Source organism: Sturnus vulgaris, chromosome 2 (genome assembly GCF_052056855.1).
Source record: "Sturnus vulgaris isolate bStuVul1 chromosome 2, bStuVul1.hap1, whole genome shotgun sequence".
Lineage (NCBI taxonomy): Eukaryota > Metazoa > Chordata > Aves > Passeriformes > Sturnidae > Sturnus > Sturnus vulgaris.
The window spans coordinates 46,641,107-46,697,556 of NC_142244.1; the positions used below are offsets into that span (position 1 = coordinate 46,641,107).

The 56,450-nt window shown below is 40.9% G+C and overlaps 2 protein-coding genes across 4 annotated transcripts; both read right to left on the reverse strand.

Annotated features, from left to right (window-relative positions):
* Window positions 1-554: 554 nt before the first annotated feature.
* Window positions 555-15,452, reverse strand: POGLUT3 (protein O-glucosyltransferase 3). Of its 2 annotated transcripts, XM_088159442.1 has the most exons (9): window positions 14,104-14,421; window positions 10,839-10,933; window positions 10,270-10,467; window positions 9,577-9,863; window positions 8,574-8,790; window positions 7,014-7,210; window positions 5,835-6,029; window positions 4,741-4,845; window positions 555-3,878 (listed from the first exon to the last, which is right to left on the reverse strand). In XM_088159442.1, exons 3-9 carry the CDS (start codon window positions 10,364-10,366, stop codon window positions 3,753-3,755), a joined length of 1,224 nt encoding a protein of 407 aa, XP_088015568.1. In that variant the 5' UTR covers window positions 10,367-10,467; window positions 10,839-10,933; window positions 14,104-14,421; the 3' UTR covers window positions 555-3,752. The 2 variants fall into 2 exon arrangements, with proteins under 2 accessions (XP_088015568.1, XP_088015567.1); XM_088159441.1 differs by lacking the exons at window positions 10,839-10,933; window positions 14,104-14,421 and adding an exon at window positions 15,192-15,452.
* A 3,536-nt stretch (window positions 15,453-18,988) lies between these two features.
* EXPH5 (exophilin 5) lies at window positions 18,989-56,159 on the reverse strand. Of its 2 annotated transcripts, XM_014877601.2 has the most exons (6): window positions 56,034-56,159; window positions 38,573-38,730; window positions 34,241-34,385; window positions 29,598-29,646; window positions 27,875-28,001; window positions 18,989-26,300 (listed from the first exon to the last, which is right to left on the reverse strand). In XM_014877601.2, exons 1-6 carry the CDS (start codon window positions 56,150-56,152, stop codon window positions 21,001-21,003), a joined length of 5,898 nt encoding a protein of 1,965 aa, XP_014733087.2. In that variant the 5' UTR covers window positions 56,153-56,159; the 3' UTR covers window positions 18,989-21,000. The 2 variants fall into 2 exon arrangements, with proteins under 2 accessions (XP_014733087.2, XP_014733090.2); XM_014877604.2 differs by lacking the exons at window positions 34,241-34,385; window positions 38,573-38,730; window positions 56,034-56,159 and adding an exon at window positions 32,266-32,545.
* Window positions 56,160-56,450: the final 291 nt, after the last annotated feature.

Sequence of the window (56,450 nt, forward strand, 5' to 3'; positions counted from 1 at the left end):
GTGCCATAACTGTCTGCAGTATAGATTTTCCTATTAACAACTCAACACAGAAGCACTGTAGCCAAAACTCAAGCATTATTACTCATATAGCCTCATCAAAATGCTCTAAAACCTCTCACAGACAAGACTCTAGCCGTTAAATCCTGTGAACTTAAATCTTGCACTTCATCACCGCCCTTACAGACAAAATCTTTGCAAAACTGCAGTACTGAAGGAGCTGATAATATCGTAAGTTTATATAATGCTTCTTTTCCTTATTATAGTTTCTTTGCAGGCTTCTCAGACGTGCTCCAACAGGTGATGTATGTTTTCCCTGTCAGCTCTCCTCCCTAACTAAATAATTTACTTTGTAATGTAATAAATGTCGGGCGTATGCTTCCCGGCGTGGATGCTTGAATCTAACATTCCATCAGACGAGCCCTGATTATAGGGTTTTTTTAAATTATGAATCTACAAGGCGGGCCTGGCACAATTCTGTCACGAAACCAGTATATTGGTGATCTTGAGGCAAATGCAAAAAAATACAGCCTAAAAATATATGAAACTCTGTCTCATTAATGTTCAACAGACCAGTGTTTACTAGTTCTCATGTCAAGATGAAATCGAGGATGGGTATTTCCAAATGTGGGTACCTAAATATATTAGGACATACATACAATATAATATAAAAGCAGTGTTCATTATATGAAGCTTCTGTTAAGGTTGAAGAAATCTGAAAATAAAGAATGTCAGGTAAAGACTGCCTTCCCAACACTTCTGGAAGTCAAACCCCTTCTCCGAAGATTCCTGTGTTTGAAAACATTGGCTCTGGGCTTTAGGATATATTATTTCAAACAAATAAACCTGTCTCTGTTATCATTGGCAAATCCCAGATGAAAATAGGACAGGTTTTACTATCTATTTAAAAACTCAAATGACTACAGCTAAATTTAGTACTGTGGTATGGCAACAGTTTGCAAAAATTACCACCAACAAGAGATTTTTACACCTTTGAACAGTCGCAGTTCAAGAACTACCACAGAATAATACAAAGTCCAGTCTATGTATGCCACTTACAAATTCTGTTTAATGTATGTATTACACTTTACTTGCAAAACCAGATTTTACTCAGTATTTAGCATTTCCTGTAACACAGCAGGCCAATGGGTATCATCCTCATCAAACTCAAACAGATCTGACACCTTTTCTGGCCTGGTGGGCAATTGTTAGGATTGTTCTTCACTCCAATTTAAATTGCATATAGTAGCACCAATGGAAAGAAGAGACACTATGCCTTATCTTCTTTTACCTTTGGAAGAATAATAGTTATAAACTGAACAAGATTTTCTCAAATTACTACGGACTTGTAGTAAAAGTTCCACCATCTCACTACTCTTTTTTAATTACAGCAAGAAGATGAATGCAGTAGCATTTTTCAGGGTATTTCTCGCCTGTAAGCTATAAAAGCATCTGTAAGGCACTGTTGACAAACTAGTCTTTGCTTTGAAGTGATGCTTATTACAAAAGCAAGGACTTTTTTTGTCAGAAAATAATTAAGAATAGTTTCCTTCCCTTTTTATGAGGGAAAAAAGGAGGGATAAAACATTCCCATTTATTTATATTCATAATTTAAATTTTATCTGATTCTTCTTTCAGTTTGAAAGACTTCTGTTTCAAGCTAGGCAAGTTTTCTGACATAGTCATTTCCAACGAACCATGAAGTATGTGCCATGACTCCCCCTACTCTCTCCCATCTAAAAAAATATATATTAATCACTTCTGGACTCTTGATTTGAAGTATGTGAAAAACTTTGTTGTTCAAATGCTTACTTGCCTTTGCTGAGTGCACCACCTCCATAAACACTGGTGAGTATAAAAAGCACATGGCATAATGGGTAACTTCCCAAAATAAGACCATGTAATACAGTAAAAATGACTGTACAGATAGAACAAAAGGGGAGCACAGACTCGATCATAAGTATCAGCTTCAGCAATGGAACCCTGAACTTTGATGTAGAAAATTTTATGACAGATGAGTTGAACATGTATTTATAGCCTGAAGTTCTAGGACTGATTTTCATGCTAAATAAAAATACAACTACTGTAAATACCAGTGTTAGAACCAAAACAAAGAGGATTACGGGTAGAGCAACATGATACAGGTTTTTTGCTTAACTGGCATAATGTAATAATAGACTGATGGACAGTTGCATTAACCTCTTTAGAAAGCTGAAGTTCTTTCCATATTTAGCATACTGCCTTTCTTCCTGTTCTAATGCAGAAATTTTATGTAATTTGCAGTGTAGGACCAAGAATGAAGCCTGCATGATGTGTAGAGGACTAAATTTTGTGCACCAGATCAATCAGACAAGTCCACTGTCTTGAAGACATCCATTCTTTTTAGTGTGGAGAATTCGATATCCATGAAAGCTAATATCTGACTATAGTGAGTCAGGAGCTCTCAGGCAGGCAGCATTAGCCAAGATGAAAACACAGAAATGGGTGCTTGTAGGCACTGGTCTTGGTATTGGTATCTCCTTCCAGGACTATTTATGCATTTTGAAATAGACAAACTTGGGCAAAAATCAATAGAGGTATTTGGAACTGCATCCAGGACTAGGATTCTTCTTCTGCCCCATCCAAAGGCAGACTTTATCCCAAAGGCATGACCTTTGTGTCCTTGTGATCCTTCTGTGCTTGTGAATTTCATATTGCAAGCTTCACAGCTGCACATGACCTTCAGTAGAAGACCTAAAAACCTCTTGTCCAGTCTGGAGCTAAGGCACCCTCTGGAAAAAATGGCTTTGAATTAAACCAAGGAGGATAACTTGTTTCCCAACTGCTTTATACTGACTCTAACCCCTAGACTACTACACAGAACTTAAACCTAGGTGGTCTAAAACTCTGCTAACAAATTTCAGATTTCACATAGTCTAGAATACTGTAGACTGTATTCTTGAACTAAGATACTAATGTTTCCCATAGCCTGAAATTCCCAAGTCCTTTTGTGGATCTGTGCCTACATTCACAGACAGTCACTGGCAGGGAACAAGTCTTCAGAGTGGTGACTTGGCACACAAAGCACTGTGCTTCTGATAGCTACTGAGTCTGTTTTAAGGTAGCATTTAATTCTGGTGATTCACAGCTATGATGCTTATAAACATATTTTTCTAATCTCTCCTCCTCCTCTTCATTTTCCTCTAAAATTGATGAGTGTTATATCATGTTGTCTGTTACCCATCATAGACTGACCACAAAATAATCTGAAAGCATGATCAGATCTGATATCTGTAAACTCAGATATTCATTTTCTTTGTCTAGTTCAAAACTTGTTTTGTATACAAGAAACAATCTAACACTGAGGTAAACTTTATGAAGAAATCATAATACTGTTTCAATGTATCACAAATGCTCCTTTAGAAAAACTTGCACTGACTCATGGCAAAATCTTTTGTGGTGCCTAGTTCCTCATAAAACTTCGGTAAATAGGTTCCATCTGGAACACGAGCAGCTCTGTGCTCTTCTTCCTGATGATGCAGTACATCAAACAAATCTCCCAGACACTCCCCACTGCAGGCTCAGTGTCTGTCTGGTGGTGGTCATGGAGCCAAAAACTGTGAGAACCAACACTGTACATCAGAATGAGCGTGAAAAACGGTATGAAAATACAAGAATATATAACTAAGCATGTCTGCTACTTCATAAGTCTTGGATTTCACAGCTTAATTCCTGTTCTTGCATTTTAAGTGGGTAATTTTCTCCATCCAGTACAGTTATAGATCTTCCCTTAAAGGCTTTTTCCTGTGGCAACTGCACACTGAATCCCTGTCATCAGGCTGAGGTACAAGTTCCATTCCATCCCGTATTTCAGGTTTGCTGGCTTGGCGCTCGGCATATTTCTGAAATATGTAAACAACATTTAAGAATGCTATAAGCACCAACATATAATTCACGAAGCAGAATTTTCCTCCTCCCTTCCACTCGGAAGCCTACCTTTATCCAGGCTCCTAGTGTCATTGTTTACAACCTCTGCACAAGGTGTCTTTGTAACACACCTACTAATAGGCTGCATTGCCTCTGAAAACCTCCTTTCATGTTTCCGCCTATTATTATGGTAACTTGAATATTGTCATCATTTGTGCCTAACCACTTTATGCAGATAATGCATAAAAATGCCATTTTTGTACACTGAACAGTTCCAAACTTTGTGTTAACCTCTGGCTCATGAAGATGATATCTACCTGCACAGCAGTACAGGAAAAAGAAATCCACACTTTCAGAGAGGATAAACTTCTTTATCACTAGAGATTTGCATTTTCTAAGGAAGAAATGACTACTGGGCCTACTTCATCACCCAAACTCTACTAGTCACACTTCCAGAACTTCTTTTCCATATATTCATTGTTTTGTAGTGGAGTAGCTCATGATGAAAGTGTGAGAAGCACAAAAGGAAAAAGGAAAAAAACTGGATATACAGATTATCTCCTACAGAGATCTATTGGAAACCAAATACCAAGTGACAACGAAAACAGGATTGACTGGGGATGGGGGCAAAAACAAAATCCTGGTTCTGTAAAATAACTATTGTATCAGGTAGCTTCTTTAATGAGGAAGCAGAGTTTAGCAAAGCTCTTCACAAAGATCTCCTATGAATAATATGTACCATGTCTGCTATTGATCTCAGTAAGGACTGAATATGAAATCTGCAGCATCTGTAGCAGTAGACGGGGGGAGAGTAATAACATGATCTATTGTACTCACCTGGAGCACTTTATAATAGTAGCAGTAAAACCTGTGAGGCTGAAGTAATTCTCTTGCCATTAGCTGTCCTTCTTTAGCAATTTTTCTTGCTTCCTCATCATTTTCCTGGAAAATTCAGATGAAAGAAATGAATAACAGAGCAATCAGTGAGTTACTCAAAGCCTGACTAGCATTAGTTTATTAAATGGGCTATTCAAATCTGCAAATTTAACACAATTACTGGTAGATTGCAAAGGCATAATTAAAATTGCGGATTTGTTTAAAAATACTGGATTGCTTTTATTGTCACTACTGCTACCTTAGGGCTATCAATAACAACTTTCATGACTAACTGTACAATTTTGAAAACTCAGTTGATTACTGCCCTACCGTTTTGTCCAAGCCACAAGCCTCTTCAAAATTAGTTCTGATATCCCCCAGACCTACTTAGTTTTACAGAGGACAAAACCACAGCTGTTTTCCTGTCCAATGTAATGGAATTCAATGTCTTCTTTTTAAAAATAACTGCATGAATTCATGTACTTATTCTCAAGCTTTTTAGGTCTATTTTCAAAGCTTTTAGTATTCTCTTCTTATTCTTTAGGCAGAATTACAGAACTATCGGAAGAGAAACTCCTCCTGTGTTTTTTTAACCTTACAAATGGTGTTCTCTATCACATTATTGTATCTGTTTGCTTACAGGATCCCAGCCTCTCACTCTGAGCATGTTACAGAGAGCAGCAATTTTCTGTACATTCAAACAGAACATTCAGTAACTTCTGCTCTAGTCAGGGCCTAAAACAGACATAGCATTAATTAAATAGTATCTAGGAATCTGGTTGTTTCTTTCACAATTACCTTAGTCAGTATACTAAGGCTCTGACTCATGAATTCTTCTGCCCATACCTAAAATGAACAATATATAGTATCGCCCTAAATAGAGACGGTTACATCAAATAAGGTCTCCCCATTTTATCCTAACAACAAAATGTACTTCCAAGATCTCAATAGCATTCATGCAAAATATATGTGTAAATACAAAAGAAGAGACTATTAAGAGAAATTGTTTACATGTTTGTTTATCACTTTGAACTTGAATCAATAATGGAACTTACCTTAGCCCATTTTATTTTCTCTAGCAAGTCCTCTAAGTTTCTCTTAACTGGAACATAATGCTTCCAAGGTTTTAATCCAATATAAAAGTGTTCATAGTACTGGGAATCTTGCTTCAATACAAGGCTGTCACCCAGCAAGAGGTATGGAAACCTGTAAGCTGCTACGGTGCCATCTACATTCACTTGGTATTTGTACTACAGCATGAAGACAGAGGAAAAAAAGGTGAAATGTTTTATATCAGAATGGGAACACTGTATAAAGTATTATTTTAACAGGCAAGAAGTAATCATGTTTATTAATTTTCATCTTCAAACTCGTTTTAGCATTAAGCACGTGTAGTTTCATGGTCTTCTGGATAACATAATGGAAAAAGGATTTGTTTTCAACACGAGGCTGACAGTCAAGAACCTTTGTGTCACATGAACTGCCTGATGGGTATCCTACTGAAGTGCCCTGGGATAGAGCAAGGGCCACAGCAGGGAAGGAAATAAAACTAATCTCCAATTCAAACAGAGTAAATTTATTCTGACTTAATATTATTATGTAGAATAATCTGAAACGTATTATTATACAAAATAAGCTGAAACATACTAAAAGTAACTACTGAAAGTAACTACTAAAAGAAACATGAATGTATTACTTTGGCAGATGTTCTTGGCTGTTAACAGCATTTCTGAAATATCGATCTTCGGAACAGAATTTCAATTGCTATATATTATAATGGCTTTATACAGGACTCTGTCCCCTTTCTTTTTATATCTCTCTTGCAAAAGAATTTTTATGTTGAAGTACAACAAAACCACTCATCTATATTTCCAATTTGTCACTACAAAAACTCTGACATCCATAGTGTACATGCAATGGATATAAGTTGTCAATTGTTTTCATATTCACCCCAAATAAAAGAAACCCTGATGGTGAGAAATCCAATTTCTCAGTCCATTAAAAACTAAAAACAAGCCAAGATGTCTCTCTAAACGTCTTTCTTGGCTTTCTTTACAAGTGTGTCACACTAGGACATTGATTACAGGTAGTTTATCTACCGTGCATCGACCTGTGTTCCCACAGCAGCACGATTGTTTTGTTTACTGAAAAGAATTAATGAAAGTAAGCCTTGTCTTTTCAGTTGCTAAGAACTTAACAGCAAAATTAATCCAAAACTGTAATTTGGTTGCTACCTTAAAGAAGTCAAAGAAGCCCATCAGCTGAGCCTTCCCCAGCTCTTTTTCTTTTTCTCTGAAGAAGAAATATCCTGTTATCCCAGCATCTAGTAGTTCTGGATTTTCCTTGGATAACCTGACAAGATGGAGACGTTCTTCTCGGCTGTCTCGACCTCTGAATAAAGCCCGCTCAGTTTTGTTTTCCCAGAAGGGGCCTGTGAGCAGTGAGTGATAAGGCAAAAGCAGAGAAAAAACAAAAACAGCAAAACAGCAGAGAAATGTTCAGGATCTGTTCAATGCAAGTAAGGAACTTGGTTTGACAGTGGCATTGCACTTGGAGACATGGTAGGACACTTATTAATCACAGGGTTAAACTCCCAATTCTGGTTTGAATTTTGGAACAAGAAACTCATAAAAGAAAAATCAGAGAATTGCTTTTCCACTCAACATTTGAAATTGAAATTTTCTATTTCAATAACTTCAACTATATTGAAAGCTACATAAGGAATTATAATAAAATATGTAAAGAAAATACTAGTAATTAAAGCAATTCTCCATCCATAAAGCCTGCTACAATAACCAAATTTCTTCAGTAAAATCCACTTCTGTTACCCAGCAATTTAGTTAGAGAACCACTTAATGATGCCTTAAAAAAGAAAATAAATGGCTATGTTGTGTCCTCTAAGCACTCAGCAAGAGTCTGAAAGATTTAATCTCTGCTTACTGTCTGCTTTTAAAAACATTAACTATGCCCTTCCTTACCTTTCTGCTGAAAATTTCCCTAAAGGACCTACTAAATTGAGTAGTCTCTTACTGCCTCCTAATTGGAAAAGCAGCTGTACTAAATAAGTAAACACACAATGCCTCAAACTAATCATTTAATTGAAATACTTAATTTAAAAACTAATAAAGAAAAGAGGAACTGAGAACTAATTAAATGAAAAGAAATAACTTTCCACTCCAGATTTACTCCTTAGGTATTGCTTATGCCATTTGTTTGCTCCCTAAGTATTCTTTGATTTCCTGAGGGGGAAGAAGACACCTGTCAGTAAAGCTGACTCTTCTTTCAAATCCAGAAAACCAATTCAGAAGATCTCACTCTGAGGTATTTTTTTATATAGACAATGTTTTCTCATTTGAAAGAGGCTTCAGCACAGTATCAGCTTACTTCTTTCAGGATTCAAATTAATTTTTTGTAAACACACACTGGGCCACAACACAGTCAGGAAAAAGGTTACTATTTGATTAGAAGAAACACATTTGAGTCCTTTACTGAGAAGGAAGGCCTTTTAATTACATTTAATTTTCCACTGCCAGGTCACAGTAGGTATCTTCTGGATACCTTTAATGTAAAATTCACGTTTATTGCAAACTGGACTTCTTAAATTTTGGTTCTAAATGATATAACTGCTTAGTGGCAGTGTTGAAAAGTGTTTGCAATCTGTAAAGACTAAGCTGATTGTATTCAGAGATGTCCTAGGGCACTTTGAATTGAAGACTTTAATACATTATTTGAATACAACTTGCTTCTTTGATGGAAATCACAAATTCTTTTTAAATCCACAGTCTCTAATTCACCTGTATTTCCCTGAATGGAAAGGAGATCATTGGTGACTCCACGAAGGGTTTCCAGAGTGGAGTGGGTTACATCATACGTCGGCAGGATGATATCTCTGGAATCCACGGAGCCACACCAGGAGATGACAGGTAAGGGACCAGGTGTATCATTAGCTTTCCGATGCTCCACTGGCCAGTCTCCAACATTGAGATAAAACTCCACGTCAGGAAGGCGAACCTAAACATGTACCCAAGAAAGGATAATAACACAGAGAAGCTGTTTGTCACTCTTACATCCATTCCTCAGCTCTCCCATGTCACGCAGACTCAGTGCACCTACTGGATAGTTCATAGATTTAGCTTAATGTATGAATTCCAAGCTTCTGCCCTGCAAGTGTGAAAGGAACACTCAGAAGCCACAAAACAGCTCTCAGCTGGGCCTTAGCCCTTCGAGCTTTCCAAGCATTTTCATTACTGCCAGGGCCAGCCCCCACACTGCACTCCTAACACACAGTGTTGTCTCGATGGAAAAACGAATGTCAAAACTTACTTCAGGAATTAAACATCTGAAGATACAACAAAAATTGCAGTACTGCCATATTTAAATATGTTTAGCCTGGACAAAAGACAACTGAGTGGGGATCTTATCAATGCTTACAAATATCTTAAGGGCAGGTGTCAAGAGGATGGGGCCAGACTCTTTCCAATGGTGCTCAGCGACAGGACAAGGGGAAACGGGCACATGTTTAAACACAGGAAGTGCCATCTGAACATGAGGAAATTGGGTATATTGAGAATATTAGTATTCCTTACTGTAAGGATGACAGAGCCATGGAATAGACTGCCCAGACAGGCTGTGGATATTCAAAACCCACCCTGGAGGCGATCCTGTTCAACCAGTTCTGGGTGAACCTGCTTTGGCAGGGGAGTTGGACTAGATGTTCTCTAGAGGTCCCTTCCCACCCCAACCACTCTGTGATTCTGTGATACTGCCTTAACAGTCTGACATGATCCAAACCGATACCTTCCTGGCCAGTGACAGGAGCATTTCATCGGAGAACATTTTGAAGTCTGTGTACTTCCCCAGAGAGCGCCGGTAGATGTGATTATTCAGAATAGTGTAGTGAACAATAGCACCTCTTGTTTGGCTGAACTTGGCTGGGATTTCCTTAAGCATTCGCTGCAGGTCAATGGTGGGAAATGAAATGAAGTCTTCTGTAATCTGAGGTTCTTGGGATGGACACGACATCACGTCCTGCCAGACCTCAGGGTCTTCTTCAGGACAGTCACAATATTCATGATAAACTGGTTCTGTGGAAAACAAAGCACACAGAGTCTCTATTTGTGATTCTACAGCACACATAATTTATACATTACAGTGGCTTGGCATTTTTTATACCATGTTTTCTACAGTTTTCCTAGGAAATGATCCTTCCTACAATTTCTGGAATTTTGCAGTGTAACTGGAAAAACAGCAACATTTTCCTCTTTTCATATATACAAGACTTTGTGTTATCACAGTAAAATTAGTCTGCTATATGAAGCTCCACTTCTGTGGAGCAGAGAGCCTCCCCCACTCCCCAAAGCACTTGGGGGGGATTCAGAATTCAGAACTGTGTGAGCTGTTCCACAGCAACCACAGCCCATGTATTGCAGTTTCATATATGTCCTAATTCAGAACTTTGACATATTACATTATATCAAAAAATACCCTTACCTTTCAAAATATAAGGTGATTGAGCCACATGCTGATCACCATAAAGTATCTCAATTTTTAAGCCTTTTGTGACACTTCCGTACATCCGATACCGCATAAGGAATGTACCATCATTTCTATCCAAAGGCCGAGGGGTGTAAATTCTGGTGACTTCCTTTGCAGAAAGTGCTTTAATTACCACTTTAAACTGCGTTCTCCCTGGCAAGAGGAAAATAAAACCAGACAAAATCACTTTAAGCTATTAGAATCCCATCTAGTAAATAAACCATGGAATTTATTTTTCGCTACGATTTTTTAATTATACCAAGTTGGTAAAACTAGTTTCCACTGATGAAATATCATCCTACCAAATATTCTTAGTCATTGCACACCTCTAAATGGAAAACCTGCAGGTGTAGATAAAAAGTTAAATATTTGACTACATGACAGAAGGAAAGGCTAATAGTATTTTGAAACTAAGATTAGGTTTTATTCTAAGTTTGCAAGTTAGTGCTCTGAGGAACAATAATTTCCTCTGGAGTACGAATGAAGGAAATCAAGTTAAAGTAACAGGAGAAAAGAATACTTGCCAGCTTGTGGAAAGGCAGTTGCAGCATGCAGGAGTCACATAGAAATTGTTCAGCTTTGGGCTGCTGCTGACTGTCTTGCACATTTAAAGTCCCAGCTACTGAAAAGCAGGGATAAGAGAATGATAGTAGAGATGTTCCCTGGACATCTGTCTGACCTGTGCTTAAAGATCACCAGCATTTCATCATTAATGCACTAAGATATGAAATAATTTATGGACAATATGAGTATTCATAAACATAAATCTGTTATATTCTTTAATTCTATCACAAGTGGTCATTGTCAACTTTATTAATAAAAAAAAGAGGGGGACAAATTATTCATGAAGTGTGACAGTCTAAGCATTGTGAACCAAATACAATGAGTGCTACCACCAAATAGTATACAGAAATAAATATAACTGAAAAAACCCAGATAAAATCAAGGTGTTACTAAAATCTGAACAGATTGTACTAAAATCTGAATATGTCCCAACAACACTAAATGATTGAGATGTCACAGTTAACTCTATACTTTGTATCCACAGATAAAGGCACTTGGTGGCAAGTACCAGTCTTTTAATGATCAGTCATGTCTTCCTTAGATCACTGGATCTTGAAATTGGATTCAAGTCAAATACTGTGCAAGAATATTCAGATTAAATGACTCTCCCGAAGGAATGAACTTCTTGGCCTCTAAAGGTCACTGCAAGTCCCAACTACCATTTTTAACTTGCTTTAAAGTAGCTGACTTTACCCAAGTACCCTCTCCCCATGATTATCACCTAGTATTATTTGGATGAAGAAGTATTCAAATCCAGTGCATGTCATGAGGTTCACAAAAAAACCAGTTTCCTGTTGGTATCATGTCTTTGTCTCCTTGTACCCATTTTATTAAACAGCATTTTTACTGGGTATAGTGATTTCCCACTGAAGAAAAGAAAGCTTTCAGTTGTGATAAAAAGGAGTGAATATTGAGAAATCACAAGTCAAATATTACTGAATTTTATACCCTTGTCCTCACCTACAGGAAATAACTGTGTGGGTCTTTTCCCCTGCTGATAATGTATGTTCTGCTCTAGACATGAGGAGCCCTTGATCTACCCAAAGGATATGTTAGTTTTAGTTGGTGGCATTTTAGACATAGGAATCATCTGATAAGGGAAGTGATTGATAACAAAGCTCTATGGGAGAAAGCTAACTCCACTGAAAGTGAAGGGAAAGAAAAATGAGATTGAGTATTTCATGAAAGTACAAATAGTTCATTGGAGGCAACAGACTTCTTGTTTGTAATTTATAACATTCACTGTGTAACAGGGCCAAGGCCTCTACAGCATACTTAATCATAATAGCTTTTTGCTGATTTTTATTTTTTATTTGGAGGAAGTTACCATGGTACTTTCACTCATGTTTTTTTGTTTCTCTCAAACCAAAGGAATTATAAAAGAAAAATGTGTCCTTGTTGAATCAGCACTGCTAGTACTTCTCTGTTACCCTGAAAACATGTCTGGGACAGCATTTTGAGTACAAAATAATTTCCCAGTACTGAAGACAGACTGAAAATACAGACACAGTCAAAATGGGATACTTTAAGAAATCCAGATAATGACACGTGCTTTATGAATTATTTTCTTCTGTGCAGCTTGCAGAAGAGGTATGCCATGCATGGAGGAACAAGTGATTAAATAGAGGGAAAGAGGGAAAAGGTAACAAGACACTGATTTAGGCAAATTGCTAGGGAAGATCAGAAAAACCTAGTTACACTATTTCTGACATGTATGCTGAAGAGAAATTAAAAGATCTGAAAAGAAGATTTTTTGATTCAACTGTTTTACTGAAATTGTTGCTGGTTACTTTCACAGATGGAAATCACAAAATCAATGGAGTCACTAAAGAGACACACAAATTATTAGCCTATACTTTCAGAGAGTTGGATGCAAGAGCATATATCCAGTGACAAACAAATACAGGTCTTGTGTGTGACCATCACAAAAGCCCAGGGATCATGGTCAACCAAAGACCCGAAGGGAGGTCCTGCAGTGCCCAGGTATGAAGGTGAGTGAACTGAGATGTACAACTCTGTTTGGCAGCACTGGAACAAGAGCTGGAAGAAGCATGCCCTGGTCTTTGAAAGCATTTGGTGAAACCTGCAAGAATACCTGGGAAGCCTTGAAAAATATTTGTTAGTAAAGTATGTAGATCAGCTGAATAACAGTTAACAGCTGATTTTATCACGGTCAATAGTACATAAAGACATGGCTGGCAGTTGTTAGACCTAAGATAAAACCTAGCAGAAAAGAAGGATAAGGTGTACCCAAGTGTCCAAAGAAAAAGAAATTATGCAGTTTACACCGAAAGAACGTTCTTATTTTCAGCAGAGATTTTCCTAATCTTTGAAATAATTTTTCTAGGGAAAGAATGAATTCTGTGTCCTTTGACATCTTCCTACAAAGGCAGGTCAAACAGTTACAGCCTCTGGGTTGAAATTCCAGTGTAACGTGCAATGGTGCATATCCATTTTGGTGAACAGACTTGACATTCAGAAAACAAATCTGGATTTAAAATCTACTAATTATGCTACACAAGTTTTATAATGGATCCCAGTAAGTCCTGACCCACTTGACTGAAATTCTAATGCAAACAAAAAACAACTTAATAGATTTGGATAAATTTCACAAATGTGATGCCTTAACTGTAGCTGTGCTGCTCTGATCACAGTGTTCCTGTTTCGCAATGGAGGTGATAATGTGGATTTTTTGCTATCTCAACAGGTCTATCTTGAGATGTATTTAGTTTATACTGGACAGTGGTGCCTGAATAAATAGTGTTAATTGTAATTCTTAATGACATTTTACAGTTTTGACCATTTTAAATCATTTGAGAACAGAAGTTTATAGCCAGGGTCTCTATGAATACTTTAAACAGTTTTCATGCACTGGAATGTGATCAACTCTACCACTATTTTTTAAGGATCCTTGGCATCCTCCTAAACAATTCTTGGCATGGGACAGCAGTTAGCACAGGCTGAGGCAACAGCTCTTCCCTGCTGGCAGCACTCATGCCCTGTCTTTGGAGGCCACAGCAGGTCATGGGATGAATGGAGATCACTCCATGCCAGGTGGCATTGGGGCTTGGAAACTTTCCTGGGACACTGAATTTATTAACATAAATACGAACACACACGAACACACTGCAATCGAAAGTAGGTTTGCAGTACCCATGTCCTAACAGTTTATCTTGGAGGACTTACACTAGCATGAGCATCCAGCTGAACTTCACACCTTTTTACCTTTAGCAACCTGTTGTTTGAACCCAAGGCTCTCCCTGTGCAGCTGCTCTCAGCCTCCACTGTGCTGGCAGTGAGCGTGCAGTCGCATTCTGGAGTGCAACTACAAAACTGCGCTGACATCCAGCACCAAGATGCAACAGCAGATGGAGAAAGTCCAGACCTGAAAGACCTGAAGTATCCATGCCTCTGTCAGACTGAAGACATACCCGTATAATGTACGTATACTCTTTAATTCTGCAAGCAGCAGCTTTCTAACTAACAGGACATGAAGAGGCCGTGCATACTTGGTAGCTGCCCTCTCAGTACCATCTCTGTGAACAGTAAATAATACACAGCAAATTAAGTATATTCTACTCTTTGTAAATTAGCAACATAGGATTTCCTCTGGGGCTATCTCAGAGTTATCTTCATTATGGAATCTGTGACACAAAAGTAATTTTTATTCCAAATTTAAACTATTAATATAGAGCATGTGGAGTTAACTTGCAGCAGCAAACAGCGGACTGGCATCATACCACTGGCCTGCAAGAACAAACCCAATTCCCACCCTCAGGAGAAGTGTCATGGGATGATGGTTTGTGCTTGTGCTGAGTAAACAACAAATGAAAATTACTCCTTAACGGAGCAGCAGTAGGATAACAGAGCCCAGAGGGCTCTGCTGACTGAGACAGAAATTTTAAGCAACTGGTGTGTGTGCGGCATTAAAAACAATTACGTTACCACTACCCAGCTGTGCACTGGGATTTTACGTCCACTAACTCTAGGAGCATTGGTTCTTTCTGAGCTTACTGGTTCTTTGCTGTAAATTCCACACTGTCCAGAGCAGAGGAGGCACCAGAAGAAAGCAGGGTCTGGCCATGTGCTTCGCCTGCCATCCTGCGTGTCCCGGGCGGTGCGGGACCGGGAGGCAGCCCAGGAACAGCGATGGCACAGCCACCGTACGGAACGGGGAAAGGAAGGAAGGAAGGAAGGAAAGCAAGGAGGAGGGAAAGAGGTGGGCACCTCCAGCCAGGTTCTGCGGCGAAACCGCAGGCCGGGGCAGGGTCTCCATTGCGCGCCCCTGCCCGCCCGGAGCACACGATCGGTACCTGGCGGGGAGCGGGAGAAGTTGCGTCCGGCCGCGCTGACCGCCTGGATGTAGAAGTACCGCACGGGCACGGTGAGCCCCGCCTGCAGCCCGGGGCCCCACGCCAGGCTCCGCTCGGCGCTGACGGGCTCCGCGGGCTCCGCGGGCTCCGCCGAGTCCGCCGCCCGCAGCAGCGGCCCCGCAGCGCCCAGCAGCACCAGCAGCACCATCAGCCCGCCACGGCTCCCCATCGCCCCGCCGGCCCCCATCGCCCTGCGGCTCCGAGCGGGGTCCGCGGCCTCCTCGGGCCCTGCGCGGCCCCCGCCCGCTCCCCGCCCCGCGGGGCGGCCCGACGGGGCCGGGCAGAGCCGGGGAGGGCCGGGCTGTCCCCGGGCGGCTGAACCCGGCGCCGCCTTTTCTCGCTCTCCTCCTCCTCCTGCGGGCCGTCCCGCCGTGTCCCCAGGGAGCTCGGGGGGTGAGAGGCTGCCCCAGCCCAGCCCAGCCCAGCCCAGCCCGTGTGCCCCGGGACCGTGCCATGCCCGCAGGGCTCAGACACGGGAGCGGGCTCGGAGCCGGGCACTTCTCCAGAGCTGCGGGAAATACAGCACAGCAATACAGCCGCTGGGAGAGCGGGCAGCGGGCTCGGACGTGCTGCTCTGCGGTTCCCTGTCCCGTGAGGATTTTCTTGCCTGACTGTGGGCGCTTTGCGGGACGCGCTGGAGAGCAGATGATCGGGGTGTGTCGACCCCCTCCCCTCAAAGAACACGTTACCTGTGGTTCAGAATATAATTCAGCCGGCAGCCGAACAGCTGGCCTGGAATTTAAAAGGGAAAAAAATCCTCTTTCTCTACAGCTTGCTGTTACAGCCTTGTTTCAGCTGATGTACAGAAATTGCTGTAAAAGGAAAAAAAAGCCAAAACCCTGACATAATTTAAAGCTCCTCACTGTTCTTAGGATTTCCCATAGCAATTGTATTTAAAGCGAAGGACAGAGCAGGGACCGTGTTAGGACGCACTGACACATGGTTCCCTGTCCCGGAGAGGAGGCTCAGACACGCACCCATGCCCCGGTGCTCCTGAGGTCTGTGGGTGACATGCACTGGTGGCCCTCATCGGTGCTGTGATGCTTGGCGAGGGGGAAAAAGGGATCATAGTACCATCCTCTAGAAAATGTAACAACAAAGTAGTTTCACGGACTTAAAATGTTGGGATAAAAGTAAAGAGGGTGAAACTCCAATGATTCGTCTCCTAAAGTGTTTTATCATTTTTACCATTTGCTCCTGCTAGGAAGTTTTTCAAGGTATGAGTAGATGGGAGGGCTTACAAGGCTGTAGGAGAATTAAATCAAGCTTCTGGACAAGCCTGGATTTTCACATGCAAAGCAATGAGAGCACAAATGAATTCTGCCTTGTTTTGAATAACATGAACTTCAAGTCTCTATGCATACAGACCATGAAAAACGGGTTCCTTGAAGGGGAAATTATCAAGCCTGGTTTCCTCCTTGCTTTTGTCTTTAGTGTCTTCAATTCCCTCACTTCAGATAGTCACAGATCTCCACTGACATACCATGTGTGATACTCCCAACAGGTGAGAGAAAACTTGTGTAGTGTTGCAGGGTACAGGGCAGGGCTGAGGTCAGGCAGGGACATCAATCTGCAGGTCGGGCTCAGTCCCTGTGAGAGGAATCGGGGTCCAACCCCGCTCTGGGATAGCTGCCTGTCCTGGGGCTGTCAGCCTGCAGTAGGCCAGACTCAGCAGAGAGGACTGGCCAGGGAGGGCAGAGGAGAGACCAGTGACCTATGCCATCAGTGGGGCAGGGACCCATGGCCCCAGGCTAGGCTGAAAAGGTGTCGTGAGCCATGGACAGGGAGAGCAGGGGGAGCCCTGAGGAGGGATCAGGACCTGATGGTGCTCTTGGGCCCCTGCCCCTGGGATGGAGCCACCCCTGTTCTGGTATGGGCTGGGATCAGCTGCTGGGACCAGCTCTGAGGGAACGGCCCTGGGGGTCCTGGTGGACATGGAGGGACATGGGCCACCATGAGCCCTGGCAGTAACAGTGGCCAACAGCAGCCTGGGCTGAATGAACAAGGGCAGAGTCCAGAGGTTGAGGGGAGTCATTATCCACCTCCACTCAGTACTTGTTAGACCACATCTAGATCCTGCATCCAGCTTTGTGCTCCCCAGTACAAGACATCAATAAACTGGATCAAATCCAGGGGAAGCCACTGAGATGGTAGAGCTGGAGCACCAGCCCTGTGAGGAGAAACTGGGGCAGCTGGACTTGTTAAGCCTGTTAAGAGATACCTTCAATGAGGGGATGAACCTCAGAGAAGTCCCCAGAAAGATAATGAGATGGTGCAGGGCAGAAGGATGAAAGACAACTGGCGTGAGTTGAAAGAAGAAATGGTCACTGTGTAACTTCTCCATGTTATAGGCTAAGGCACAGGTTGCCCAGAGAGGCTGTCCAGTCTCCATCTTCAGAGATTTTCAAGCCTCAACTGGATGAAGCTTTAAGAAGGCAGCCCTGACCTCGAAGCCAATCTGCTGTGAGCAGGAGGCTGGACCAGAGACCTTCTGAGGTCACACCCACCCTGACTTATCCTTTGATGAAACCATGAAATTTCTCTCCCTTCTTTCAAATGTTATCAAGATGGTAGAATGCTCAAAGGTCATCTGGGTACATGCATGGTCTACTGGGTAGACAGAGGTCTAGACAGAAAAACCACCTTAGTTCATAAACCATGTTTCCTTCTGAAGCCAGGCTGAAGGACTGCATCACTGAGCTCAGGTACCACAAACACTGGCTGTAGTGATTAAGGCTGAAGGACCGTGATGAGTCTCACACTATTACACGGCACGTGGCAGCCAGGTTTCACTCAGGCCTAATTGCAGCTGAAGGGATTTCCATGTGGAGCTCATCACCTTGTAAAACTACTCATCAAACACTACCCTTGGCCCCTACGTGGAGTATTGGCACCTCAAGGCAAGTTGTAGGCATGTGGCTCTCTAGGGGTTCAGTATGTCTACTGTAAAGATTCTACTACAGATGAAAGACTGATTGTGTGCTGGAGACTCATCAGCAGGCAGGATAAGAGAAGGCAGCAGTGCAGGAGGCTGGCCTGAGCCCAGCAGCTGATGTGACTGGCAAGATGGACCAAGGCTGCCTGTCCTGCTCAATCCATGGGTTTGTCAGCCATCAGCACCCTGATGATGTTGGCAACCATATTAAGATGCTGGATTTTTTTTTATAGTCTACTGCATTCACAGCATGTGAAAAACAAATACACTACCATAAAGTACAGTTTTTAATGGGAACATCCAGTAAATTATCAATATTTATAGAATATAAGAAAATCTTGGAAGAGTAGAAGTGTCAAAATTTGGCTCTGCTAAACTGAATGGAACGAGTTGCTATTCAAAAGGTATTTCTCCCTATGTTTTCATGCAGCTGTTAGAATACTGTTATTCAGTGTAAATTTTAGTTTACAGATCCTCAACAGGCTGCAGTTTTCCACAACTGATTTACAATCAAAACCAGTTTTTACCTGCTTACATTAAATCAAACCACCTGATTTCCTGTCATACACAGCATAGCAAACGAAAAACATTTACACCTGTAAGGTGAGCACTTAATCCAATTACAGTTGAATGGGTAGAAAATATTTACAATAAAATTGTATTCTAAACCATCCACGTCTAGTCAAGAAAAACCGTATGATCATTTACTTCCTTTGTACACATTTATTTTATTATTCTTTACCTTATGTAAATCCCACATTTTTTGATTAATTTATTTTGCAGAAATGTACAACAGCAGAAATTCCGCACAGATACTCAGCTGGTTTTATTGTCTTACTCTACAGAATCCTGTACACATAGAGAATAGAGTCATTCACAGAAAAACGTAATTTCTCCTTAGAATACCACATTTTACAAGACTGCAATTATACAATAGTCGTTTCCTTCTCACATTGCCTATGTCAGCATATTCTTATATCCTTGTGAAACAGGCACATCGTAGAGATCAATTCTGACTATAAATATACAGTTTTTGTTAGTTCTTCTATGTACAACAAAAGACAAATTACCCCAGCAAAAAGTAATAATACTTATATATCAGTACAGATTTGAACTACAGACCCACTTCTTTAACGAAGCTTACAGTATGAAAAAATAAGGATACCTCTTACCTACTGTAATATTTTCATCTTTTAGTTTCTTGTGGAGCAGTCAGTGATACAAGCATTGCTTGTTTTGTGTAAAATATATTATTTTAAAATACCAGTATACTGTCCTTCAAGTTAGAAAAATATAATTATGTCCTACAGAAATTTTACTGGATTAAAAAGCATATAAAAATATGGACCATCATTTCAGACCATGTATGAAATTAGAAATAAAGTAGAAGAAAATGTATCATTATTTTCAAATATATCTTCTGGCTTAGTGAGCCACTTCTGATTTTTCATAAAAAGAGAACAAAGCTTAGAAATTTAATGGCCAGGGACAAGTTTTGGCTACTGACTAATAATACCTCATTATTGTTGTGGCTGAAGAAGAGCCAATGGAACATGTTTATACCCATTCAGTTTAGAGGATGAAGAGTCCTGTGGTCACAGCAGGAACAGTTGAAAAACACCAAAAAGGATGGTACTTCAACAAAGGGCAAAGAGCCTTCCTTACTGGTTTTATTTACTTTGCATGTAAAAAGCTACCAGTCTATGGTGCAGTGGTGCCCCAGTCAAGTGCCCTCTCAGGCTTCCAGGTGCTGCTGTCCTGAAAGAGCCCAGTGGCTGCAGATGCCTCATCCTGAGACCAGCCAAGCAGAGGCAGCTGCAGAACTTTGGGACCTCACAAATTGTTTTGGTTATCTTCCCTCTACTAGGGCAACTAGGACAATTCAACCTATGAGGTTAATACAGGAAATCAACAGGCTAAATCTTTTTATATTTTGAATTGTTAAAAGTGTCTGACTTTTAATTCAAATTAACCTCTTTCTAAGTCAAAGGCAGAAATCTGGCCAGTTATGTCAGCTGTAACCAAAGCCGTGCTGGTTATGAATCTTCTATGTCTGGAAAGCAGATTTCCATGCTCAGCTGTCTTTCTTTTATTCAGTTTCTTGCTGCTGTGCCCTGTTTTGAGCTTTTTCTCCTACACTAGAAGTACATTTGCAACTCACATTGTTCACTGCTCTTGCAGTGCTGAAAAGTCCTGGTGTGGAATCTGCTTCAACAGCACAGCAGAACAAATGCCACCAGGGACATTGCTGCTATGCTTCCCAGGAATGCAGAAAAAGAACATTCATGCAGAATACACTGTAAAGATTTAAGAAGTTTCATTTTGTGAGGGTATTTGTTCAGTGGGAAGGATTAGCATTATCATGCTTGATAATAAGGAAGATTGAAGAAACAGCAAATTATCAGCAAAGTAACTTCTTGGTTTTCTCTTAAGTTCTGTAAGAAAAAGCAGCTCAAGCTAGAATTTATCCATTCCAGCACCGTGTAGCTGGCAGGAACCTAACTACTGCTTGCTGACTCAGAGGAAAGCCATCCCTGGACTTACACTGCCCAAAGCTCCACAGCTGTTTACCTTCTATTATTTGGGGAAGGGATTTTTTTAACATTGTTTTTCCCTGCTAAGAGAAACAGGAAAGGTGAACCACACATTTAATACAGAAGTCAAATGCTCAGCTAATATAACATATTAACTCCCTTGAAACTAAGGAAGCCGTACCAATTTATAGCAGCACAAGAACGGACTCAGCGCATTTGACATGTTTTTGCCTGCCCAGAAACTACCATGCTATTGTGCCCTCTTAGCACCACAGTCCCTTCATAGCTCTGATTCTTTATCTATCTCATCTAGGTAATATTCATCATCGGTGGTGGTATCACTGTCTGAGTCTGAGTAAGCGGCTGGGTCTTCCACGAAGGTATCAGTCAGCTCTCGGGGGGATGAAGCAGCTGATGACATTTTGCTCCCAGCAGAACTCGAGCTCAGAAGCTCAGCCCTGTTTATAGAAGAGCTCTCTGTATCTCTGAAAGCACTAGGGTTATTAAGAAGACACGGTCTCCATAATCGCCCCTCTGTGAGTGACCTCTTGATGTTTTCCAGGAAAGCCAGTTGTTGCTCTTTGCCAAATATACCGAATTCCACAGACGGATACATTAAATTTCTAGTGCTGTAACATTTTTCATCGTTCGACGCCCAGTTTTCATTCTCATCACAAGACAACAGCTCAGAGTAAGATTTAAATCTCTTCCCATGGATGCCATCTTTGGGTAGAATATTGCTTCCTGAGGCTGAGGTCTCAAGGGAATCTCGAGCACAAATGCCCTCAGAGAGGTGACGCTCACGCTGGCTTTTCGCATGGCTCTTGCGCCACTGATAGCTGTTGAGGTTAGCGTTTTCTAAGCCTGTAGGCTGAGAGGTATTTTGACGCTGACCAAGCACTGTCTGGGAAGTCAAGTTTTGCTCTGGACATGTGTCTGCCTGCAAGCAGCTATTTACATAGGTGTTGGAGTTTTTGTCAATTAAAAGTGTCGAGGGAGGAGTGCAGGCATGACTGCTAGTGCTTCCTTTCTCTTCATCCACTGGATATGAGGTAGTAGCACTGGGAGCGATGGGCTGGCTTTTGCTTTCTAACCTGAGATCAAGTGTTTGGGAATTCTTATTTCTTGTGGTTACTGCTTTATCTGGAAATAGGGTTGTGAGTCTTGGCCTATTTTCCACTTTCACTGCAGTTTTTTGAGGACTGATGGCTTCCTTATGGGTGTATGAACTTGTAAAAGGCCTCCTTTTGGTGTCAACAAGCAAAGAAGGATCATTCTGATTTTCAGTCTTATTATCAGCTGTTATTGGCCTTGAAGTATTCTTGTCAGAGTTCAGACTGTGATTCTGATTTTCATTGTCCAACTCCAGGAATGGCTGGTGGGAATCCATTGAAATCAACGAATCAAGGGACATGTTGACCTCTAAAGAAGGAGAACTTCCATCATTCTGTGAAAAAATGTTATTTATGTGTGGTTTGGGGGGTAAATTTTTACTTGAAAATTTACGACTTGTTTTGTAAACAGCTGCCAATCTATTTTTAATTGAAGGTCTGTTTTTCCTTTTTTCTATATCTTTGACTTTGTCTCTTGTGCAGTCAGAGAGAAGCTTGTTCTCCTCTTCTGCACTCTGTGTTACGTTCTGATCTTGTGTAAACCTGGGGACTTTAATGTTCAGGTTGCCCTCACTATGCCTCTGTGATTCCTGAAAACCACTGTAAACTTTACCCATATGAGAACTCTGTGAGTTTTGCTCTTTTTTAATTTTCAAATTTGTTATTTCATCTGTATCTGTGCTAGCCACTTTGTCTAGCTGAAGTAATGGATCAGCACTGGAAGCTGTGCTTACCTCAGATGCTTTGCTTGGAGACTCTGGAAGCACTTTGCTACAAAAGTTTAAGCCATTCTCTTTTTTTCTTGAACTGTCAGCCCTTAATTGCAGTCCACTAAATTTATTATTACACAGAGGGGTGGTTCGGGATAGGACATCTACTTTCTGTTTAATTTGGGTGCTATCCCTGTACACATCTTCCACAGAAGTAAGTGGCACATCAGCATGGTCTGTGTTACCACTCCTTCCAAGGGAACTCTTCTCTCTGGAGCGGAGGAATAAACTGTTCAGATTTTTCTTGTTCACTTTTGAGGGCTGAGAGCAACTTTCAGAGCTTCCTTTCTGTACAATATTTTTATTTGTTGAATTAGAATATAAAGGATTCCCTGAATGTCTGCCTGGCTTGGGAGGGGTTGATAAAGTGGACATTAGTGGTGTGGCTCTTTGTAAAATTTCCTTCTTTTCTTTTACATGTATATCTGCCTTTTGGCTGCTCAAAGCATCAGAAGTGGCTTTACCTGACTTAGCCACTATTGCAGTGGATTGTGGGCCAACAAAAGAAATTTCTTTTGTCACCACATCAGAAAGTACATTTTCTGCTAATGAAAGATATGCTGAATTATCTTTCTTGTTAGGTACCACACTCACTGGCTTCTCAGAGCTAGGGGATAAGTGAAAATTCTCTTCTTCACTATCAACAGCAGTTCTTAAATTCTGAGGTGTGACCAGAACTGAAGATACTTGATCAGAAGAATAAGAAGGCACCTCTTTTTCTGAAGTAGTAGGGGAAAAAGCATTTGCTAAACTCACATGACCTTCATTTTTCTTGTTTTGTATTCTTGGTGACTGAACATTTTCTTTGGGACAAGGTAGATCTGCATCCTCTGAATTATCTCTAAAGAGGCTACAAAATGTTTTTGAATGCCTCCGTGGTAGTGTGTAATAAATTGAAACTAGTTCATGATACTTGACATGATCTTCATCAACACAAACTGTAAATGTGCTTGTGGTTTTATATTTCTGCAAAAAATTTCCCCCCTCCTTATAATCTGAAAACACAGAGGATTCTCTTCTACTTAGATGTTTACATCTGTCTGTCAGATCAACTGATGTACTACTACTTATTGAATCATTATTATTTTTGGTTAAAGGACTGTGGTAATCTTTGTTACTTGTGGCAGCACTTAATGATGCTGATGTTAAAAAGGAACATTTTGGGTCTAAACAAGACACATCTTTTTGATTAGAATAAGAGGTGTCAGCTGCACGCATGGTTTCAGACCTTAAACAATCATATGTTGCTCTACTTTCTCTAGGTAAAGAGATGGATGTCTCTGACATAATACTACCAGCAATGCTAGCTGATTTTCTAGGCAAAGTGTAATAAATAACAAGGGGGTCAGAAGATTTGGAGCTGTTTCTGCCAAGGGAGCCAGTAATGCTGCAGCTACTGGTATGTCTTGGTGAGCTGTCTTGCTTGTGAAACCTTCTGATGCAAGGTGAAGTACTCCTCGTTTTTTCAGTTCCTTTGTCAAGGCAAAAATAACTTAAACTATTTTCAGAGGTATTGGGGTCTCCATCAAAGCTATGCATACAAGTATTTCCAGAATTTCCATTTTGTGGAGAACTAGTAGTGAATTGTCCATTACAATCCTTAGTAACTAAAGTGCTTGCATTTTGCAGTGTTTTCTGTGAAATCTCTTTGCTAACACCTGTTCTACTCACTTCAGCTGTTTTCCCCCCTTTTGCTTGAGATTCAGTAACAGTGCGATTAGAGCTAGTTAGTGTTCCTAAGCATTTAGCATTGTCTTCATGAGAAAGTGCTTGGGGAGAGTTTTGTGAGAAACTAGATGAGTGCTCAGGAGGACAGGACAACATGCCTTGACAGTTTGCTAATTTTTCAACGGATAGACCAGAAGTAACATTCAGTAGTGCAGACTGTCTCTTTGGAGTAGCTTTGTTAAGGGCTTCTGCACTCCAGTTATCCTGTTTGATGCTCTCTCTTTCTGCTGAATAATTCAGATTATGTTCCCATTCTTTCTGACTTGGAAGAAAAAGTTCCTTCCTGCTTCCATTAGCTGGCAAAATACAGGGAGGCTGACTGAACACACTGTTGGGTGGGCAATCATCTTCCTTCATTTCTACATTTCTTTTATCACCATTTGATGTATAAATTTTTGCAGTATCTCCTCTGGCAGTGGCTTGGGTTTGTCTCTTTGATGTCATTGTGTTAAAGAGAGATACATCTCTGTGCCACATGGCAGAAGCAGGGCTGTCAGAGGAAAAACTCCGTGTGTTGATGTAGCTTGTGTCTGCTTGTTGAGGAACTGACTGTAACAGCGTGTCTTCATCTGGCTGTTTCACACCTTCAGCCTTTTCCAGGTGTGTAAAGTCTGCCTTAGTACTCCTTTGGGTAACAACAACTGAATTCCTGTTCAGTCCTGTAGGTTTTGGTTGGTCCTTTGAATGAGCAAGGATTGACTCATCAGTTCTGATACCAGATGAAGAAACAGAAGAATTACAACTTAGCCAAGGCTGACAGCCCTCAGTGAATTCTGAAAAATTTCTGTTTGCACTTCTTGTCATCCTTTTGATACTTGTATTTTCTGGAGAGTACATGTGAAAATCGTTCTGCAGGCGCTGTGAACCAAATTTTGCATTCTTTGTATGTGCCCACTGCTGGTCATTTAAATTAGCCATAAATGCTTCAAAGCTGGCATCAGGGGAAATAAACACTTCATCACTGTAACATTGTGGAATATCAGCCCAAGAAGGATAGCTATCTTTTCTTCCATAAGAATTTTTTTGGTTTGCATACAACTTGCCATGAGAAGAAGTATCTCTATAGTAGGATCTAGAGAGATTATTTTCTGATTTGTATAAAGGATAATTTTCCCAATTATCAAAGGGCAAGGGAGAAGTAGCTTTGTCAGGGCAACTAACTCTACTAGAGCAATTACTGCTTGAAATAGATCTTCTATAGTGGTGTTTTGAGTGGTAACTTGGGTATTTCTTAGTTTCTTGTAAAGAGCTGGGATATCTACCATGGTCTGTAGCATGAAACTCCATCAGTGATTGAGTTCTAAACATTGTTTCTGGAGTTGGTTCTGAAGAGTCTGGTTTGTTGTTCCATACAATGGAAGACAGAGGAATCCTTTTTGGGTTCTGTCGACCAAACCTTGGTACAAAACCATTCTTGCTCTCCCTTGCCAATGTATGCTGTAAACTAGATGCTGATAGCTGATCAGAAGATACTGATGATGGACATCTCCGAAGGGAACACACAGAGTAACTCCTGCCAGCTGTATCCCTGTTCATATAACCCTTGTGCCTGAATCCGCTGTTCTGTGTCACGGAAGGGGGATACAAGCTGCCTTCCGAAGACCGTCCGAAAGAAACCGCAGACAGCCTCCGACGGTGCAGACGAGGATTTCCATCGACTGCATCACCATAACTGCAATCTTCTTGAAAGGCTGTTTGGTGCCAGTTTATATATGCACTGTGTAACTTTCTTGGTCTGATGAAAATCTTGTGTTCATCTTTGGCCCTTAGTGTTCTCAGTCCATCTGGGAAAAATGTGCTAGGTATGTCACTCCAGTCATTTCTCTGTTGCCCCCTACTAGCAGTCTGCCTCTTTGAAGTAGAAAGTGCCCTACTACTTTGGACATTTGATGCACTGCTTGTAGAAACTGTCCTGTCCAAAGGGTCTTGGATTTGTTCCTGGGCCAGCTGGTCATCCAGATCACTTAGAACTGCACAGGGAAAAAAAAAATACTTGGTTTTGTTTTGTTTAATAATCTTCTGACTGCTTATGTCAAAAAGTTTCATGTACTACATTAATAATCAGAACTGGCTTTAACAGGAGGCAGCTTCTCAGCATTCAAAACCCTTCCCAAACCACACATTCTTCCTTCATAAGACCTTTCAGCAGTCACCCATTATGACTCCAAGAAAAGAAACGCTCTCCTCCATGACTGCTCTTTATGTAAATGTTAGTCTTTATGCTATTTAAAAGAAGAACAAAACAATTTGAAGTCTAAGTTCTCACTCACACACTGTATACGTGTGTGCGTGTGTGCATAAACCTTCCAAATAGTCTGTAGGCAAAAAAATCCCTGAAAATAATTCACTAGGCAAACATGGACCTTTCTGTGTGTTCACAAAGCACAGTTATGACATAACTATAAGAAAACAGAATCCTGAAAACCATCAAACAAGCATATTCAGTAGTCTGGCATGTCCACTGTTTGTTTCATTCATAAAAGAAGTTCTCTTCTGAATTGTATGAGCACTGAAAATAGCCTTTTCTGGATAAGAAACGGTCATTAAATAGTTAGGAAGCTGTGATTCAATCTAGCAACAAATATGTATTTATATAAATACATATAGGCAACCTCATGAACTGGAATTAAACACTGTTTAGCACAATTAACCAAGATATTCAGTCAGAAGACTGACAGCAACGTATTAAAATTATTTTTATTGTCAAAACCAATTATGCCTTTGTTAATTGTATTCTTCTGCTATTTTGAAAAAAACATACATAATATACAATGGATGTGATTGCTTAGTTACCGAATTTCCTAACCCAATTAAATACATAAGACTGAGTGATCAGTCATTACAGACCTGTCCTAACACTACAAAAGCATTAAGAAAGCACTGATAAGTATGTATAGTTGCAATAAAATGGGATCCAAAGGTATTAAAATTCTCCATTTTTCCTAGGTTTCTCTTCAGAACACAAAAGTGAAGACTCCTGAGAAACTCAGCTCAGAACAAGAAAACAGATGAGTTGTTTCTGAGTCTTCCATTGCAAGGACACAAGCCAAGCTAAAAAAGAACCTTGAACTTTTGACTGGGGGTATAAAAAGGCTCCCAGAAAACTAACTGAGGCCATAATGCCTCTTGCTTATGTGGTTTGTGGCTTTACAGTTTATAAAAGCAGGCCCAGTAATTAATCATTATCAAAATTATGCATGCAGGAAACTGGGATAGAATTCTCACATAACCATATGTCTGCATCTAAAGGGTGCAGTATGGGCTCCTGGCAGAAACAGCAGAGAGAACTGGGCACAGTCACATGGGATTCTTCTGAACTGTATCAGTATGAGATGAAATGCATGCTGAGAGTGGTCACTGACATCTCCTGAAGTCAATGTTGGAGTAGACATTCTGATGTCAGACAAAGACAACAGAAAGTAGCCACTCTGCTAGAAATAAGCCATGTTTTATAGCCTGACATTTTGCAGAAAATTCTCTCAAACCACAGTTGCTTCTGGTAACAATATTATCAAACAATACCAAAATAAGGGCACACACTTACCACTGAAAATCTCCTTCTCTAGCTGTTCATCCCATTCCAATGTACTTTTCTCCATTGTTTCATTTTGGTTTGTATCAAAAGAATTACCTCTTGTTTCAGTTGACATTGAGGAATTACACGTTTCAGCCTGTTAAAAATTGTAAGGTAACTTGGTTTCAGTTCTACATGTGGGTTCAAATCACATTTCACATGTCACATCACAGATTGTGTCACAAGTCCCAGAGGTGAGCAAACTCTGTCGCACCATTAAATAATGTATTATTACAATACACAACTGAGGGTTGTAAAATTGCCTGCATTTTATAGACTTCTACACATATAATAAGGAGAATTACTCATCTTGTCCTCATCCTGTAGCATGTTTTGGATAAGGGCATAGGTTACTTATTTTATCCAAATGTATTGTTATTGCATTGTATCTCTCAATTTAGTTTTCCACAATCGCTTCTTCCTTGACCGGTGTATTTGAAAATTCACACACTGACCTCCAAACAGAGATTTCATAATTTAACACTACAGCCCATTTTCTTGTTGCAAGACAGCACTTAGTGGTAAAGTGGGGAAAATGTCATCCTATTCCCTATCTGTGTTTGGATTACATGTTAAACTGAGAGGTTCTATCCCACCCATATTTCTCTCAGCTCACAGTCTCAGATGGTGGAACTGCAGGCAAACTGTTTAACTGCTGAATTATTTTAGCTGAAACTTTTCCTCCTTTTTTCAAAAAACCCACCCTAGTACTTTTTTGTTTGCCATATTCATAATATTTTACTTGTTTAGCTGTAATACAGCTTTATATAATATGTTTATATAACAGACAAGATTCTCTGATAAGATCTTTGCTCAGTCATATATTAATATAGATTATCCCTTTGTTTTTGAAATACGAGAGAAGGGAGGTGGCGGGTTTGCATCCTCTGTGCCATTGATTATACACTGTATATCTTCCTAGTCCCCTCTGTGGTTATACCACCCAATTGAAGATGAGGAAAAGCATGTTAGTAATACAGGGTAATAAAACAATTAAGATAGAAAATATAATCCTTGGAAAAAAATCTGATATTTCAACAGCATGCACTTAAACGACATCAGAAATCAATCTGTTGTTTTATCCTTAAAATGAGCTTGTGCTTATAAAATGGAACATCCATCCATCCATCCATCCATCCATCCATCCATCCATCCATCCAAAAAGAAAAAAAAAAAAAAAACAACCAACAAGTTCCCACTGCAAAATTTACGTTTACGTGGTAACTCTGTACATGGAAATGTTGCACAAGAGGTTCTAGCTTACTGCCTCTCCAAGCCAGCTTCTCTTTTTCATCCTTGTACAAATGAAATGAAACAAAGTAAATACACTAGGTTATTGTTTAGTGTGAGTTTTGATCTATTAACAGATTGGTTACAGTTGCCAAGATATGTGAAGGTCTTGACCTAGGAAAAGATCCATGCAATTATTCTGTCATTATGAGAGAACTGAAATCTGGCAGAGCCAGATGTAGGGCCTAGCTAGGAAAGCTTTGGACATAACAGACTTAGCTCAGTCTACTACATGCAACAAGTTCACGACACAGATATTTTACTCAGCATTTAAAACAAGAATTGTAAGAATACTATTTAAACAGATGTTAAAGCAACAGCCTACACCAAAGGGACTAGTTTTTTAAACTAGTTTTTTTAAACAAATTAAACATTGCAGACAGTAAATTGATAAGCTACTTACCATTGCCATTTCTTCCACTTTTGAGGATGGGCTAGCAGAACTGTCATATCTGTAGGCAGAGGGATTTAAATGTTGGTTTTGAAAAGGAACTTGATGTAATTTCATCAGGTAGTGAATATCCAGCAGCTTCTCATTTTAACAACTATTGAGAAGTATCTGAAGAAAACTTGCTCTATGAAGAATTCATCCTTATCTCCCCCCCCAACAAAATCCTGCAAAAATAGAGTGCTGGGAAAATGAATCATTCAGTTTGGCCTTGTCAGCTTGCAAACTTTGTAACTGCATAGCCAAAAATGAACTCAACCTACTGACATCTCACTGTCTGCAACAGCCATAAAGTAGTTGTTTCAATACAGCATTATGGTAAGATGGTATTTGTTCTTTTTCCAAACAACAATAATTTAGTGAGTACTACTCATAGCCTAAGTTATATACTTGTTAATCTCTGAGTGGTTTGCATCTGCAGTTCTGTGGTTTTTCTCTTCCATTTCACCCTGCTCAGCTGCAGAGCTGTGCTCTGCCCCTGCAAAGGAGGAGAGACAAACAGCAGATCGGTTTTGGTGTGAACTCTGGAACTTGCTGCCACTCACCCAAAACAGCCTTTATTTACCAAATTTTAAGACATGGTAGAAAGCTCATCTGCTTTCCTAGGCTATTTAAGGCTGCAAGGGTTTGGCAGAGAACTGGCTCGAGCTTCCGTGAGTAATGCCGTGGTTAGAACAAGCCGAGAAACTCTGAACATAGAAAGTACTCTGTTCGATGGGGTGACTTGCAGACAAATACAAAATAAACGAAAGAAACAAGAACAGGACCAGACTTCACTGAGTCTATTTGAGTCTGCAGATCCTTGTTTTACAACTAATCAAACCCAGTCCCTTCAAAAGCCCTGAAGGAAATGTTGCTCAGTCTGTGCTTATTGCCAGTTCTTCCTTGTCTCAGAAACTGCTTTTTCCCAGGAAGTTAATTCTTGGGAGAAAATGAGGTAGGGAAAGATGGTTCTGCTCAGTCCTGTTTGTCTCAAAGTATTTTTGAATGACCTTGTTCTTAGGCTCTTAAAACCTCCCTGTGCTCAGGTAGACTACTTTATTGTGCTTCAACAGCAAGTATAAACCGGCTTGTTGGCAAGTTCTTTGTGGCCCAGCCTTTCCTCCTGAAGTGCTTTGTCATTTGTTTGCAATGTGCTTGCAGGCAGGGAAGAACAGTTGAAAGGTGCAATTTGTTTTTGCTTCTGTAATTGTGAACTGTAAAACCAGGATTCCTCTCTGACATGGGGTCCAACTGAAACCAAACAAGCCTGTTGACTTCAGCGGGCTTAGGATTTGGCTAGACAGTCTGAATCTGAAATTTCTAACTTTTTCTCGTAGCTCTGAATAAAAACAGCCATTAAATCAGGGGGTTACCTCTCCTTTTGAATGAAGTTTACAGAACCACAACTCAGAAATGTATGTAGCTTTTCCTTTAAACTTATATAAAGTTGTATTTTAATGCTTCTAAAACAAATTAAGAACAAAACATACATTTGAGAGCTTTTACTATGATTTCCTACAAATTAAGTTCAGTAAAATCCTGCGGCTTAGCCAGTTACCTTAGTTTTACTTATATGCATAACAAAAATGCAAAAGCTTTGTTAGAAGCTTTCTTCTTCAGCTTTACTGTGCAAAGCCACTCTTTGGCAAAGCCCAAGAGCACAAAGCTCTCTCCACTTGATGTATTAATTGCTCCTTGCAATGAACCTATGTGAAGTAGACATGTTAGTTAGAAATGTCAGTTAGAAATGTCTTCTGATAGTCTAGGCAAAATTTAAATTTTCATTTGCACCTCTGGCACTATTCTAAATTCATCTCTGTCTTTATTGTCACTGTTCTCTCAGAAATAACTGGTCATTGCTTCCTGCTTTATTTTTCTCCCTGCTACCTTTTACTGCTGAGGCTATTTTAATCTTTTCCCTATGCCAATCTCTCAATTTCCCAAACTGCCTTATTATTTTCTGTGAACTGTTTTACATTTTCTAGTACTTCAAAATTAAAGTTTTTCTTACTTTCAGAGAAATATTGCTTAATTTTAGGAAACAGTAATTCAGTTTCTTCTTTTGTTAATGATACTGAGCAATTTCTGCATTATTTTGCACACAATGCATATACACATATTTGTAAATATTATCTATTATTCATAAACAGAAAAGAGGCTAAATGTTCAAGTTCAGAAATATTTGCCATCTGGAAAATACTTCTCAGTATGGAAAATGAGAAATTATATTTTATACTTTTTCACTTACATACATATGTAACTTTTTAATGACAATCAAATGTAAGATAAAAAGTAAAAGATGACTATCACTACCGGTAACAATAATAAAAATCCATGAATTAAAATTTGCTGCAAATTAGTATTTCCACAGAGGAAAGGCACCTGTCTTCCCCAGACTACCACCAAGCTGTCTAATATCAGTATAATCCATTTCCTTCAATACTATTCTTATCAGTACTACATAAGAAGCCAACGAAAAACCAAACATATAACTCACATATGCTGAAAACACAATTAAACAGCATTTCTGTCCAGCATGAATCACACATATTAGAAAACAGTAAGGATGGATTCAAGAGCACTGACACTTTGAACCGAAAGTCATCAAACATTTCACTGCCTTCAGACTACAGTTACAAACCTTTTATTAGCATCTTCTGTATCTCCATGTAAGTGCACTCCTTCCTGCAGCATCCATGATTTATCCTCACAGTAAAAAACCACCGCAGCTGACGAAACTGTCTTTCCAGAACTGAAAGGACCCTCTAACTAGCCATTAATGTTTAGCCATTGAAAAACTTCTGCCAGTTAGGCTTACAGGATTTACAGTGCTGCGTCCTATAGTGTTTCACTAGCTCTCCAAAATAACTCTACCTGGTGAGAGGCAGATTATTTCAGAGCTTTGCCTATGCATAAAGCAAACCACATGCCACGCCAACACCTAGAAGAGGGTGGGGGAAGTTTTCAACAGAGAGGCGTGGCTAGAAAATGTAGCAATCGGCTCAGTTACACGTCAGGATTGACTTGTTTATTTTTCAAGTTATGCTCGGTGAGAAATCAAAGGCACCTGAGCCTGAGATACAATATATTTTCCATGGAAAAGCCAGATTAAACACACATGAGAAAAGCTGATGTAATGAGTAGGCACTTTTTTTTTTCCTTCTTAAATTAAGAAATCGTCTCAGTGCTTAGATTCTACAGCAAAGCCTCAACCTTCATATGTGCATTGGCTACCTCATTGTGCACCAGGATAAAGCACTCTTGAAATCTGATTCTCAGTTACACAAGTGTCCCTTTATTCTTCAGGGAAGGCTAGGGCCCAGAGTTTCTGTGTTTCAGGATGAGGGGCATTACAAGGTCACACGAAAGAGGAAGGAGAAGATGACAGGTATGGAGCAGTGTTAACACTGCATATTCTTTTTTATGTTGTGTTGTTATGTAAGAGAATTGTTACCAGTGAACATCCACAAAACTAACCTCACAGGCTCATCTCAAACCTCTGCTTAAATGTCCTGCTTTGATACAAATACTCCACAATAGTAAGCTGCTCTGTTACAAAACCTACGTATCAGACTAATCATAATTTCTTTAGAGGCTTGCATTCCCTGTCATTGTTTATTACAGCTGTTCCTTGTCTTACCATCATGCCAGTAGGCAGCCCCAGGCACAGACCAGAATACCAATCTGAGACTCATTGAGTGAAAAGCAGCTTTTGGTACCAAAGATCTTGCACCTTTATACTTAGATTTCACAGTTCAGCTCTAACCTGTAGTTGCCAGTCCCAAGCACTACCATAAGATGCACACAAGAACAGTAAGACTTCATTCACGTGTTGCTGACATACGGCCATACAGGACAAAAGTTAGAGAGAACAGGCAGCCTAACCAGCCTGACTGTAGCTTCCCCCCACCCCTTTCCCTCTGAACAGCAGCTTCAACCCTGGGAGAATGGCAAAGGAGAAGGATGCTCTTCAAAAAGCAGCTCCAGAGCTGCATATGAAGCTATCTTTGGTTTAGATCCAAAAACCAAAGGAAACCGAAGTACTGAAACCAAAGCACTGACAAAGCACAGAAGGCAAAAGCACCAAGAGCCGTCCGGTTTTCCTTGCAGGAGCTAAAGCTGCAGGGCTGCCTCTGAACTGCCTCTGGGCTAGAAACGGTGGGAACTGATGCAGCAGAGCTGCCTGGGGCCTGTACTCTCTGCCATGACTTGGAAAAGCTATGCTTTCCTATTGTCTCACAGCCATAGGGCACCAGATCCACATGCACCTTACACCGTGTTCTCTTGAGAGGGAATTAAGCAGGATGCTGCTGCTCCTAAGTCTAAGGTCTTTCATATACTTTAAGTCTTTTCGCAAAACCTGAACGAAAGAGGTTTAGCCAAGAGCCTCTACCTACTACCTGTGACTTACTCCTCTTTCTTCTGACACAATACAGATAATCTCCCACTACCAAGAACCAAGTAAAATCTCGACCTTCCCAATGAGGTGAAAAACAGGAGACTGGAAAAATAATTTAACAAAATTTTCTAAAACTTTAGAATTTTGTTCTAAAGCACAGAACGATTCACAAACTTTTTTAAAGCTGGAAATAATGTATGTTGTGATTATAGCTCACCGTGGTTGCTTCTGAGTCTGGGTTTTCCTTGATTTTCTAAAGGAGGAAAGCCAAGCAAAAGGTGATCTGAACCCCAGAAAGGAAGCTGAAGTGTTCTTTTGTGCTTGAGGATTTGTGCGGGATGACATTTTTATTTCTTTATGATCTAAAAATGTAATAAAAAGTAGATTTGTTTCAAGTTCTTAATAAATACAGTATTAAAATATACATAAATGTTATGTCCTCATAAAAAATTTTCTTTTGCTTACCTTTTATGTCAGGAAAATCCAGTTTTGACATTTTTGGACAGACTATCTGACATACTGGCTTATAATGACTAACTAGAAGACAGAGAAAGATAAGCAGGTTCAAAGTTTCAAAAGGTATTATTGGTTTTGAGTGATGCACGTGAGATACATGAGGCTGATTTTCACAAAGTAATCAGCACTCAATCACTTGAAAATCATACCTCTTTTAAAATACAGGCAAATCAAACATTTGAAAATTGAGGCACCCACAATCATTACTCACTTTCTTTTTACTTTTGTAAGAAATATAAATGTGACAACCCAGAATATACAATGACCTAACTGACTGTAATGTAACTACATAACACTAATTCAGACTAATGTGTCCTCTGTATCATAGAATTCCTTACAATGGGATTCCTGTAGCCACTGGAGTACCTTTTTTTTTCTGCTACAAACTGCATATCACATCTGTATTTTCAATGCAAGATATCGTGAGGGATTTCTTTGGGAAGGTTATGACTTGTTTTCTTGAAATAGAACATCAACTCAGTCTGCCTGTAAAAGCAGCTGGCATTTGGTGGGAAGATGAGGATGAGTATTGCTTATCTATAAGTGAAAGAAACTGCAGGATCTGCACCACACCACAGTGAACTGGAGGATACAAGGAAACACAATGTCACTCAGGAATAAGGCATTACATTTTGTTTTCCATTTAAAGCAATGCATGCCTGAAACAATACAACAGCCTGAAAATGGCTTATCCAATGATTGTAGGAGAAAGCAAACCCAGGAACTAGAGCAAAGTGTCATTTATAACAATAGCAAGGGGCACTGTCCAAAATGAAGTGAATAATTTATGCCATGTGATTTAAATCCTGTATGTAATACATGGCTTTCCCTTAGTTACAATGCCTGTGTACTTCAAAATGCCACATTCTTTACCCCTTCCAGAGCCTAATCTCTTGGTGGTACTGACTTGACAATGCAGGTGACATCAAGAGAGTCTTAATAGCACTCTGCCATAAACAGGATGGTCTAGGGATGTAGACACAGCAAGGCTTGCAGGTAGAAGTAGTACTTTTTATTTAGCCAACTTATATAGTTGGAAATATCAGACAAGTCTCTGAGGCACATAAGCCCTTCTTCAGATCTGAAATAGAAAGAGGTGCTTTCAAAGTTAAATACCAGAGAAGAATTACACAGAGTTTTGTCAATTAGACCATCTCTGAAAGAAAAAAAATAGTAGGTAGCTGAGGACTAGAGGGGTTGTTGTGGAAAAAATGATCAGGAAAGACAGATCTGTTCTGTGCAGATCTGGTCTGAAGTATCAGGAAAATGTTTAAGGTTTCACTTTTCTTTTGAAATACATGACTCTGCTCCCATTTGCTATGAAGCACAAATAGGAAGAGCTCAATGAAAAACATGCAGAAGTGTGAATGGAATAAAAGCATGTATTATGCATGAGAACTATCTGGATAGGAGATAAAAGACAGTATAGAATACCATGCTTTTTATAGAGACACCATGTTTCTTGTGCATGTTCATTTTGGATGGGCATCAGAACCTGTGAAATAAGATCTCAAGAAATTTCTTCCTGGTCAGGCCAACTTTTCAGGCTTTTGGCACTCATCCTGATAAGAAGCATTGGCATGCCTTTAGCCCAGTGTTACCAGAAAAAGTTTTCCACTGGTATATTCAAACTTTTCTCACCTAAACTCATCTACTTATTCCAAATGTCATTTAAGTGCTTTTAGTTTTTTAAGAAAAGTAGGCAAACCCGAAATTTTTTTGTGCTGGAGTTGGCTGGTATAGTTAATTTTTTCCATAGTCACTTGCATGGGCTCTGGTCTGCATTTATGCTGGAAACAGTGTTGGTAACACAGTTTTAGTCACTGCTGAGCAGCACTTACACAGAGTTAAGGCCTTTCCTGCCTCTCACCTCACATTACATGCAAGTAGGCTCAGTGTGCACAAGGAGCTGGGAGGGGACACAGCTGGGACAGCTGACCCCAGCTGACTCAAGCAACATTCCAGACCATACAGCACTGTGCTCAGCATATAAAGCTGAGGGGAAAAGAAGGGAGGATGTTCAGAGTTTGTTTGTGTTTGTCTTCCCAAGCAACCATTGTGTGTGATGGAGCCCAGCTTTCCTGGGGACAGCTGAACGCTTGCTTGCCCACATGAAGCAGTAACTTAATTCTTTGGTTTGCTTCCTCATGTATAAGGCTTATCCTTTACCTATTACACTGTCTTTATTTCAACTCATGAGTTCTTTCACTTTTAGCCTCCTGCCCATCCTAATGGGGGTCAAGTGAATGAGCCACTGGGTGGTACTTAGTTGATGGCTGGGGTTAAACCACATCCTTTAGGATGCCCAATGCAGGGCTCAAAGTGTTTGAGATAATGACAGAGGTCAGTGGAATGTGCTAGACTGAATTTATCACTGTTCTTGCTGTTTAGCTGTTAATTGACAGGCTCTTGTGCTTGCCATGGGACTTGCTTGCCAGGCTGTAAATTAGAACCTAGTGCTCCTTGATGGAATGGTTATGTGCCATGGTTATGGTGTACCTCTGAAGGGATTGTGGCCAAGAATAAGTCCATAGAAGGTACACCTTGAAGCATCTGTGGCTGTGCAAGTGATCATGCTGGAGAACCTCAAAGTGTGTGGCCATGGATAAGATCATGACAGAGCAAGTACTCCCCTGCAAGGACTGCAGCCATGGGTAAAGCTATGTTGGAATAGGTGCATTTCTGAAGGCATTGTGGCCCATGGAGGAGGCCATGCTGGAAAAGGTGCACCTCAGATGAACTGGGGCTGTAGAAAAGTCCATGCTGCAGCAAGTATATACCTGGAGAGACTGTGGCTCTACTTGGAGCAGGTATACCCCTGAGATATATCTGCAGTATATGGGTAAGTCTAAGCTGGAGCAGAGACAAGGTGAAGGCAGTGGGGTGGTTAATGGGGATATACTGGATAGTGTGGGACCTGAGTGTGATGTAAATGCTGTGAAATAAGGAGTAAAGAATGTGCTGGGTTTGGCTGTGATAATTATTTCCATGGCAGCTAACATGGGGCGATGTTCTAGATTTGTGCTGAGAATAGTATTGATAATTTAAGGATATTTTCCTTACTGCTAAGCAGGGCTTACACAGATTCAAGGCTTTTCTGCTTTTCACCCCACCCCATCAACAAGTGGATTGGGGGTGTGCAAGGAGGTGGGAGGATACATAGCTGGGACAGCTGGCCCCAGATGATGAGAGGGATATCCCATACCATATGGCATCATACTCAGCATTATAAAATCCAGGGGAAGAAGAGGGAAGGGGGGGCACAGTGATAGCATTTGTCTCCTCAAGTCACCATTACATGTAATAGAGCCCTGAAGATGGCTGAACACCTGCCTGACTATGGGGAGTGGTGAATGAATGCCTTGCTTTGCTTTGCTTTGCTTGTGTGCATGGCTTTTGCTTTATCTATTACTGTCTTTACCTCAATTCACTTTTAGCCCTCCAGTTCTCACCCCCTTGCATGATGGGGGAATGAGTGAGCAGCTGTGTAGTGCTTTGCTGCCAGCTGGGAATAAACAACAACCATTTTGTACAATGCAGACATCACAGCTTTGATTGGGAAACTACCACTCTATTTACTATAATTATGGCAATTTCATTTTGATTAATAAAGAAATTTTTTACAGTGAGAACAATTAATCACTGAAACAGCCTCCTCAGGGACATGGTCAGCATCACCAGAGGTTTACAAGATGTGACTGCAAGCGGTGCTAAATAATCTCATCCGTGTTCCTTTTCCTATGAAAAACTGGATCTGAGGATCTTCTGATGTCCTTCTAACCAGGGCCATTCTATGATTCTAATTATGGCATAACAATATCAGGGATTTTCTGTTGTGAATCCCAACTCTACTTTTAACAGAGTCTGATTAAAGACATGTATCCATTTTGAAAATATATCTTTGGTAAAACTATGATATGAGAAGCTCAGTGCAACTTCAGAAACTCCTTTACTATTACATTCTGACTTGCCATAAAACATTGGTTTGGTGACCATTACTCTACAGATAAGGAAATGGACAAATGCAACTCACTGATGCTTTTGCTCTTCCTTAGCTGATGCTCTAATGGTGGTTTTAACATTCTATTGATATCAATGTAATTCTGAAATTTTCTTCTTTTTATTTCTTCAAACCATTCTCCAGTCACTCCCTGCAGTCCTTTTTCAGACTTCTTTCTCTTCAGAAGTTTGCTAAAAAAGAAAAAAAAATTAAGCCATTTTAGATATTACAGCCCCATCATTAGGAACTCTCCCTATTGTTCATTAAAGCATTTACAGTATATCTCTACATATAATGACTTTTAGAAAGTCAGTGAGCCATGATACATTCACAGCAATCACATCAAAGTTTTAGTGACAGCAACATTCTACAGTTTAACAAATGAGATTATGGGACCAGGTTAAGTGGATGACTCATATGCTTGCATTATTCTTTTCCTTGAGGAAGTACATCTTTTTTCCTTGCAATCCATACACATTCTGAAACTAATTGAAAGTAAGATCGAGTTGATTCAATTATCAAATTAGAATAAATAACACTCTAAATAACGCAATTTTTGAGATATTTATTCACTCATTTAAATAGAAGCGATAACAAGATTATTTTCATTTTCTAGGGATAGATCACTGACGCCCTGACAGTGAGGTGTCCACTACACATTTGCCATGCAAAGGAGAACAGTAAATTGTGAATTCAGCTAATAGATATTCATGCAACATGTTCAACAAGTTTATCACATTTTCCTCTTTCCTTGATGCATAGTGATTCTGCCTGTATTCAATATGGATGGAGGCAACTAATAATGAATATGAATGTTCTGCCACACTGAGGTGCAGCCTAAGAAAGCTGCACTATGTTGTAGCCTATGTGGCTGCAACTGAAGAAGATATTCAGTAGCAAGTTCAGGTTTTAGACCAAGTGGTCATAGGAATGAATTGTTTAGCTGGACACAAAAGAACAAGGTACAGTTGCAAAGGAGTGGGAATAGTGCAAGGGACATGCAAAGTCACTTGTTTTCAAATTACATTACAGTAGTGTTGAAAGTATAGATGCAAATACAGCAAATCCACACCCCAACTGATTCTGATGGTAACAAAACAAGACTTCGTGCACAGCCTGGAGATGTAATACCAATGTTTGAGCAAGGCTTTCATGCAAATCTCCTTAATCAATGGTAAAAATCTGTGTCTAGGAATACAGAAGCTCTCAGAGAACAGAAGTTGCTTCAGTTATCAATTTAAATAAAAACTCATCTGAGACAATACTACTTCACAGAACAAACTTAAATATCTGGTCTGGAAATGGATATATTTTGATCTGGAATTTATAGAGTTCATTGTCCATACTAGCCCTTACCGTGCATCTGGTGGCATCTGATGGACAGGAAGGCTGGAGGGAGACATTTCTGGGAAATGAGTATTTCCCTTGAAGAAGATTACACAGCCACATGCACGAGTACTAGCCATTCCAAATAAACTTATTACAAAGGCAAAAATGTTAATCATCGCAGATATTACCGCACCATGGGAGTGACTAAACACCGTAAATGCATTGTGCAGCCTGGAACGCAGCCTAGCACTGATGTGAAACAGGAGGGGATGAACAATGTGCTCTCAAGAGCCAACTCCATGACCTCACTCCTGTGGCCTTACCAAAGAGGATCCAAGATACTGGGAGGAGTAAAAGCACAGAGATGAAGGCATGAGCTGCTTGGGGAGTGGCTGCAGCCACAGCGACTGCCCGGGAAACAACCCCTGGGCAGTTCTGCTGAAGCCCCGAAAGCGGACAGCATCTGTTAGGATGCATCCCCGCGGGCTTTTGGAGCCCAGGCGGGCCGAATCGCCTCTCCCGCGGGAAGAGGCGCTGGGGTGGCCGCCCCCGGGGCAGCCGCGGGCCCGGCGTTCCCCGGCGGCGGCAGCCGGCACCGCCGCCCAGCGCCCGCTCCCGGCGCGTCCCGGGGCCGCGCCCGCGGCCGGGAAGCGACGGGACGGACAGAGAGGAACTGCCACTTGCTGCACATTTACGCATTCCAGAGCAAAGGGAAATATTAAAACCCCCCAATCACCCTAACATCGACCATACCAGGCACTGCACGAACATGCCTTGCACTGAGAAACGGAGTTAAAGTCTTGCACAAACATTGACTTCAATGCTTAAACATTGTAAAGTCTTTAATGGTACATGCTTGGCATTATATGTAGTCGTTATCTGCGAATATGATGCTTTTGAATTGTGCTGTCATGCCCAACTCATCAAATAAATCCTTTAACTGCTTGTGCATATTTATATTTATATTTATACACACACAAAGGCGCATATATGGAGCCCTATATATATGAATGTATATATATATATGTAGTATATATATATATATATATATACATGTAGTTATTTGAGTAACGAATAATAGTTAACGAGTATGATACACGATATGTAGTTGCAATATTGCATGACTATTAAGTATTTCTCTTTCGCGATGACTCCCAGCCAAACCACATCATTTCCCTACATACTTGTTCTCTCAAGTTTACGTGCCCCCTCACGATACTAATGAAGGACAGTTGTGAGCCAGAAGGAAAGCCCATCTCAAGAAACAATTACAGCAGGAGATGGTATCTGCACTCAGTATTGCAATGAACCTGCCTCTGAGGCAGCACTATTGTTACTTGGATTACATATTATATATTGAGACACAGCACTTTAGGAGTGTCAAAACACCTACTGCCTTCTAAACCAAACGTACTAATCTTGCTTCCCAGTCTGCTCCATCTATCCTTACTCCTCATTTGCCTACAGCTACTTTGTACACTTGGAGCCACTGCCTTTTGAGAGGAGACAAAATCATTGTGACTAGGAAAAATATCTATAAATTATTGTGAGATTGAAGGCAAATCCATTCCCAGGATTACTTACAGGAGACTGCTCCACAAACCAGTGCAGGCAGCAACCCTAAATGACCTCACAGGCTCATTATCTTTCCCCATCTATTATTCTACACAACATCTAAACTAATGAATCACTCAGGAGCAACTTCTTCACACTGTTTTAAAAAACATCTCTTCCTTATTGGCACAAGGATTTCTTACAGACATCTCCAGGGAAAAGTTAACCTAAATGTTTGTATATGCTTGACTTTCATGTGGGTTATCATAAATACTGTCAATAGATGCGTAGTCTCCCCTGCCACTTCCTGTTAGGATAATAAGGAGCTTTAATTGCTACTGTAAGAGGAAAGGCATTTTCCTTACCATCTTCACTCGGAATATAAAGAGCAACACATGTTCAAGGTAGTAGAAACTGGGTTGCCAAATAGGACATCTGGGGACAACACTGTTGTTTGCAGCAGACAGAGGATTCAACCCCATTTTTGCTAAAGCAGAAATTATTATTCCTATTGAATTTAGCAGAGCAGGAATTGGCCCTAAAGGACTCTTACCACACACCTCATCAGAGAACAAATAAGCAACTACAAAGAATGAGGAATTGCACCGGGTGAAGAGTAAGCAGATCAAATTTGCTCATTGGATCAAAGCTCTCAGTGTCTGAAAAGACAAGACTGAAAGGATTGCAGATAAAAATAGTGTTGAAAGCATTAGATAAAAAAATACACCAGGGCAGATAACTTGCAGTAACCTAAATCAAGCTTTTCTCTTTATTCTGTTCATATTCCTTGCTTTGTCAGGAAGAAAAGGCTAGAGATGTTAGAAAACAATGCCTGAAGAACCTGTTCTTTCCTAGATTTTTTTTACTTCAACTTGACAACAACCTTCACACTGCTTTATACATTATGCTGCACTGGTGAACGGTACAACTCCATCATTTCTATCACCAGCTATTTTTCTAGAAAACTCTGGCTGTTGTCACAGCCACAAGTGGCTCTAATATGCTATTCTGGGGTGACTTTCTGACGCTGAATTGTATTCCCATTCGTCTGTTTGGCCCAGAAATAAGTTCTGCACCTTTAAAGCTAGACCTGAGAGTGAAGGGGGGAGAGAAGGAAAAACGGTGGAATTTTTTTCACAGCTGTATTCAAAACAGAGATAAGCAGTGCTCTCGGAGTTCTCCACTCTGCAGACAGACGGGGAGTTTTCCCTCACTCTTTTCACTGGTTTTTCTCTCGTTAACTGAGGCCAGAAGGGGTTTTTTTGGAACTGTTCAGCCATTGTTTGGTCCAGGAACACCAGGACTATTGTCTGGGGACACCCCAAGCTGCACTGAGGCCGGGACACCGGACCCGAGTCCCGGAGAGACTGAGAGAAAGGCAAGCACACACCCACAAAAAAAGACTCTGAACTACAAAAGGACTCTCTCTGAATTTACCATCTCTTCAGATCAATGCGAGGTTCCATTGTTCAATAGTTTTCATTTTCTCATGTTTGTGAACACTTTGATTGTTAAATAAAGAGGTTTTTACCACTTTTCTCGAAGGAGGTTTATCACCCGAACAGGTGGGGGGAAGGGCCGCTGAATTTTGCCCTTTAGGGAACATCCCTTTGGAAGTCCCCTTCCAAATTTGTCCCAAACCAGGACAAATGCATATGCAAGTATTTTTTTCTTTATCTTTCTATTTTAATTTTATGAAAATAATTTAAAGATATACTTCTAAGTTGTCATCTTATTTAGAAAAAAAAAAAGGGAAAAGAAGTATTACTGACAAAGGCAAAGGCTACCTCAGCTGAAATAATTTGAAAAAAAAAATTATCTGTCATTTCCCAGAAATATATAATAGCATTAACAACATTCTGGTTTCCAAGGTGCCAGATTAACCCGTGGCAGGTTAATCCTACCAGGAAGAAAAACAATGAGTCAACAGACTCTTTTCCTATCATGTCAGACACACAACAGGTCTTTATTCTTAGTAGCTAGTATACTTTTACTCACGTTAAAGCATGTTGTGTTTATTTTTCTTTCTTACTGTTGTCTGTTTGGCTAATAAAAATGAGCCAAGTTAGCCTCATTATTACATGTAATAAAGACATTATGCACAAGTAGATGAATCACAGAGGATAAAAGACTCCCATGTTTTGGTTGCACATACTACAAGACAATGTAAAAAGATCTAACTGAAAATTCACTCATTTTTAAATTTTATATTTGTAAAATTAAGCATTTCTGCAGTAATTCTCTGAAAAGCCAGGGTCTTCTCTATTTTGATGAACAAAATGTGTTGCCAATAATGCTTGAATCTAACCTGCTAGGTCGTTGCCGATCAAATGCTCAAATTTAATCTTCTCTTCCTCTAAAATAATAGTTTGCTATCTAAGTGTTCATCCTTTTCATCCATCATTTTTGTTACTATGTATTCATTTTATAATGCCTATTAACCCACTAAGTTGCCCTCATATTTACCTGAGTATGTGATCAACAGAACTAAAGATGTGCATGGGCAAAGAGGATGTGACACAACAATGCAGAACAAAGAGTATGTGGGTTCAGTGTCTGTGACTGACCAGGGCCCAAACACCAATAAATGCAATGGAAGGACTTTCACTCCATTTCCCTCCCACCAGGCCTTACCTGGTGCCTATTCAGGAGCGCTAGAGTCCCCTAGTGGTGACACCCCTGAATGGAAAGGAGCAACTGGAAGGGCCAAGAAATATTCTCCAGAAGGCCAAGGGTGCCCAGCACTGAACTGTATGGCATATGTCTTCAATTCCACTTTAATGGTCGCATGATGTTGCCAGCTCATACTTATCCCTAAATATTTAGATTCCAGTAATGTGCAAAACTGAGAGACAGAAGGCAGGAGAAAGTGGAAAGGGAATTAATCTTCTTTAGTTTTTCCTCCCAGACTGTACATTCAATAGGCAGAAACACAAAGATTCCACTCCAGCACATGAATTTGATATGCAGCCTGAAGTATCTTTCAAAGAGCAAGTAGGGCTACATAAACAGATACCTGCAAACAGAAACATGATTTTGTCCTTAGAACACTTTTCTGAGAATAGGTATCAGATTCACACATCAAGGCCTGCTGTGTGTGTCAGACATACAGTCCGGGAATATGTGAGTTAAAGGCAGAACAACTTTTCTGCCCTTAGTAAAGTTCTACCTTGTCTGTTCATGGGGTAAACCCTTCCATTTATACCTCTCCTTAATTAAAAAGTAGAATAAATAACAAAATCTGACATTATTACACTATTTCTATTCAATCAATTTATTCTTTTAAATTAAAGTTGATCACGTGCTTTGAGACAGCCTAATCCAGTGGCATTGTGTGCATTCATTACACACAATCCACAAAGGCAGTGAGACTATGAACATACACGAAACACTTGACTCCCAATGGACATCAAATACTTCTACTCTATGTCACAATGACTTTTGTGTCTACAATTCTTTAACTTCAGCACCCTCTGTACAAAGACCAAAAGTTACCTCTGTTTTCTACAAAACATTAACTTCTCATATTAAGTGATGTGAAATTAATGTACTGACTTACGCCGGCTGCTGTTTTCCTTCATCAAGTCCAACACTCCTTTCCCATTGAAGCTTTTGTCAGCTTTCCTGAGCAAGAGCACAGAATGACACTTTCCTTTGAAATGGAAAACTAGGAAATGTTGTAAGGGCAAGAATAAAGGTTAATTCTCATGCTGACTACATAACTCCTCTCTGTTCTGGCAGCTCAGGAATCAGAAACTTTCAGTTAAAGCTTTGAAATGAGAAGCTCAATGACTGCCTTTAAAAAGTTAAGTTTTCAAAACAGCGCATTGAAGACTGAGATCACGGATGCTGAGGGTGATTAATCATGTATCTCAAGGTCTAACAATGCCTCTAAACATTACTTTCAACATGAAACTATTTATTTAGCATCTACCTGGATTTACAGTGAAAACATCATTTCAGCCCTGCTGAAGTGAACAAACAGAAAATTCTGTAAGAGCAGATCTTTAGCAGTTATACATATTTAGAAAATAAAAGCCTTTAGTCCTCTGGGGAGCTGGTCACTAAGAGCGAATGAGGTGTAATACCACTAGGAATGTCACAGCTGTTGGTGACTCTCCAGCCTGGGCTGACTCTGCCATTCCCTTCACAATGCATCCAAACCAGGGGAAAGTTCTATTCTGTGAATGTTTTACTGATTAGTTACAATGTCTCTGTAGGCTACAAATGACAGACCAGAAAAAAGGGTGTTGCTTTACTACCTATTAATACTTGCATATGGTAATAACAAAACAAACCCATGATGCAATGGAAAGAAAAGCCACCTATCATATTTAAAGTGTGTCACATAGCTTCTGAATAGTAGTAATTAATGTCTCTAATGAAATTACTTCATTAATAGGAATTTCTATTAATATTAATACATGCTAATAGAGGCAATGGGTTTAATTCTCCACGTAAAGATTCTGATCTATTTGCAGTCATAGATGTAGTCTCAGTCCAAAAACACGGCATGCCAGGAATAAGCTCCTGAATTTCTGTCCCAGAAATATTACATAGAAATGTAATATGCATACAATGTATACCACATGATGGGTTGAAAGGCTGAGGATCAGGTCTCTCAATAAATCTGAAGCTAATGATTAACAGCAGACATATTTACTCTGCCAGGGTAGAGCTGCTAGTTGATTACAATCAACTTTTATAAATACTGATAGCATGCAAAGTGACAGTTATCTATTGCAAGTAACTTACAGCTCAGTCATGTATTGTAAAGTTAACTGCCTTACAAAGACATACAATGCAGACTTTATTCCTCATGTTATTGTCTGACTGTCTTTATGCAAAACCTTTCCTAACAAACAATATAAGAAAAAATCCCAAAAAACCAAGAAACAAAACACAGGCCAAGTGAGAACTCTGAAAGAGGGGAATTGGTTTCAAATTAAGAGCAAATCCTCACCTCTACAAGCAGGTTTGTGTATGATGGCCCATGAGTCTGGACAGAGTTCTGAAATTGAGAGGCTCTAAACAGGCTTAGACATATGTTTGTAGAGAGCTCAACCTGAAACTCAGGGATCTCAAAATACACCTTTGCAATCTCAGATAATTGTGCAGAGTCTCACATTGAACAGAGTTTACAGTTCTGGACAACAGACGTAAGACAGGTCAGTGTACCTGCACACAATTTATGTGTTACTGTAACACTACAAAAGCCTCATTTACATTGCTTTAAATTAAGGAAAGAGGTCATAAGAATTAATGAAAGTTGACACAGTTTGTGTCAGGGTGTTTTTCATCTGGAAATTAAATGCTTATATACATGTCTGTAATATATATTTACACAGAGATCCTCTGTTATAGTACCTTAGACTCTCATAATTTATCACAACTCTTCCACTGGAAATTGAAATATTATTGTATAATAATACTTTAAAATATTATATTCACATGTGTATAATTTTATATATATTAAAGAACACACAAATATACACATATAATTATGTATTTAAGAACACAAAATCTATACTGGAGAAAGAGACTGCAGAGGACCCCAGACACACTTTTCCTGACTGCACCTTTCTGCACTCAGACCCCTACTGATCTAAAAATCTAAAGACATGCCAAGCAGAAGTGTTACAGTTCCTTGAGTATTCCAACAACAAAGTAAATTCTATGTAATTTATATGCTATAAAGTGTAAACAGACTGTACTATTAGCTTTTGTGGTTTTGATGTGTTTGTTCACAGTTAATATGGTACCAGTATATGGATTTATTTATTTCTGAGGTAAGACTGAGAAAAGGAAGATAGTTTCAGTTAAGAGTTTAAAATGCAGACATTTAAATACAGTTTATTATAGTTAACAGTATTAACATAATAATTTCGCTGCAAAGAAGGATTAGAAATACATTTCATGTGAACATGAAATGCACATGTCCTCAGAACAAATCCCATTTTCCCTACCTGCTTTAACGAATGTCTTGCATTAAATACTTAAGTAGTGAATTTTTTCAGACTGTAAGCTCCAAGGAAATAAATGATTTTTTAATTTAAAACAAGTACAGAAAAGACCAAACTGAGGTCAGGCCTTAGTTTATATAGTCCTGTGTCAAATTGCTGGAACAGAAAAAAAAGGGGTTTCTGTGCCCAAAACTCAAAACTCCAGTGGGCCAAACTCCACTTGATTTGAAAACTAGATTTAGAGAGAAAAAAGATTTTAAAGGATAATTAAATTCAGTATACACAAACCACTGACAAAACCTAAATTTAAAAGAAGAAAAGGAGATGGACGCATACAGCAATTTCCCAATGCCATCAAACAGTATCTGACAGAAACCAGTGAACATCAGCTGAGTTCTGACACACAGCCCAAGTAGCTTTGATCCCAGCTGTTAGCCAGGCCGAGAACCACATCTGCAGGAGATGCAAGTGCTGCAAATCTGCATGGATGTGGGAGTTTGAAGTACATCAGGGACCAAACCCAGCCACACTCCAGTGCCCTGGGCTTCACTATGGAAAGTGGGTGCTGCAGCCTTTGACAGGCATACGTGACACATGTAACCTGAGCACACTGCTGGAGCACAGCTGTGCCAGTACACACAAGGAGACAGCCAGCCTCTCTGAACATGAAACAGATGTGTTTCTGAGAAACACCTTTTTGAATTACTGGCATAATCAATTTATTATTTCTGAAATAAATGCAAGCACTCGAAGGTGTTGGGACATAGTCTGTAGAAGCTTTCAGCACGAGAAAATAATTCTCTTCTTCTCATACAGGCACCTCAGTGACTCTCTGCTTGCTTAATATGGAAAGCAGTCTTCTACCTAATGGCAATTTCCATTTCCAACTAATGTCAATTATTAATTTAACTTCTGCACTTGAATTGTAGAGGAGACAGAGGGTGTTGAAAATATAGAGACATTACTACTAGAAAGGTCAAACCTGGGAAGTGTGCAGACTTCCTACAAGGTGCACAAGACTGTAATTGGGTCACAAGATCACAGAAAACCTAAAAAAATGGATTGTTCTGCATTAGCTATTCAAGAATAATTCCTCATATTGACTGTCTATTCAATAGTTAGTGCTTGCTTGCTCTGCTATGTCTGACCCATTTAGTCTTGAAGACTGGTCAATTTATCTATATAGACAGAGTTTAATAAACTCTACTTTTATCATTAAGCTTGGACTTGGAAAATGTCTGCTTATGACTTAACAGTAAGTCTTTGCTTAAATCTCATCAGTTTTGAAATTGATCTTACCATCACCATCCTACTTTTGGTAGCCCTAGTGACATCAGAAAGTGAGCTCAATAATAACAATTACAATCTTTGTGATTTTCACTTTTACACTGTTTGGTCACTTGAAAATGCAAACATTAGTCTCAGTAGTGTGAAAGACCTGACACAAGGGCCGAGTTTGAACGAGCACGGGTGAAAGTGCCCTGAGAATGTCCTCCCCACTCCTGTGGGTTTGGCTGCCTGGGCCCTGGGCCAGTTTGGGAAGAGCAGAGCTGGGTGTCCTTAGAGAAAGGTGTTGTGAAGACAGCAGCCACAGGCCAGCAAGGGCGAGCCTCCGTCCCCAGGAGCCGCGTTCAGCGCAGGCTGTCCCACAGGGCCGTGCTCCAGTCACAGTGCCACACGCATCCCCAGCTCTGTCTGTGCTCGGCCTCTGCCTTCACCCCTAGGCTGAAACCCAACTCGGCCTCAAGCCTGGCCACCTCACCCCTGGCCTGCCTGGCCATTAGAGGGCCATGGCCGACCCGATCACTGTCACCAGGGCACTGCCACCCTGACATGACTGCACACCTTGACCATAGCCCTGCACCATCATTCCAGCCCTGCCCCATGACCTGTGACTGTGGTGGAGCCGGCTGCCCCCAGCAGGCCTGGCCCCAGCCCTGAGCAGGACGGCCCCACAGCCTGACCCCATCTCTGTGCGAGACTTGACCCACAGCCTGGCCCCAGCCCTGAGCAGGACAGCCCCACAGCCTGGCCCCAGCCCTGAGCAGGACAGCCCCATGGCCTGGCCCCAGCTCTGAGCAGGACGGCCCCATGGCCTGGCCCCGGCCCTGCCACTGCCATCACTGGAGGCCCGTCTGTGTCCCTGGGGACAGGCCTTGGTGTCCAGGCCCTGCCCTGCCAGCCCCATGGGGAGCCACCATGGCCCCAGTAACCTGAAAAAAGAAGAAATACATTCAGTGCCCTACAGACAGGCTCTTCCAAACGTTACACACCTAAAAGGTTCTTCCTTCTGCCACCACACACACCATAGGAAACCCCTGCCCTCAAACACCAAGTTCAAATCTTTAGAGGAAAGGATTGACACTGAAATTATGAAAGGACAAGACCAAGGAGCTGACAGCAGTGCTGGTCCAGACTTCTCTGTAGATACAAAACTGGAGTTACATCACAGACTTTGGTCTGTGGACAGAGTAAAAACCAACAGAGAAAGAGGCACACACAGTGCCTACCTGCCCCTGTGGCCATTTCTACTTCTCTTTCTCCCCCTGTGTAAAGCCCCAGTCCATGAGTCTAGATCCCAACACAAGATAGGACAATTAAAAAACACAGTGAAGAAAACACTTGATATGCAACTTACCAATTGCATTTGGTTACAGTACCCCCACTCAAACAAGGGAAGTTTCGAAATGGGATTCTTGTGATAGTAATTGTTTACCAAACAAAGTAAAGGTTTTAAAATTCCAGTCTTCCCTGCCATTTTTGCTTCTATTGACACTTCTTTAGCATATTAGCCCTTCAGGGCTTCAAGGACCTATTTTCATTAGTGTTTACAAACCACTAAACACACCGGTGGCACAGTATCAGTGGTAAGTAATAATAGTATCTCCTCCATAAACAAGGCACAATAGAACACTTGTGCCCTGAAACATTCCCGGGTGGAGTATCTCTTATGAAAGAATTTCTTTATTAATGCTTTGTGTTCAGGGAGGGAGCTCCACTGGGAATAACAATATACCCAAGTAATGCAGTCCTGGTATCCTGTCTGCTCTCCTCACCCATGCAGCTCATGTATTTTGGAGCTGACTTTAAAAACTCTTTGTAATTATGAGGAGTTGAGCCCCAAATCTAGATCTCTAACAGCCAAGAAGTTATTCCTGGTCTCCAAGAAAGTAAACAGGACTACTTTTGTGAATATGACAAAATAAAGCCTGCAATGGCAGACCCCTCAAACTGTAAGCAAGACAGTATAATTGAAACACCAAGTATGAATAAGCTCCAATACATACAAAACTGAGTATGTCTGCACTTCTGCAACAAATCTCTCTTCCAAGAGAAGAAGGTGAAAAAAAATTTAAGAAATGTGAGAAAATAAAATCTGTATTATTTTTATTTCACTAGGATTTTGTTCCCACCTTCAATTGCCAGACCTGTGAGAGTAAATGGAACTACTTGCAACAAATGAACTCAGTAAATGATCTGCCGTGAGGCAGTAAGAACAGCTGTGTGCCTGTAACAAGTAACTATGTCCAAATGATTTATTGTACAGACTGTCTAGAACACTCTAACGAGGAGATTCATCTTTCCCACAACACTCAAATGTTATTAATGGGTCAGCAAGAGTGGCGCACTGAGTGGTGCTGACTGTACCTCCCAATTAATTTTATATGCTTTTCATCTTCAAATTTGAGGATAAATTAAAACAAACTTGAGTTTTGCTGCTGTCTATTCTCATCGTCATCTGCAAAACAAATCTATTAAGCCCCCCCACAAAAGCATAGACCAACCTGGAAAAGAGCAAAACAAATTAAATCAAATAGAATGAGTGCTCTCCTCTCCCAAAAGCTCCATTTCCCTTTCCTTTTTTTTTTCAGTTCCTATTCATAGACAGTGGCTGATGTGCCAGATATGTTCTAGAGCTGGCAATTCATTTTTTGCCATCTTCCTACTGCAAAAAAAAAAGAAAAAATCCTTAAATAATACATGCATAACTAGTTCTCAAAACACGATCTGGAAAGTAAATTGCTGTTAGGGAAGGTAGGTTCATTTCCCCATTCTGTGGCTCAGACTCTCAGTTGTTTTCAATACCTCATTTGAAAGTGAAGATAACAGTATTTCCCTTTTTCTCAAGGATTAAAACAGCACAAGACCATTGCATGCAGTCGTAATAGGAGCATTATATAAAACACCCAAGTCTCCTAAATAAAATTATTAAAGAATACAGAGCTTTTGTGCCCTTTTACATGCATTTTCTATTTATCTGTAGCTCTTCTACTTTCAACTGCTCATTTTTTGACCGTACCAGCAACTGTACCAGCTACCTGCTCCCATGCCACTTCCCCCTACCTGCTGCCTCTTTTAAGTAGCTGTCTCCATGTCTCCTGGCTCTTCTCATCTCAGCTGCTTTCTCTGGGCTTTGATGCAGTACCAGGAGTGGCGGTGCATCTCAACACTCAGTGCTCAGACTCTGTGAGACATCAGAGACCCAAAGCTGACTGGAATGACACCTGCTTGGGCACTGTCTGCCTCTCCACACTCTGCAGAGGGAGGAGCTGCCTTGGAGATAAAAGGCATTAGCTCCACCTCTGTATCCCATAGCTTCATGCCCTAATGCTGCTGAGACTTCCTGTAGGGACTGCCAGTTCCTCTGCTACCTGCCAGGCTCTGAAGTGCTGTCCTGAGGAGACAGAAGGCAGTCAGCCTCTCTTCACTCTGCCCATTTACTTCATCAATCAAGGACAGAAAAGAGAAGCAGCTACAGGTTTGTTTAGCCTTTGGGACCTGTGCAAATATTAGCTACCAGTCCTTTTTTCATTTCTGTCCCCAACAGGTGCAGAACAAAGTTTAAGAAGATGAACTGGGTGCATCCTGAAGTCTTGAAACCATAAGTCAAATAGTATATTGAATGTTTTTATGTTGTGATTTTCAGGCCTATTTCATTACATATGGAAAGTTGATCTGTGGTATTAATAACTGCAGGCATTCATTTTGTTCTTATGGAAACTGAATTGTTGGGGAGCCATCTGAACACGATACTGCAGTGTGAACATGCTGTGCTCCTCCCTGTCGTCTCCCGCGCATCTAATAGGAACTGAAATATTTGTGACAAGGAACCTCCTTCCACAGACATCTATAAAATCATCAGTTTCATTAACCAGGCTTATTAAATAGCGTTTCATGACTTGAGTTCGAATTCTGCCTTAATACTGCAGATGCTATTACAGAACAATGCATGTATATTGATATAAAAACCCTAAATTCCATCTCTCTTCCATGCTAACACTTATGATAAATGAAATTTTCTTTGAATTGGTATTATGAATGAAAATGGACTGGACTAGCAAAGAAATATGAAGGCAAGTGTTACCCAAGTTCAAAACTATTAGGTATTTTTTATTTTAAACTATTAAATACTTTTAATAATAAGTTTCTGAAGTATTTTTGGTGTATATAGCAGTGAGCAGCCATATGAGTTATACCAAAGCTGACGGAGTCTGCTTCTCTGAACTTGTTTCAAGGAGGAGGAGGCAGGTATGGCCGGTTTGTGGCAGCTGCTCAGAGGTTCTGCTGAGAGGAGCCACGAGAGGGCACTGGAAGGAGAGAACCGGCCAAGAAATGCAGTCCTGGGAACCAACAGGCCAGGGCACAGCAAGAGCTCTGCTCCCTGCCCATAGCAAGAATAAATTAAGGTCCAACAGGACATACAGTTCATTTCTGTATAAAAGCGAAAGCTATACTTAGAGGTGTCCAGGCCAGACTTAGAGGTCTGAAGGCTGCCAAGGGAGCCAAGAAAGGGCCAATGGTGGCCAAAAAATGTGCTGGGGCATCAGGAGCAACAGGAGGGGAAGCACCAAGCAGAGCTGGGAAGTACACAAACGTGCACAATTGACAACCTAACTCACACATTCCTGCTCTACACAAAGGCTACAAGGAGAAAGGGAGATGAGAGAGGCTGTATAAAGCAACCTTTCTCCAGAAAATATCCCCATTATACACTTCATTTCACAAATGCATGGGCTGATAGGATGGAGAGAGCTCCAGTTCTACCCAGTGTAGGGTAAGCAACAAGAAAAGAGTAAAAATTTATTTGTCAGAAAACAGTTGCAATATCAATACCTTTGAGGAAGAGAGAACATCAGAATTAATCTTGTGATTTTATTTCTTATTTCATCTTTCAGAATTAACTGGTCCTAACATTTTTTAATATAACAAATGTAGCTTGTTCCTGCTTTTTGGATTCTAGAGTTATATCTGGGAATGAATTTCAATTTCTCACTGATCTTTTAAGAGACTGGCAGACAGCTACATGCTTGCTTGTATCAAACAGTATGGACAAGATCAGCATAGTCATTAGAACCTGACTTTGGTCTACCAGCAAATGCTTCATCCCCTCTGTCAATCCAGTCTAGACTGGTCAATACAGGAACATGCTATATTGTAAATACCAATGGTCACTGAAAACACTTTACCAATTTGTTACTGACCACTGGTTGTTACTGATTTTTTCCCTGGCCCTGCCCAGCTCCAACTAGCTCTTTCCAAAACCATGCCCAAGAGCATTTTGAAGGGCAATTCACTTGAGTAACTTTGTGCAAAAAGAGTAGTCTTAATGAAATTGTTCCTTCCACAGCATCTCCTATATGACTTGTTTGATTGACAGCATGAATAAAATAGCTTCAAAATCACACTTTGAAAATATCCCAGAAGCAGGCTGCCACAGTTCTCAGTCATTCTTTTAAAACTTTTAAACTGAAAAAAATGTCTATGAAGTTAATTATCAAAATAATAGTAATAAGAAAGACAAGGAGACAGGTATATGGGACAAAAGGGAACAAATACAATTTTGTTTAGAGCCTCTGAAGCTCACTGTGGTCTGCAAGATTTGGCCCTCCAGGGTGATCACTGTTATTACTATGATTATAGTAGCACAGGGCAACACCACACAGACTGGAACCTGTCTGCTCCTGATGGGAGTCTTCTGGCCTAAAGAGCTTATAGTCTAAATAAGACCAGGTAGACAAGTGGAGTGAGAAAGAAAGTACTTTTATTGGGTCCGAGAGAGATTAGGAAACTTGCCCAAGGACACATACCTTTGACAGATCCAGGGCTTAACCTAGATTTTCAGTATGGCACCTTGGTCATAAACGCTTCGCCTACCTTCTGCTCAACTCAGCCTCTTCAGCTGAGATTTAAACAGACATCTCAGTAATGCATCACCAGAAACATCCTGTTATATCATGTTTGTATTTTGACAGCTTTCGCATAGAGAACATTTTCTATTGACAAAGTCTTAAGTGTACAGACAAAGAAACAAATACAAATTTGGGGGCAGGTAAAAGCCTCGAGCTCAAGAGCAGGCTACTGCTTCACAAAGCTCTCTGCAGCATTGAAAGTTTCAATGCATTTGGTTCAGCTCTAGTTCCGAAAACTTTAGAGTTAAAATTCACAGCTCTTCAGCTATGTAATTTCCTATATCCAGCAAAATATTTCTCCTTTTTGAGAGGGTAATAATAAGACACATGGAACAGAAATTAATCAGAATAGGAAAAGTAATACCGAATTATGTAAGAAAGAAATTGCCAAACTTAACACAGTCCAGGTTCACATATCACAGAAAACCAAGACAAGTTTTAGATGTAAGTCATTGTTGACACAAAATATTTAACCATGCTCATCATAAAATCCACTTTACTGAAATAAAAAATACACAGTACAAAAATCCACTTGACGCAAAAGTTACTCATTAACATTCCCTCTATATCTTACATGAAAGCATTACTTCTGAAAAGTGCCCACTTGCGAATCTGAGAGAACACTGCCTCTCACTTCACAATGTGCCAAAAGTCATACCTGCAGGAAGAAATTATAATAATAATAAACGGCTCATTTTCCAGCCTAATTTCTATTAATTCCTCGACCTTTGCTTTCACTATCAACACAAATGGCTTTGATGATTGCACAAAGGGGAAATATGAACTAGAAGCAAGGTCGAGGTGTCCTATATATTGATAAGGCAGAGAGAATTCAATTAAGTCAGTTTCAAGAGTCTTGTGAACTACCTTTCAGGCAGGTGAGTGCCTGACTTTGTTTCCAAAAGCTACAAGGATCGACTCAAAAGCCGCGGAGCTGCCGCGTTTCCCTGCAAGGTCCGGCACAACTTCCCCGTCGCCGTGGTCTCCCGGGTACCGGTGTTTAGCCTACACCCCTGCCAGCGGCACGGTGAAGCACAGAAGCGGCCTCCTCCTCCCCGGGGAAGGAGAGGAGCCACGGCCGGCCGCAGCCGTGACTCAGAGCCGCCTCTGTCACAACACGCGTTTCCCAAACGTCCCGATGCTTCAGGTGCCCGGCCGGACGGCTCCGGCGGCAGCCAGCGCTGGCGGGAGGCACTGGCGCTCCCCGATGCCCCGGCAGCACGGCCGGGAGCTCAGCTCTCCCTGCCCCGCAGCCCCGCAGCCCCGCGCCGCTCCGGCCGGCGCAGACCCTTCCCCGCGGGGCGCCTTTCCAGCTCTCCACCCCCTTTCTAGGTCTCCCCGTCGGGATGAGCGTCCCCCCCGCGCCGCCGGGCTGGGGCCGTGCGCCCTCCTCAAACCCCGTTCCGCGCCCTCCACCTCCGCGATGGGCACCGACAGGACGGCGGTGAAAGCGGGTACCTGACTCTGTCCTTCTCTACCCGCCGGAGCTCCGCGTCCCTCTGCAGCACCTGGAAAATCGCCTTGGCTTCTTCCTCGTTCAGAAAGCTGAGATCTGGCCCCTGGGGCGCTGCGGTCATGGCTTGGCTTATCGGCGGGCGGGAGGGCGGAGGCGGGCGGGCAGCGCTGACCCCCGCGGAGCGCGCAGCCACACCGGCATGGCCGAGCGCCGGGCGGACCGCGCACGCCGGCACCGCGGGACGCGCGTGGCCCTGACCGGCGACAGCGGAGCGACACCGCTCGGAACCGCCCTGGCGCGGGCAGGGAAACTCCCTACGCAGCGATCGCAGCGCAGCCCGGCGGGGCGGGGCAGGGCAGGGCAGGGCAGGGAGGAGCGGGGAGGCGGCACCGCTGTCGGGGCCGGGGCCGGAGCCGGAG

What these genes read in the sequence shown, in the direction of transcription:
- POGLUT3 (XM_088159441.1), bottom strand. Translation starts at nt 15,438, where the DNA reads ATGGGGGCCGGCGGGGCGATGGGGAGCCGTGGCGGGCTGATGGTGCTG. An exon ending in CTTCTCCCGCTCCCCGCCAG is followed by an intron (nt 10,468 to 15,191) that starts GTACCGATCGTG and finishes TCCTCTTGCCAG; the next exon opens with GGAGAACGCAGTTTAAAGTG. An exon ending in ATCACCTTATATTTTGAAAG is followed by an intron (nt 9,864 to 10,269) that starts GTAAGGGTATTT and finishes TGTTTTCCACAG; the next exon opens with AACCAGTTTATCATGAATAT.
- EXPH5 (XM_014877601.2), bottom strand. Translation starts at nt 56,152, where the DNA reads ATGACCGCAGCGCCCCAGGGGCCAGATCTCAGCTTTCTGAACGAGGAA. An exon ending in AAGGAAGAGCAAAAGCATCA is followed by an intron (nt 34,386 to 38,572) that starts GTGAGTTGCATT and finishes TTACATTTTTAG; the next exon opens with ATCATAAAGAAATAAAAATG. An exon ending in AAGTGGAAGAAATGGCAATG is followed by an intron (nt 28,002 to 29,597) that starts GTAAGTAGCTTA and finishes AATTTTTAACAG; the next exon opens with GCTGAAACGTGTAATTCCTC.